The sequence below is a fragment of the Anopheles arabiensis genome, chromosome X (assembly GCF_016920715.1).
Source record: "Anopheles arabiensis isolate DONGOLA chromosome X, AaraD3, whole genome shotgun sequence".
Classification (NCBI taxonomy): domain Eukaryota; kingdom Metazoa; phylum Arthropoda; class Insecta; order Diptera; family Culicidae; genus Anopheles; species Anopheles arabiensis.
Window position 1 is genome coordinate 10997831 of NC_053519.1, and position 60948 is coordinate 11058778.

Consider the following 60948-nt stretch of genomic DNA (forward strand, 5'->3'; position numbering starts at 1 on the left):
AATGGATTATTTACTAACGAATAATGTTTAGGACAATACGAAACGCTGTGTTACATTACATGTTTGGTTCAAGCCGGAACTGAGCAAAATAAGTAGCACACCTTATTAACTTGCACCTGCAACCGTACGCCAATTGTAAACCAAACACTATCAATATGATAGGCACGGTGAAAAAAGGGAGGCTTTGGGCTGTGCAATTAATAAAATCAAAGCACTCTCGTCGTTTCAATTATAAAAAGGATTAAAATATGCTTTTTTGTTGCAAAAAGTCGCTAAAAATTTTGCTACCGAATCGTGCCATTTAACCTTATTTGGTTGATGCTACAATCAAAATATAAAGGGTAAGTTGTTCACAGGGCAAAATAAATCTTATTTTGTTATGCACAGTTTCAAGCAGTTTGGCTAAGCAATTCATTCGTGTTGATCAAAAGCAGCCGAAATATGTTTATTCATGTTTGAAAAATCGAAAAAGTGCTCTATGAAAAAAATAAAAAATGGAATATGCGGCAGAAATGCTGAATATTTAAGGAAAAATGCTAACTTTTATAAATATTTAATATATATTTGGAAAAACGACAGTTTATACGCAGTGTGCAATAATTGGTTGGTGTGCAACAATTGGCAAATTACCCTACATTAAACGTCGCACATAAATTTTACAGTTTTTTTCTTTCTAAAAATAACGAGAGGTGGTGATTCGCCCCGCGTTCGTGTCTAAGTAGAAACGTTAAAAAAAATTTAAGCGGATTAACTAGCCATTGGCAGCTCCTGATTAGGAAATTAGATGTTTCCCTTACACTGCTTCTAGACGACCCAAACTATTTCCCGCGACAATTTTTGGCAACACTGTGAGCGCACTTAGAAAAATAAACATAATAGCTGTCTCGTTTCTGTTGGAGGAAATATCCAACAGAGATCAATTCTATAATGATACAATGTTTGTCGGAGGGTTTATCTTGTTTGTTCTATGATCATTTTAAAACATCTGTGTAAAGTATGAATCTGTGTGATGGACCGAAGAGTGCGCTGCCTTGTTCAATAGAAGCCTGTCTCTAAACACTTCCAAGATTAATGTCTTAGCCAAAATTTGCCAATTTTGGTAGCAATTAAGTCTGATGAAACGAATAAATTATAAGTTTATTTGCCTTTTTGCAACTGCGCTGTCGAATTTAATCAGTTACCGTAAAGCGGGCATAGCAGAAACACGAAATATCAACGTCGATATCGCCTGCAAACTAATTCAGGGATTGCCAAAAACATTGAAGGATATGCGTGAAGGTTGCATGGACGATATTTTCTATGCAGCTAAAATAGCCTGTTGTGAGATGGGTATCGATGGATGACTTCTTGTCGGAAAGAGCTCGACGTAGACAAAAAATAAACTATTCGCAAATCAATCGACACAGATACAAACTAAAAACTATGGAATGAGGCGAATTTCAGAATAATGCAACTGATTTTGCTCTAAAATATTTCAGGGATGTGGAAGGGGCTGAAATTATATCCGAACTGGAAGTGTTTACATCGCAAATGCCGTTGCTCATGGATAATTTTGAAAGTGCGATCTTCTAGAATGTATACAGAAGTATTCATTAGGCGATCTGTTTGCGAATAAAATAACTTGCTTGCCAATTTTTAAAACATTACCTGCTGAGACGTTATCAACATGACTCTTTCTTTCCCGGAAATAAATTATTTGACAATAAAATAAGCCTTTTTTTAAGTATCGTTGTTTATTTTAGCGAAGAAAGAGTCTTGTTGATAACGTCTCAACATTCTAAAAAACCTATAGCCTGTCTCGGGCTTAGAAGAGAGAGCCGCGTAAGGTCATTCCCTTCGTTGTGATCGGGACAATGGGATCACTCTCTCTCTCTCTCTCCTAACCTTCATCTACGGTGCTCTCTGTCGACTTTTGTAGAAAGCCAGCTGTACGATCGACGAATCGACCGTTAATTTTTATTAACATTACCAGTTACAGTAGCGTCATCTGATTTACTTTTTACTAAATTAAAAACAATATTAAAAAATACGATTATCAATGGGGCAGGAACGTCCCACTAACCTCTCTCTCTCTTATTTCAATAGAAAACAAAATACCGCATAAAATTGATTTGGATGCAATTGTGACCGAATTTAGCAACGAAAAAGCGCATAAACTAAGATTCGTTTGCAGGAAGGAACAGAAAGAGAATAAGGGGCTGGATATGTCGCTGAAAGAAGGAATAAGAGAGGAAGGGGGAAGGGGGCGCATGACTATGTTTCTGCCAAGGGCACCCGATGACCACGCTACGGCCCTCTGCTGTCGATGCACAAAAGAACCCGACTAAACAGTGTAGATGATTCTTTTTGTTACAAATTTATTTTGATAATATTATACATTTTACACATGTACCGTGTGTGGGTGTGTGTGTGTGTGTGTGGGTTTGAATTACATTTTGTACAGCTACATAAATGTACCGAGATTGCGTTATTCTTCTTTATATGTATGTATATATGTATAAGTATATATGCACCCTTAAAAACGCACCCAAACACACACTAACAGGACAACACAAAAAGAGAGGGAGGGGGAGTGCGCCACTTTTCAGAATGTGGTTATGTGGGTGTGTGTGTGTGTGTGTCACTGTTCGTGAGTGTTTGCGTGCGCTACGCGTTTAATGAGAAAACAAGGCGTGCGCGCGCTCTTCTGCCTTTGCGAACTTGCTTACCGAACACAAATTAAGTACAATGTTGGATTCTAGTTCCTTCTGCTTCTATGCTAAACCCAACAAAACTCGTGTTACAATGTCGTGTTCTTCGCGCACTGTGATGAGGGGGGGGGGAGCTTACCACCCAAGGCTACATCTAACAATGTTGAAGATGTATTAATAGTTAATAAGACACATAAGATTCAGCCGTAACGAAAGCTAACCAAAGCGTGACGCTTCCACGAGCCATACCGTAGGGATTTACCGTAGCAGCAACAACAACAAAAAGGGTGCTTGGCCCGTCCGCATACCACAGAGTGCAATAATGCGTGCACCCCCGAAGATCGTCTCAGTTTGCCTTTTTAATCGGTTTTCAAAACAGCTCCTTAATTTAAACAATTTAAATCCTTCTTTAAATTCTAGGTAACAGCCTTGCTAAAAAAAAAGGGACAAATAAACTTTTCTTCTTCCTAAAAAAAAATAAGAACTCGCCTGAAGATATATTTGGACAAATTTACACATTTCGAAGGCTCTAAACCCCACCCACTCTGTCTCCCTAAAACTAGACACGGGGGGGGATAGGTAGTGCAGCTCGGATTCTTGCCACCATCTTCTGTGCGAGTCGAGTGTGTTTGTTAAGCCAGTTTTGGTTGCCCCTTACAACATAGGCCGCTCCCGCCTGATGGGAAAAAGATAACACAGTTTCACAGTTTTCTTTTTTTGCCGTCTGCGCGCGTGCCTCTAGTTTTAGTTCGTGTTTTTTTCTTCTCTCCTTTCGCTTTCCCCCCTCTTAGCTGATTTCCTAAAGTTTTCGCGACATTAAAATATCTAGTACCGATACGTTATTTTAAAACATAGAAAATGTTTGTAAGTGAGATAAAGGGGAAACATTTTTTTTTGTTTGCGTTTCTTTATATGATTTGGGCATGTAAAAATCGTGCCTTTAAATTTTCCGCCTCCGCCTGCCATGAGTAAGGAGATGCGGTTGATTCACACTGGAGCAGACAACTAACCCCCCCCCCCGCCCACACCTATTTTAAGGGTAGTGGCCCTCTTGATCGGTGTGCCTTTTCCGTACGATTCTTGGGCGAAAAACCGCCTTCATAATGATGTTATCAAATTACCATACACAGAAGTTACTAAAAATCTCTAAAAGCTAAAGAAAAGGGTGAGATGCTGAAGCGTGTGATCTTAAATTTCAGAGCCTCCATTTTCATGCAGCACGGGAGGGGATGGGGGGGGGGATCTCGTTGCTCCTGGCTCGCGTGTGAATCGCCGCTAAGACTTCAAACACCTTCTCACCGGTCCTGCTCCTTTTCCTGCGCTCCCCCACAATAAAGTTAAATTACACATCGGTTCTTCTTCCTTAACCCTCTCTCCTCAGTGTCCCCTCTCATGCCTCTCTTCTGCACGCATCCTGTGTGTGTGTGTGTGAGTGTGTGTGTGTGTGTGTTAATCTATTGGTATGACAGTTGATTTTGAATTTTCACTTGCGTCACGAACGGGCCGCGCATGTTGCGTATCGAGCCGCCCGCACCGGTCGCGCCCGGATGGCTGTGCCACTCGCCGCCGTTCGTGCCGCTGTCCTCGTTCGTCGGGCCGGCGCCTCCACCCCCGCTGCTGCTAGTGGACGGTTCCTTGCGGTGATGGACCGACGACGACGATGGTGGCCCGGTGGTGGAGATCGTTTCGTAGCCACCGCCGTCGTGGTAGCTCGAGACGGGCCGGCTGCTTTTGTATTTGCCCTGCTGACTGGACAGGGTGGAGGAGGAGTGTAGATGCTTTTGCTGCTGTTGCTGTTGCTGTTGCTGCTGCTGCTGCTGCTGAGCGATCGAGGCGGAAAGGCCCATATCCATCATGGGCGGTGTGTTGCGAGCGGAGCGTTGCGAGTGATACAGATGATGGCGTCGGCTGCACGAGAAACGAGCGTGAAAAAAAGAGGGTAAATTTTTCGATTGCTGATGGTTGTTGTAAGCTCAACACAACTAAAACGGGGTAAGAGGCTGGATGCATCACAATACACAATAATACAGTGGGAAAGAATATATGTTGCGACGGGGGAAAGAGCAGAGTTAGTGGTTATTAGGAGGCATCAACCAGCTACGTATCCCACACACCGCCCAAAAATACTTCAAATTAGTACTATACAACGTAAAACACACACGCACAAAAAGTCTACAATACAGCTATAGCTCTCTTCAGCAAACTACTCCTTAAATTGTCAGCAAATCATTCGAACAAAATGCGCAAACCAAGCACGACAGTGCCTGCATGTGCCAGCAAGCTGCCTCGCTTGCCACCGCTGTGCGCTGGTTTTACCTTAACTACCCCCAAAACAAAATTGAACCGCATTCCGCCGCGAGTGTGTTGCTGTTTGGCGCCCGACGAGCCGCTACTTAATCGACGACGACGACGTAATGCGCTGCCATTGGTAGCTGCCATTGGCGCTGTTGCTACCGCCGCTCGTGTAGCTATCATGGTTCTTCTCCTGCTCCACGTTGCCACTGCCGCTGGGAACGTTTTCCTTCGCATCGGAGCACTCGTTGATGGCACTTGTATCGCTGGACCCCACTGGTCCGCCACCAGCCACGGTCGGCGTGCTGGTGCGCTGCCGGCGGCTGTGCTCGACGCGGCGCAACAGCACGAGCTGCTCCTGTTCGCGCTCGTGCAGATGCTGCAGCTGCTGCAGCCACTGCCACTGTTGCAGCTGCCAGAGCTGCTGCAGCTGCAACAGCTGGTGGTCGCGTTCGAGCAGCTCGGGCGGAAAGACGGCAGCGGCGCGGGTGGCGGCATCGTCGCACGGCACGGTTCGGTTCGGGTTTGGCGGGGGCGAGCGACCGGACCGCCCACTCTCGCACAGCGAGCGGGTGGATGTGTTGGACGGTTGCATTATCTGCTGGTACGAGGCAATGCTCCCATTCGCTGCCTGCTCCTCGTCATGGACAAGCTGCTCATACACGTGGTGTTGCTGCTGCTGCTGCTGCTGCTGCTGTAGTGCTGCTGTACGCCGCCGACGGCTGCTGCTGCGACGGACCACTGGGGAATGGTCCTGCTGCTGCGGACTGTTAGTACCACCGTCGCCATCCGCCACCGTCGAGCGAGCGAGTTTCGCATCTACCGCTAAGCTGACACTACTGTGGTGAGGGGCAAAAACATGAATTTGAAGAAGGGGAGCAGGGGAATGGGGAGCGAAGGATGACGATGATGATTCACATAAAAAGAAAGGTTGTGTGATGAGATGTGACAAACAGTTGTGGTGGTTAGAGTGAGAGTGCGTGAATTTTCGGGGGTAAAGCTATAAACCTGGCCCACAAATTATTACACAAAAAAACACATTTAATTTTTACCAAAAACACATACAAACAGAGTAAAACCCAAAAAAAAACCTACCCCACCTCCTCTCGCTTGAAATGTGTGAGTGTGTGAAAGTTGTAACAAAAATTGTAGCTGTTCAGTGCCCGTAACCATGGGGTGGGAGACAATATGCCTGTTTAAAAGTTGAGCGAAGCCAGAATTTTGTTAATGTGAAAGCTGTGGGGTCACCGAAGATCCAACCAAAAACCAACCAAAAAAAAAACCATCCCGCGCAGGGCCAGAATAAGAGATAGTAGGCGTGAAAGTGAGATAAGAGTGACGGTGAGATTAGAAAGAGTGTACAGAGTGTAAACAAGTCAGCAACGATTCAGTTCAACCCTAGACCTAAGACCATTCCCTGTGAGCAGTTATGCAAAATGTCGTGAGCGTCATGTGATGTGATGACTACCAAAAACAAAGACCATCACGCTTTTCAGTGATAATCGTTACTGATCATTAAAAGCGCTTTATGATATGTCGAAGATGACATGTGAGTGCTGAAAAATATCACCAACACTATCCACAAAACTCATGACTGAAACAAAATCCATGTCTACGTCGCGTACTCTACTGTGATGATCGGAGGTGATTCTTACGAAGCTTATGTGACCGCACTGGCGATATTTTTTCAACGAATTTTTGGTCAATCACTTGGTCGTGATATTTTCGTCTGGCGGTGATGATCGCGATGATCAGATCATGACACGCTTGCGAGTGGTCCCATGCAACGTAATCAGCATGCCCTGGGGCTTTGTCTGCTTTGTTGGGCAGAACGGGAAAGCATGTTGATTGTGGTAGTTGGAATAGTCCGAATCGGAGTTGTCGGGACAGTCCGGAGTCTTCCCGAGTCGTCTTGGTTCGGCCGGAGTCAGCTGATATATCAGAATCGGCTGGATGCATCACATGCATTTTGTAGAATTCGATCGACCCGACTCACTTATCAAATTTCATCCCGATCGGACCACCCGTTCTCGAGATGTGTAACTCTAAAATTCCTTAACGCGGTCCAAAACTTTTTTGGTAAATTCCTTTAGAGTTGACTCAGCCATTTACCGACCGATTTAGACGTCCGACCCCTCAAAGGAACGGCCTTGAGGGTGTGGACAGTATATTTTTGTCTCCTCTCTGGCCCGGACACTACCGGTCGAGATAGTACGCCGAGTTTTATTACTTTTTTAGTGTTTTTCTAAAATATACTTAATTTTTTGTATTTTTCTATCGATTTGCTTATACGGCGATCTTTAGAACGGAATTTTCACTACGCTCGCTATAAATCGTTTATATAAGTCCGTCAAAGTCAAAGCATTATGAAACTTTTTATTATTTACTCTATTGAAACTATTACATCATGAAACTATTTATTTCTTTACAGAGTTTTCCAAGGGTCCTCATAGTTGTGGGACACTCCTTGACTCTTTGCTTTGGGAATTAAACTTCGTATTTTGGAAATTGCAATCTATGGCATCCTTGTTGGACAGGCTCGTTGGAAATTCCTATTGGATTTGTCCAACAAGGGTGCAATAGAGTCCAAATCCCCTTCACATTAAGTTCATTTCACTTAAGAAAGCGTAAATAAAGAGTCCCACAGCTATGAGAACTCCTGGTAAACCCTGTACTCCCGCTGTATTCCCCCTTCACGTGGTCCGGCGAACAACAACTCGCGAACAGTTTTCCACTCACTCCTCAGACCGCACACATCTGGCTCGTTCTATCGGAATTGAACACCAGCCTACAGAGCGAGAAAGCATGATCACCAAGCATGTGATGGTCGCACCAACTTGAGTCTTGAGTCTCAACTCTGATTATCGCAGTGGAGAGCTCGTGACGCTGATATGACTTTGTTCCAGTCGGAATTTTTCATGACCATGTCAGTGACATTTTGCAGAACTGATCACAGTAAAAAAAAAGTCATGACAAAGCGACTGACCAAGCGTTGGTTGCTAAAATGTCACCAAGCATGTATTGGTCACACCAACTGTTTGAGTATCACCTCTGATCATCACAATTAAGTACGTGATGCTGATATGGATTTTGTTTCAATCAGATTTTTTTTAACATTGACAGTGACATTTTGCAGTACTGCCTGTGAGTGCGAGTTTTCTTTTTTCTTTGCGAAAAAAAAGCCTTAAATTTACCGATGCCAAATTGCAAATTGTGCGAGCGCTCCAACAATAGCTCCTCTCTCTCGCTCTCTCTCTCTCTCTCTCTCTCTCGCACGTTATTGCAAAACTTTTCGATATTTACCTGATCTGCTGCTGCAGCTCCTCGTAGTTGACGTAGTGCGAGTAGCGATGGTTAAACACGTCCGTGTGGTGTATCGAGGTGCCGGGCGGCCCACCAGAGGCCGGTGGGGGTGGGGGCGGCGGCTGATAGTGGGGCGGTTGGCTGTGGCCGTAGACGACACCGGACGAGGCGGACCGCTCGACCGAGCTCGGATCGTACACGACGTACCGGGAGGCGGCAGCGGCGGCGGCGGACGTCGCACTGTTGCTGTTGCCCCCGCTACTGTTCAGTGCGGCGGCGGCTCGCTTCGAGATGGTATTGCTGCTGCCACCACCACCACTACTACTCTTCTGTCCACCACCACCACCACCACTGTCCGCCATACCTCCACTGGCTGGTGGTGGGGCTGGCGGTAGCAGCGTCGACGGGCCGGTGTAGTCGATGGCCGGCTCGCCCGGTGCGGTCGAGGTGATCGTACCGGTCGGCACGATCACGTCCTTGCGGTGCTTGCCGAACCGGAACATGTGCCCGATGCCGCGCAGCAGCCCGCCACTCTTCTTCGCCCGCAGCTTCGCGCCCCCTTTCCCATCGTTCAGCGACGACTGGAAGGGGCTGTTGCGCGAAACGAACCCACCGTCCGGGAACTCGCCGGGTGCGCCGCCGCCAGCTGGGCCGTCCTCGAGCAGCCAGTGCTTTTTCGCTTCTGAAAATCCGGCAATAGAGAAGAGACACAACACGATTAAGACCCAAACAAAACTGTGCACGCGGCGGTTATACTTACGCGTTTCCGCCGGTTGTTCCACCACGGCCCGTAGGATCTCCTCCCGGCCGCGGCCACGCGGTGTGCGCAGCGCGTTCGGACCACGCGGCTCGTCCGCCATCTGTATCTCCTGCACCATCGTCTGCAGCGACTCCAGGCTGGAGGATTTCTTCATCCCGAGCGACGGGCCAAGATCGCCCAGCTGGTCCTGCGCCTCGGCCCGCAGCAGATGGGCCGCTAGGGCAGCCGTCGTCGTTTTGCCCTCACCGTGGTGCTGGTGGTGGTGCTGCTGGTGCTGCTGCTTCAGGCTGTTCATTCGCGCCATGTGGTGCAGATCGATCGACTCGAGCGAACCGCCGGCACCGCTCGTGCCCGACCCACTCATCAGCAGCTTGCTGTCCCGGTCGCGCTTCTCGCGCAGCTTCTTGTTGCGCTGGTAGGTGCCCGTCTCCCGCGCGTCCATCGCGGCGTGATGCTTCTCCGACATCGAGCGGCGCCCGATCGCGTCCCGGCTGAACGCGTCCGACGGTGGCGGGTTGGTTTCGAGCGACAGCTGGGAGGCGTACGTTGCGTCTGCACCGTTCGGGGTGGAGGTGTTCCCGTTGCCCAGCACACCGGCACTGGGCCCACCGGCCGTCCCTTCCAGCGAGCGGGTGATGTGGAAGGTGCTGTTGCAAAGGGGCGGTGAAAACGACAATTAGTGAAAATGAAATACATTTGCAAAAAAACTGCATATATAATTAAAAATATCCAAATTCATCTAGAAGACTTAGTGCAAACATCCTTAGTTGCGAAAAATTATCTAAACTCTGAAGAAAAACCTACACGTAGCGGGATTGTGATGTAAAAGAAAAACTGTTTTAAATATAATACTTAAGTTGAATAACTAATTGAGTATACACATGGTTTTGGTCCAACGACTAGCTGTGCTGTCCCGAATTGCATTGTAGATTAATCGACTTTTCTCATTGTTTTCAACTGAATATAAATATTGAATATAAAAATTGAGCAGAAAATTATAAATTTTCAACCATACCGAATCTTCTTCTTCTTTTGGCTCAACAACCGTTGTCGGTCCAGACCTGCCTATACCATTTATGGGGGGTGGGCTTTCAGTGACTTATAATTTCTAAACTCCCTAATAGTTTTTTCAATCAACTTTTTTGTTCTTGTTCCAGCGTGCTTGACAGTTGGTCGAAGCAACCTGCGGACGGAGTAACTGTAACCAGGCTGATTGAGCACATATTTCAAATCAATATTTTGGTTCCCATTTGCTTGTTCCATATTTTGGTTACAAATGGGTTTAATGTGAATGAGAAAAGTCTTACTAGTCTTGTGTTGAATATAATTACAAATGAAAACAGCGGTCACAATTCATTTAATTATTGAATTTGAGTGTCTCCGACAGCTTGAGCTGCCGGGAGAGAATTACTCGAATCTGTCTACTCAATCGACATACATATATGATACCCATTAAACTCGAAGCTGCCGGCGGAAAAGCAACTTGTCAAATGATAGCAAAATGAACAAAATGAAAGTTCGAGTGAATTATCTTGAATGCCGAACGCAAAAGGCCTGATCGGATTCCGGAACAGCTGGCCAGTAGCTTCCATATTGCGGTACAGTTAGTGGTCAAAACGGGTTCATTGCTCACTCAAGTCATGTAGGATCACATGCACTAGTACCAAACCCACGTAAAATCTTCCAATTATCCAATCAATTCTATTGTTTTACCCATGGCTCAAAAATTACGTCTTTATCGACCCTTTTTTAAACGCTTCAAAATCAGTTGTGTTTGCACTTGTTTGTTTGTTTGATAAATGATAAAGGTTTAAGTAAATATAGTAAAAATAACATGAAATGCTAACGTGACGCTCTTGTCCAAAATTCCGCTAATCTCTATAATAAAATTGGAAAAATGGCCCAACTAAAAAGCATATACAGTCTGAACTCATTGATTGAACTTCAATGCCCGCGCCAACTATCGAATATGTGCTTTTTAGTTGGCGGCACGTTTTTCCATACAAAAAATTACTTAAACTTTTCTCGGCAACCCATGAGATTTTTGTGATTAAAAAAAAAACCCGGGTTTTCCATACAAACGCATACTTACGAATTGAACTGTCAGCCAACTATCGAGCGTTCAACTAAAAAGCATGCCAACCAAAAAGCGTTCAACTGTTGAATTCTGACTGTATTCAATAGTTGGAAGACAAACGAAGGTTTAATCAGTTATTTCAGATTGTATATACATTTATGCGTGATTTTTCGAGATTGTTCAATACATCAGCCTGAATTTTTGGTTGAAGAGACGTACGAGGACAGTTTTCCAATGAGTGGTCCAAGGAACTGTTCAGGAAGCCTCAAAGTCAGAAGATAGAATCTTACTTTAGGTGGCAGAACATGATCCGACAACATTAGCCGGTATCGCGAATAAATAAACAGATTTTAACAGTCGTTTAAAGTTCATTTTGATTTAACCGAGTTCATTTGTTGATCATTCCTGTTCAACTGAACGATCGTCAAAAACAGTTAACGACTGCTTGATATCGCATATAGGCAAACGACACATGGAAACAAAATTGAGCAGTATAAATAAACGACTGACTGTTAATTTGTATCGCATACGCTCTTGACGATCGTTTGTTTAACGACGGCATAGAACCAGTCGTTAAAATTTTCAAATGAACTCAGTGCGTTCGCGATGCCAAATTCGTATTCCGGTGAATTCCATTTTTTAAAGCAAACAGATTTAAAATAGAACATTAAAAAGTGTTCTAATAACAGAATATTTTTAATAAATAATAAAATATTTGACCAGATAATGCAATGCTGATTAATGTATCGCGCGCTTGATTAATGTAACATGCAAAGTCGCTATTATAAATATTTTTTAGGATAATTTGAGACTCAAGCTCAATAATTAAAATGTTCATTACTTATTTTTTCGTGCGGTGAGTGAACTTGAACGCATTAAACTGTGCTTTGGTAAGAATTTTTAAAAATAATTAATGTTTAGGAAAGTCAAAAGAACGTTTCTTATTAGTTCTTATTTTACTCATTAGGAAGTAAAAGTAATTCCAGAATAATTGCATTGCTTACACACGAACACCAGCGTTCGAGCATTAAAAATCACTTCTCACTTTACTGTACATTACTTTACTCGAATGCGTTTGACCACGCTGCGCGAAAAAACTTAGCAAGAAATGTCCTGTCGCCAACAAATACTCACGGTGAGGTTGGTTCCGGATCCTCCTCGATCAGCACCACGTTGCTGCCGTTCAGGCTCGTCGCGGACGAGGTCGTGCTCCAGTGGTCCTTCGTCGCCATGTAGTAGCTCTCGTTGCGCAAACCGTGCGGCGTCGTGGTTGCTGCTGCCGACGACGGCTGCCCCATCGGCGGTGCACCGTACGACCGCTGCCCCGATTGTCTTTGGTTGTTGTTCGACGAATGATGGTGCTGCTGCTGCAGCTGCTGCTGGCTGCTCATCGTGCTGGTGCTGCTGTTCGCGCTGCTGTTTCTGATGTAATGGCCACCGGTTAGCGTGTCATTGCTACCACCGCCACTACCGCCACTGAGCGGCAGCGAGCCGGTATGGTGCAGCGTTCCAGTGCTGTTGGCCGAGCTGCCGCCGGTTAGCCGATCGAGTACGGGATTGCTGTACCGCTTGCTGCTCTGCTGCTGCTGCTGCTGTTGCCCTCCCGCTTGCTGCTGTGCCGTCGAGGTCGCGCTTTGTTGCGACTGCTTGTCCGAGCTAAGGTAGATCACGGTTGTGCCCGAGCTGCCACCGCCGACCGGCTGCTGATCTTCCCCACTGCTACCAGCAGCAGCAGCCGCCGCTGCCGTACGCTGCTCCATCGTTTCGAGCAGCTCGCCGGTACTCACCGGACGCCCAATGCGTCGCGCTATCTTCAGTATTATCTTCCCCGGATAGCTGCCACCTGGGAGCGAAACAGAATTATGAATAAACACACACAATTTGAAGAGAAATTCATTTGAACAACACACAAAATCGGGTTTTCCTCCTTTGTGGCAACACAGACTCCTCCTCCTCCTCCTTACCCGACTGCAGCATCGCACGACGCAACGTATCCATCGCTTCGGCATTCGACTGCCCCAGCAGCGACACGCCGTTCACGCTCAGCAGCTGATCGTTCATCTTGAGCCGTCCGTCGCGGCTCGCCGCCCCACCGTGCAGCACGCTCTTCACGAAGATGCCGAGATCGCCGTCGGTTCGGCTGGTGCCGCTGCTGCTGCTGCTGCTACCATTGCCCGAGCCCGTCTTGCCCTTCACGCTCACGCCCAGCCCGGCCTTCTCCGTGTCGTGCACCGGTATGTGGAGCGTCAGGATTTCGCGATTCTTCCATGCAGCGCCGGCCAACGATTCGCTGCCGCCGCCGGCGCCACCACTGCTAGCGTTGGATGCGACACTTCCGTTGCTGACATTGCCACCGCCGCGACCACCTCCACCGCTCTCGTGCAGCAGCTCCGCCACGTGGGTCGTCGAGGCCGACTTCAGTATCGAGGCGAGCGGTTTCTTCTGGACGGTGGGCGTTTTCGGCGACCCGGCGGCCGCCGCCGCCCCCGGTCCGCCCGCTAGCTTTGGCAGGGAGCGGCAGTTGCCTACGCCGGTCCGGCTCCCGTCCGTACCGTCCCCGTACGCTAGGCTGTTGCTGCTGTTCGACTGCTTCAGGGACGATTTCGGCATCACCGGCGGTGGCGGTTTCGGTGGCGAATTCTTTGGTTCACTTTCTACGCTAAAACCCTACAAAAATAGATAGAGCGAGAGAGAAAGTGAAATTGTTGTAATTGGAAATGCCTTTTGTAATGCTTTTGTTATAGGAAAAACAAAACATACTATTTCACGCTCCTTCACATCGGCCGCCAGCTCCTGCTGCCGGGACACCACGATCTTGAGCGTGGCACCGTGCGGGGTGCCGCGCAGTATCGAGACGACCTCGGTCTGCGATTTGCCCGTCATCGGGATACCCTCCACCTCGAGCAGCCGGTCGCCCGGCTTCAGCCGCCCGTCCTCCACCGCGGCCCCCTTCGGCAGTATGTTCTTGATGTAGATCGGGCAGTGGCCGCCGGCCGGATTGTCGCGCGTGGTCACGGAAAACCCGAGCCCATGGTCGCCCTTGGTCAGCGTGATCTCGATGCGCTTGCCGAGCTTGCGCGTGTTCGCGACCTGCAGGCTGGTGCCGGTCGAGGGTGCGCCCGGGATTTTGCGGGTCGGCGAAACCGTCGCCACCTTCGCCGCCGACGTCGGCTTCTCCTCCGCCTCGATCATCATCTGGCCGACGCGGTTGTCCCGCGGGTAGCGCGGTCCGCTGCCACTCTTCAGCAGCCGGCCGCCACCACCGCCGGCCGCGCGTCCACTGCTGCCCCCACCGACGCTTCCACCCCCGCTGCTGCCGCCCCGTACCACCCGCAATCGTAGCTCCGTCGATGCGAGGCTCTTCTTAAGATGTTCCTGCACGGAACTTTCCGAGAGTCCGACGAGCTTGATGTTGTTGATCTCGAGGATCCGGTCGCCCCGCCGCACCCGGCCCCGTTCGGCCCGGCTGCCCGGTTCCACGCTCTGCACCAGCAGCCCACCCCGCTCCATGTCCGGGATGGCCGTGAGCCCTAGCGGGCCGCCCGTTTCGTTCACTACGAGTAGCATTTCACTAAAAAAATAAAAGCAAATTTCAATGACAACCAGGTTTTGGGGCAGCTTCGCCAACACACCAAACAACAACACCTACCTATCCTTCTCCCGTATCGAATCGTACACGGATGTTTTCGCCTGCCCGAGCGGTTCCTTGCGCGTCGACTCCCTCGGCAGCGATTTCGAGCTGAAGCTGCTGTTGCCCCCTCTGCCCATGACCGACTCGCTGCCGGAGTGAAACGAATGATGCTGCATCTGTTGCTGCTGCTGTTGCTGCTGCTGCACATAGTTCTGGTACGTCTGGTAACCGTACGCCGGGGACGATTGATTGTGGGCGGCTGACGACGTTGCTGACGAGGACGGCGTTGTTGCTGTTGCTGCTGCTGCCGCCGCTGCTGCCTTCTCTGCAGCATCCATCCACCGGTAGCCGGTTGACGCTTCCGCGCCGAGAAACTGCATCGACAGCCGGCCGGACCGATTGAACGCCTGGGGCAGCAGACTGTCGTGTTGTTGCTGCTGCTGCTGTTGCTGCTGGTGCTGCTGCTGCTGCTGTCCACTGTCCTCCTCCGGCACGTTCCACTCCTCGCCGAGCAGATGGTGATGGTGCGGGTTGTGGTGGTGGTGATGGTTGTGATGGTAATGGTACGGTGGTCCGCCTCCGCCCCCGTTCTGCTGGGGCGACAGCAGCCGATCCGGCGGTGGATCACTGTCACTGCGGCAAACCGGTGCCGCCGACCAGCGCTTGCTCGTGTTCTGGTGGTTGCCGTTCGGGTTCACATTGTACAGCGGGCTGCGCTGCTCGGTCACGCCGATCTGGTGCAGGGACGGTTCGCTGCCCCGCCGCACCTGCAGCCCGAGCCCGAGCGGTGCCGGCTCGTTCGCAAACACCTCGATACAGGACGCTCCACCGCCCGGGCCGGACTCGGTGCCGCCACCCACCGTCACCACGACACTGTCGGCCGCACTGCCGCCACTGCCCGGTGCCCCACTGCCACCCGCCCCGACGACAGCAACGGGCCCGCCGGAACCGTCGACCAGCGGTGCAGGACCACCGACGCCCACGACAACGCCGCCACCGAGCGGGGGCACCTTGCCACCGCCGCCCGGCGTCTGGAAGATGTCCGGACTGCCGGTACCGACCGAGCTCCCGCTCGCCCCATCGCCGCCACCCTGCTGTACGCCCGGATCCAGCCCGACCGCTGCATCCTCATAGCTGGCGATGATTTCCTCCCGATCGTCCGCAACGTCGCTGATGTGATCTTCCGGATCGAGAATACCCGACTGTGACTGAAGATGGTGCACCACGACCCAGGAGTCTGGATTCTGTGGGGAAAGAGAGCGAAAAAGCAGAAAAATTGAAGTTAAATTCGTCCGCAAGAAGCAAGTGTGGGGCATGAAAATTAGCAAAAATATAAGAAGAATCACTATTTTCTCGATGAGTTTACATCCAAAACAAAAGAGTGACTTTAAAGTTTCGCATATTTTTAGTGATGGGTAGCGTTGACAAAAATCCGGAGTCGACTCCGAGCCGACTCCGATTATTTCGGAACCAACTCCGGAAGGTAGGTCCGCCCAGTATTATCCAAAAAGTCTTCAGGTGTTATCTGGAGCAGTCCAGAACTGCTCGAAGTCATCCGGAGTCGGAGTCATCTGAAGTCGTTTGAAGTCGTCTGAAGTCGTCTGAAGTCGTCTGAAGTCGTCTGAAGTCGTCTGAAGTCGTCTGAAGTCGACTAAAGTCGTCTGGAATCGTTTGGAGTCGTCTGGAGTCGTCTGGAGTCGTCAGGAATTGCACCGGACGGCACCAGTTCACTCCGATCGACTCTAAATGACTCTGATTCCGGTCTACTACAACAGACTATGAACGACTCCAGATAACGCCGGACAACTTCGGACGACTCCGGAAGGCTCCAGACGATTCGGGACATCTCCAGACTACTCCAGACGACTTCAAACGACTCCGATCGATAGAACTCCGGACGATTCCGGAAAATTCCAAATAACTCCGGATAACTCCGGACAGCTCCGGACAACTCCGGACGATTACGGACGGCTCCGGACGGCTCCGAACGACTCCGGACGACACTGACCCAGACGACTACGACTCCGGGCGGATATAGTAGTTCCCATTTTGCCGGAGTCGGAATAGGACTATTAATAGTCGGAGTTGGATCGGACACGGTGGTACACTCCAGAGATAACACATCAATACATCTTCTAATCCCTTTCCTTTTGAGTAGCGAGATTCAACCGAACTGTCAAATTCGGTACGTATACCAAAGAGGAAAAAAGTCATAAAAACTCTTTGTGGTGTGTTGAGTTCAGCAATGCACGAGCGATATAATAACTTGCGAGGTTCAACTCACGCACATCTTCTTCTGGACGCGCGCACATATCGAGCGCCGAACTTACCGAAATGTACATGCTTTCTGTATTTTCAACAGATTAAAGCTTTCTGGCCTAAAGAGGTCTTAGCAATGGCAAATAACTTCACTAAGTAAGGCGCTCGCGGTTCACACAAGGCTGTAAAAGAAACAACTTCAACTCCTGCACCCGTTTTGCACTAGAGTCTGCAGTTGCTGCTGGATGGGACCCTGTAAATCAACCAACACGCCTCTTCAAATTACAATACGTAACACACGCCGTGTACGTGCCTTTTGTACGCTTTTGTGAGTGTACACAAAGTTGGCAACGAGCGGTAAAAGTTCTCTTCTGTCTTCTTTTTTTGGTTTCACAATTCGTGCCTTAACACTTTGAGCAGTGTTTGGTAACGAGACACACACACACTTCCCCAAACAATTGTGAACCGAGACGCACTGCCAGACACAAATATCGGTGACTGAATTTGGTAAGCGAAAACCAACATACTCAACCGGCTCCATCATCAACCAGTCAATCGCGCACAGCAATCGCGTCCAGAGTAATCGAATGTCGCGGTGCCTTTAATCGCCCTTCGGTTCGGTTCGGTGGGGTGTGAAGAGGTTTCAAATCGGCACACACACCTCGGGGCTGCACGATGATAACCATCGACAAAGGGACACCACCGCCCCCCCCCCGCCCCTGCCCACCTCGCAACACGTGTGTAAGCGTCCCATTTTGAAAAGGTTGAAGCAATGAGACAACCTTTGCATTGCTGCCATTATCGCGACGTCCGTTGACCCGCCACACGAGTGGCGGTGATGAGTGATGACCACCACCCCCGAGGCTCTCCAAAAGAAAAGGGCGACGATAAGATAAGCACGATTGTGAAGAAACTGACGTAGGCAATCCCTGAGGTAAAAGACCATTCGTGGGAGGGAGAATGCGCTGTCCTACCACACGATGTAGGGTTTTAACTGCCCCAAATAAACGCTTTGATTTCTTCCTCTTCAAACCCCTGCACCTTCGTCTAGGGACAGGAAGCGGCCAACAAACATTACTTCCTCGCACACACACACACGCACACACTCACACATTAAGGTTAATTAAGAGAGTACACAGGAAATTGCGCTCCAGCGGCTAATCTAATTACGCCGGCGAACGGTAATGCCGCACCGCTCTGTGTCTTACTTTTGCGCAACACGGTGCTGCTGTGCCCGGTTCCAAGGTAGTGCAGCAGCTGTTGCTACTGCTGCCTGCCGGCTGCTGCCGGTAGGCGCTCGTCAGCCCCCGGGTGGACGATGATGCTGATCGGGCGCCGCCGCCGCTGCCACCCGCTTCCAGCGTGCCGGAGGATCCACCGCTGTCGAGCGTCTCGCAGCTGCCGCCCACCTTCCGGGGCAGGTTGAGCGAGTAGCTCTTGTACAGGTACTGGTTGCCGTGCGGGATGCCCTTCTGGCGCTGGTGCACCTGGTACGTGTGACGCCAGCCGAAGATGCCGGTAATCTTGTTCGCCAGCGCCGGACACTTCGGCGGCAGCTCGAAGATGTTCGCCTTCTTCTTCATTCTATCATATGCACACACACACACACGCACGCACTGTGACACTATTGCGACGATGTTTGGAATGGTTTGTTCATAGCTCTGTATTCCGGTTGCCACCGGGTTTTGAAAGATGTAAGTGTGTATTGGAGCCGGTTGACCGACGCGTGCTGAACTGGACCGAACAAAATCTTCACACCTTAATTACATTACCACTTTCGGTCGTTTGCTTTTTACTTCTTGTTTTTTTTTTTTTACAAACACACATAAACACTAAACTCTTGTTTTGCTGCAACACACTGCCGTAGGAAAGATAAGACGCAACAACACTGCCGTTAGGAAAAGTTAGTACATCTCACTGAGCACACCTTTGGACTTGTCGCAATTGCAAACTCCCACTAAAGCCAATTTGTCCAACGCTTTGTACCAAAAACAAATGTCTCAAAGATGGCACCACACTATCTCTGTATTCTCCAAGCGCCTGTTATCTGCCAACAGAAAAGGCGTTAGCGCAGTGACACAACACAAACACGCGCCACCCCCCCCTCCAACAACAGATTGTTTTTGCAATAAAGTTTGAGGTAAACAATTTGCATAGCTTCTTTCACCAGCACCAGTTGTGGGTGTGTGTGTGTGTAATACGGAACACAGACAGGTCGGTAATGTCAGGAGAGCTCCTGGAGCGCGCTTGCCGGGCTTTGGCAACGGAAAAGGCAACACATTCGAACGCAATTTCACCGCCCGAACGGTGAAGGGAAATTTTCTGGGAAAACTTCGATGCACTCGATTTGACTGCTAGCAGTAGACTGGTGGCGGTTTCGCTGTAGCTGTCTGTTGCATGAACACTGCCAGTCGTAGCGCACACAAGTGTGCGGCGGCGCCGGTCGTCTCGCGGTGCGCACAACATTAACCATCCAAACGTACTCGTCACCGCTCGCGTGCAGTTGGCGCGTATGAACCAATGCGTGTATCAATAAATGACAGTGGTTTTTGCATGCTTTTTATTTGCTACAATAGTATACCAAGACACCAAGATGAGTCATTCTGGAGGCAAAGCAAATTCGATGACTTTGTGTAGCGACGCTAGATTATGGGAGGTCGGAAAATATGCAAAATGACATGGATTTTTACAAAGGGGCAAAGGGGTAAAACGTGTTCAAACTATTATACATTATGTCGCAACGTATCATAGTGGCCCTGGAAATTGAAGATATACCCTTATAGCCATAAAGCTGCATCTGGATGTCACACCAGGACTAAGGTATCATATGGGATACTGATGCGCTGGTAGTAGCCCAAAAACTCGAAAACTCTCAGAAGTCCAAGATTGCCAATAAATCTGAAAACTCTCAGTACGCCCAGAAGCAGATGAAATTCAAGAAGATCAGTAAGTCCCAGATGTCCCATAACTCCCAGAAGTCCAAGAAGTCTCTTAAATCCCATAAGTCCCATAAATCCCAGAACTCCCAGAACTCCCAGAACTTCCAGAACTCCCAGTACTTCCAGAACTCTAAGAACTCCAAGAACTCGAAGAATTTGAAGAATTCGAAGAACTCAAAAACTCCAAGAACTGCAAGAACTCCAAGAACTGCTAGAACTCCAAGAACTCCAAGAACTCCAAAAACTCCAAAAACTCCAAAAACTCCAAGTTCTCCAAGTACTCCAAGTACTTCAAGTACTCATAGTGCTCCTAGTACTCCCAGTACTCTTAGCACTCCTAGTACTCCTAGTACTCCTAGTACTCAAAGAGCTCATAGTGCTCAAAGAACTCCTAGTACTCCTAGTACTCCTAGCACTCCTAGCACTAATGTACTCCTAGTACTCCTAGTAATCAAAGAACTCCCAGTATTCAAAAAACTCCTAGTATTCCTAGTACTCCTAGTACTCCTAGTTATCCTAGTACTCCAAGAAGCCCCAGTAGCCCCATAAGTCCTATCCAAAGAACCCAAAAAGGTTAAACAATTTAAAGATTTGCAAGAGTTAAACTCCACAGGGCATAAAAGTCATCAAATTTCACAATGGGGTTCGTGAACTCACTTGCCTAAATGGGAATTACGTTGTACACATCTTGATGTGACGTAAACGTCAGAAAATATCGACTGACAATGCCATGGATCATAGATGTGAGACGTGAATAATGAAATACCAAAGCAAGTCTCCAAATGCGCTCCAAGGTAAAATTGTTTAAATAACATATTTTAAATAATTTGTTCTTCTTCTTTGCCACAACAACCGCTGCCGGTCTAGGCCTGCCTTTATCACAAATGTGCTTGACTATCAATGATTTGTTGATTTACCCATTGTAGTCTTAGGTATGGGGGCCATAGTCCATACGGGCATGTTGTTAAGTCGTGCGAGTTGACGACTGTACAACGGGACTGGTATAGAATATATTTTATTAATATAGATATATTTTTTAATGCCATGCAGAAGTTAGGTTGTTTTTGCATACAATTTCACTAAGATATCTAAAACCCTATGGCGAGGAGTTCATTACCATTGATGCACTAATTTCTGTTTTCTAAAATAAATACAACTTTGGCGACAGTTGCACAAAACCAGTTAGTCGCTTTTGCTACCGATTGCGGCGCGGCACATGCAAACAACAACACACCACATGCAAGAAGCTCTTGGACACGCTTGAAGCTAGAATTGTTTGCCAATGCCATTTACTGGTTCACGGTCTGTCCGCCCTTTATTGACTGATCGTTTATCGCAAATTAGCATCATGGTGGCTACTCTCAGCGTTTCTTGCCGGCGGTGTCACCCGAGGAGCTCATCCTGTCAGCTAATCTGCCATCTATTTCCATTTGCTGACACTAACCCTAAGGCTAGCTCGGAACCGGTGTCCTACAACCCACCATCATGTTCGGGAGGGAGCACTAGTTGTAGTTCTAAAAATAAGTTCCAACTAACACAGCCTCAATTCAGTTATGCAGTTGTTCACAGCTTGGAGGCTGTTTGCTCAAATATGCAGAGGCCAGAGAAGGCTTTGAGTTTTTTTTTTACTTTTCTCTATTGGAATCTATTGCATTCCCCACCCACCTCATCTCAGCGCCGCCGTAAGACGCGGTTGGTCGGTGAAGAAAATGGACCACTTTAGATCTACTTGCAAGATGATCATTATTTCTCAGGGTCTGTGGTGTTCCGAAAAATCAACAAAGCATCAATGCAATGCCCTTCATCATTCACGCCACGTAAACACGCACACACACACACGCACACACACACACACACACACACACACACACACACACACACACACACACACACACACAAACAAACAGATGTATTAACCCCCCCCCCCCCTGGTGCTGTAAAGTTGTCCGGGGTTTATGTTTTTGCGGTCGTTTATTCGCTCTCCCCCCCCTCCCCCACTTCTCCATCATAAATAGAGAGCGGTAATAGGGGGGCGGGGGGAGAAACGCGCAAAAACTGCAACAAACACGGGAAGATGATGAAGCGCAAAAGAGAAAACACGCGAAATTGAACGGGAAAGACCCTCCCTCTTCACCGCAACCCCCGTTCGGGGTGTGTGTGTGTGTGTGTGTGCGGAGCGAAGAAGGCAAAAGAAATTTCATCTCATGGCAAGGGGGAGGGGGGGGTTCGGAGCGCAAGCGCGCGCGCGGGGGTTGTGAGATTGAAACACTGACCAGTGAGGTGGCGAGGGAGTGGCGGAGGGGACGAAGCATTGTAATAGAAATGTGCCAGAAGTAACGGTGCGGCGGCGTCCAGAGCAGCCGCGTGAGATGAAGATGAAAAAGAACGCGCTGATCTTATGGGAGGGTGGGAGGCGGGGAGGTTTAAACGGAGAGATCGGAACCGTCCGAACTGCCGGAACATCAGCAGTAGTAGTAGTAGTAGTAGTAGTAGCAGTAGTATTAGTAGTAGTATCAAGGAGAAGGGGGTGGGATTGTGTATGCATTTTCCAATTGGTACACCTCGCGCGATTGGATGGGAAAACTTCATGGCTAAACGGTACGAACAGGGAGAAGAAGAAGAAGAAGGGAAAAAGGCACAACAATGCAATGGCCGATGAGTTCGCTACGGTAAATACCTTCCTTTCGGATTTTTACATCCGTACGGAAAATCTTGCTGTAAGAGGAGCCAGGGGAAGGGGGGCGTGTTGTGCACGGCGGGGTGGGGAAGCAGTGTTGCAGATCAACATGAGGATGACTTCGGACGGGGTTCGTGTATTACAGGTATAGGAAAAGGCAAATCAAAACTCTTGTCAGGTATTAGTTTTATGGTGCCGGAGCAAGTAGCGCGCCACGCCGGTGGTCCGAATTGCTTCGACATTGAAGAAAACGCTACGCTAGACGGAACACCCACCCTTCGCCTCTTACACTTCAAACCAGCTTCAATTTTCTTCAAAAATCATCTAGAAACTCGATCACCACAGAATACGGTCCAAAGCTTACTGTTAGCCCAATTTCCCACAGGCACTACACCTTCTTCTTCACTCACGACCCCCGCCCGCTGGTGAGATACAAATCGATATTATTTTTTTTTTATTATCATCACTTCACAGCTAAAATGTTTGAACCACCCGCAACCCACTTTTGATTGAAGCGCTGCTATTTTTTGACAACATCACATCAAAGCGAGTTTTTTTTTTGTGGGTGCTGATGCTTCTCTTCCTGTGTGGTGCATCAGATGATTTCGTTTGGTCGTGGCTGGTTGATTGCTGTTTTCCCTTCGATTATGAGGCGTGCAGAAGGCAACGATCAACCTGCAGCACACACACACACACACACACACATACAAACACACGGCTACAACGTTTTCAATCTCCGCTCGAATAACTACGCACTCGCAGCATCGCTCCGGGGGTGTATGTTGCACTGTGGCCCGATGGGTGCGAAGGCGACGAACCCTCGGCGGCTCTGTGGCATTATTTTTTTCGGACGGCATAAAAACGTTTCGATGATTTTTCGGAGCGTGTGCGTTCGATAAAGAGGCGTTTGTTGCACACACCTTGGCGGGTTTTTTTTCTCTTCTTTTGATTGCAGCGATGATTAAGTTTGCGGGGCGGCATTGTGATTGTTACATTTCTACATCCCTTTCAGCACAGCGGCGCTCCGCCCCCCTTGCTCTTTCACACTCGTTGATTAAATGTAATAAGTTATCCACGTGTAACAACAAACGGCCGTGTCGTGTGTGTGTGTGTGTGTTTGTGTTTGTGTTTGTGTGTGTGTGTGTGTGTGTGTGTGTGTGTGTGTGTGTGTGTGTGTTTGTGTGTGTGTGTGTGTGTGTGTGTGTGTGTGTGTGTGTGTGTGTGTGTGTGTGTGTGTGTGTGTGTGTGTGTGTGTGTGTGTGTGTGTGTGTGTGTGTGTGTGTGTGTGTGTGTGTGTGTGCGCGTGTGTGTGTGTGTGTGTGTGTGTGTGTGTGTGTGTGTGTGTGTGTGTGTGTGTGTGTGTGTGTGTGTGTGTGTGTGTGTGTGTGTGTGTGTGTGTGTGTGTGTGTGTGTGTGTGTGTGTGTGTGTGTGTGTGTGTGTGTGTGTGTGTTTGTGTGTGTTTGTGATCGCAAGAGTTCAAGAGCACACGGGAAAGAGCGAGAGGGAGAGGGAGAGAGATAGAGGATCAACAGCACGAGTGTAAGGCAACAATGATAACAGGCTTCACCCTTGGAAGGGTGTCTCGCGTTTTCCAACAACTTTAACCCTTCTTTCCCTCCTCAGGCAACTGAGGGGAAAATCCACACCGTTCACCACACCTCAGCCACCACTCCCGTATCTCTCCATCGGAAGAAAAGCGAAAGCTCGCGCCAGGCCTGATCTCCACGCGGGTGGAATGATGCTCAAGACTCCGGTGCGCGGGTGGTGTATAAGGAAAGCGCAGTTACTCCACTACCAAAACGTAACATTTGTGTCCGTCCATCTGCCCCCCCCCCCCCCTTTACTGGTTGCTGCACGCGCACACCAAACACGTTTCACACTGCATCGCGAGGAAGTGAAAAACGCTTCTCGCTGTTCGCTTTTCGCTAGCAGCTTGCTGCCTGTACACGTCGCACTGGCTTCACGAAGGTTTGCCACTCGGAACTGGATGCAAATCGGTACCGGAAGCAACGCTAAAACAAAAATTGCCACACTTCCTCTGTCTGAGACATTCGAGACATTCGATCTTCTGCGGATCGTGCGCTAAACGGAGGGGGAAATCTGTTGCACCGGTTAGGAAGTGGACATTAATGAGCGATCACAACCGACCCTCGTGGAGCAAGAGCGTGAATCAGCTGACACCGCGCCAGTTGAAACGGTTGGCAAACACACTCAGAGAGAGAGAGAGAGAGAGTGAGCCTTTTCCGTTGCAGTTTTCCCCGGAGATGCCGACACTGTTTAATGCCACTTTGCTTTAGTTTCACTGGATAGTACAATTTTGAAGCACAACGAGCTATTCCCTATTGGTATGTCGTCCAGCGCTACACTGCTCCATTCACAGCCATCGTCCGTCCGTCCGAACAGACGTCCGACGACGTGCAAGCAGCATATTTCAGGTCTTGGTTGGGGGGGGGGAGTGGTGTTGCTTTAATAACTTTTCCAACGGCAACGAGCCACGCACACAACACAACACTACTGCCCAGAGTCCGCCGCACCCTTGGAACCCCAGCAGAGAGCGAGAGAAGGTGTAACGGCCGAATTGTTACGGTGACCGAGCCCTCCGAGCTTGTTCGCTGTCCCGCTTCTGCTGCCCTACTCACGGTTTCGCTCTCTCTCTCTCTTTCCCTCTCTCGTCTTCTTGGCTCTGCGACACAGATCGAGAGCGCGTTCTCGTTTGCTGGACGAAATGAAAAGCTCTAATTGTAGTGTGTTTGTGCTCCAGCGGCAGCAACAACGACAGCAAACCCTTTCTATCCTCCACCCTGGCCGCTCTCACCGCTCGCACCCAACCTCACCAACGGGCGCACGTTCGAATCCGGCGATGCCAGTGAGGAAGGTGTGCAAGGTCTGGCGGGACGTGAAAGAGGAAACCGTACCAAAGGGGTGGTGGTGGTGAGCTTAAAAACTTTTGCCACAAACACTTGTGCGACCAGCCCATCCCCCTCCCCCCACCCATTTCTGTGTCTCTTTTCCCTTCCCTTTGTTGCACACACACACACACACAAACACTGGATTGTTCACACACGAACACACACACGCACGCGCTGCGCTTCTGAATGGAAATCCGTTTTGTGCAAATTGGCGAACGCGATCGTCCCGTGTAAAGCTGCGCGCACACCTCTCTTCACCTCTTGTCAGCTAAAAAAACTGCATTCCCCGGGAGGCTCGTGGCCCCCCCCCACCCCCACTCCGTCCCTCCTCTTTCTCTTACTGGTCGGTCACATACACTCGCACAGCGCACAAACACAACGCACCCCGCACGCATTACGCAGCTCACCCACCGACCGACCGGTGTGTGCTTGTTGTGAGTGAGTGAGTGTGTGACTGCCACGGAACCCGACGCGTGACTAACTGCCAAACACCACCACTGCCTGCGAACTGAAACCACGGCGGCCGACCCTGCCTAGACCTGGGTATGGGTATTGGTGGGTGTGGAAGCGCCCGACAGCGACCGGCACAGTGGGCGAAAAACCCCACCGGCGGCGGCAGGAAAACAGTGGATTTTTTGGTGGAAAATGCGTTATCGCGGCTACCTGCTGTCTAAGCGGAGAATATCCAACCCATATCACAGTATAAATGCAGTCTGTCAAGTCCACATTTATCAGAGCATAAATTAATAGCATTTTTTTAATCATTTTTTTTTTTATTAAATAAAAATTATGCTCATCGATCACATTGTTTTACTCTCCTTTTGGATCTCTGCCTAATGTTTATATATGTTCTTGGCAGGCTGCCACCGTGAAGCATCGATGGTGCCATCGCTAAGTGCTCGGTGTCAAGCACCTCATCATCATCAGGTAGTAACATCGAATCCAACTTAGATCCACCAAACAGACGAACAGCTAGTTTTTCCTCTAAACTCGATCGAAATGAACCGTTATAGCTGTTAATGGTTAATGTTGAAGAGTCGAAAGATTTAAGTGTGGTGAAGTATTTAATATACTTTTTCGCTAATTTATCTATTTTATTACAACTAGCGTCCACATGAAACTCATTTCCAAAACTCGGGTAGCCGGAAGCCTTTCGTAAATCTTTATGTCACCGTCACTCGGCAAAAAGATAAAAAATGAAAGCTTCTGTGGATTTCACCACAATGACAACGGTCAACTGTCACAAAAACACACACATCAACCTACCTGTACCTAGCCCGGCTGTAGAAGTGGAAAATTTAAACTGTAAAATTTCAATAATTTCAGAATGGAACGTAATTTTATTGAACTGAACATATAGATCCTGCTACCACAGCAACTGATTTTACTTTTTTTCATCTTTATAGCCTTGTGATCTTATGATCAAATTAACATATTAAATATTGTTGCATATTATGTTTTTTTTTGTTTTGTTTTGTTTGTTTTGATTTTATTTAATACAAAATAAAATAGAAGCAGTATTACAATGTTTCAATTGTTACAATCTTTATAAAACATAATAATATATAGCAAATTGTCCCAAATTAAAAAAAAACTAAACACGTTATTTTAAACAAAGGTTCTTCTAATAGTTCACAATACAATTCATAAGAAAGAACTTCTTTTAATCTTGTTTTGCCTTTACCAAACCCCGCCTACCTCGTCATTTCAAAGGAACCTAGATTCGAGCGTTCCATACAAGCAACGCGAAAAGAACATAGCGAGTTCGGAACGAAATTCCCCGTCACTAGACTGACGGCCTCAGCACAATTTTTCGATCGAAAAAATTCGATAGGCGCTCACGTAAAACTGACAGTATGACTATTTCTTTTATACCCCTACATGAAGTTGGCCCCCCAGGTAAACAATTTTTAAAATAATTTATAAATAATTTTTTATCGGCCAAAATATTGAAAAAGAACCAACACATCTACCAACTTGCTTTTACATATCGTTTTTCAAAAATATCAACCTTGATTTACGGAATTTTTCTAATATTCGATAATTTCCGCAGCTCAATGCGTCGCGGATTTTGCCCCATACAAAGCGGAACGATCGAATTTTTGTAGCATAGTTCATTTTGCTCGTGAGTGTCATGGTATACCAGTTTTCAAAAAGACCAGTAAAATGAACACCTTGGCGGCGAAATGAGTGTCAAATGACACCAAAATGACAGCCGGATCTATCGAATTTTTTCGATCGAAAAATTGTGCTGAGGCCGTGAGACTTGATTTAGAATCCGATCCAGCCGAAACGTTTGTATTTGGTATATCTTACGTTTTTTTTATCCAGAAGGAGATCCAAAAAGGCCATATCTTATGTTTAAAGTTTACAATTATGAATTGATACTATTTGCCATTTTAATTGTTCATAAAAATAGAAATTAATAATAAATAAAACACACTGTTGATTTATGGTTTAGTGTTTTAGAAGCGTTGCTTTGTAATTTGTTGTTTACCCTATTCTACGTTTTTTTTTAATTTAAAAAAGACAATAAAAAAAGATAAATTTAAAAGAGCTTAAAGCATTCTTTTATTTTCCTCTATATTTTTTACCATCCCCTGTACCCGCTGTTCTTCTCTCGCTGGGCTTCACAAGCCTTTCGCTCTCACAGCGCACACAGCAGAGAGAGTATACGATGCGGAGCTGTAGCGGAGAGAACCAAATATGAAAATCACGAGCAGCAGGTCGAGATCATGTTTACACCGGCAACGATTGCTGCAGCTCTCATTCGTCTTTCTCCGGTCGAGTGACAGTTGCGCACCTGTCGAATGATCGCAAGTGCGCGCCTAAATGTATGCTACGTGCGTACACGTGCGCCTGCACCGCACGGTGTGTTAAACTAGGCGTCGTAACCGCTAGGCGACATGCGGGTAGCAAACTGTAGGGGGCAAGCATCGTTCAAAAACAGAGATCTCGTTAACAGTTTTGCGCGAGCCAAGCCTGGATAGATTTGCAATGGTAAAATTTTAGATCTAAATTCAAAACAAGGGAACAGAACGTTAACTGAACGCTCTAATGTTACATCACGATCTTACACAATCAATTTCATACACATAGCACTATAGTTTAACGAGCGATTAGGTGCCAAAACCCAACACTCTCTGGATGCTTTAGTAATATTTTTATTTTTTCGCCTATTGCATCATCCTCCATGACTGCCGGCATCAATATAATCACCCGGGATAGCAGCCTCCTATCGCTGCACGCCCGTGGCTAATGTTTGCGCTGTAAAAATATACATAAACATCGACAGTAAGAGCTTTAGAGCGCCTGACATTATCATATAACTACACGCCAGTAAAATTATACAATTATCGAAACCCCTTAACATTCAATTTCACGCACAGAGGATGGAAACAAAAAACATCAACACTTCCGAGTATATCGTCCTCCGCGCGCGATCGTAAATTTGTTTGTAACCGTCGCGCAAGCGACAACTGTTCATCCGGCGTTCATCCGATTGCGCCCGCCGGTGGGTAATGGATCTCTCGCCATAACAACACACGCTCTCCAACTGACGATGAACAGGTGAGCGAGGGTTTCTGCTTCTTTGTTTGGTGTGTGCTATTGCTGGGGTTGTTGTTTCGTTTGCTGTGTGGCGGTGCAATTGAAATCGGTAGAGAAAAAAAGATGGACGAATAAACAGAGAAAAGGTGGGCGCGCAAGCAACACACAGGCACAAGAGAGGAGAGCAATATTTACAGAATATCGCATGAACACAACAAACCAACAAGGGTGGAATGATCGTGTGGGTACACGTTGAAGGAAATATATGTACACACACACACACACACGCGTACACACAGTGGAACTGATGAGTGGAAGGGAGAGTGTTGTTGCCGTGTTGTGTGGCGGGACGGGAACTCGTAAAACCGGTTTTTCGTTCTTTTTCTCTCCCGCCCGCAGCACACCCGGCCCGGACTCGGCTGCTGACGTCCACCACCACCACCACACACAGCCACACAAGTCGTCTGTCTGCCGCAGAGAGCCCAAACCCCAAAAACGGACAACACGCTTTTGCCAACGGATTGCGTAGATAAATACCTTCGCGGGTTCACGACGATGGTACCCGTCCTCCACTCACCCACCACTACCCTGCTTCCATCCATTCATCTCACCTATACCAAAAGGCAGGCGCTGTGTGTATCTCTTGCTCGTCCGCGTTACTGCTGCTGTAGGCTTCTTCCCTCTCTCTCTCTCTCTCTCTCTCTCTCTCTCTCTCTCTCTCTCTCTCTCTCTCTCTCTCTCTCTCTCTCTCTCTCTCTCCCTCTCTTTCACCTCCTGTGTCGTTCTAGCTCCTTTTACAACCACTTCACAGACCAGAGCCATCCCCATTTGCTCGTGTCTCCACACACACACACACACACATACCGGTACACAGCATTCAAACAACTTTGGCAGGCAGTGCGTCATCAACTGGTCATTTCATTTCCCCGATGCACGTGGCGGCAGCTTACGGAGAAGCACACATCTACAGAGCGCACTCTGCACGGCGGCGTTCGGCGTTCGAGCGGCAAGAAGGCTCGAAAGTGTGTATGTAATACACGTACAGCACAACACGGCAGAGAGTATCACCTCCGCCGGTGGTATGTGTAAAGGGGTACACATTTTACTACCGCCTTTGAACGCTTTGTTGCTCTCCCCGCGGTTAAAGATCACCGGGCGGATTTGCTGGTTTTATCGAGACATTGTGGCTTGCGTGTGGCAACCCGCTTGCACCAACATCATGCCCATTGCAATGGCGACTGCATTGGTGTGTGTGTGCGTGTGTGTGTGTGTGTGTGTGTGTGTGTGTGTGTGCGTGTGTGTGTTTGTGTGTGTTTGTGTGTGTTTGTGTGTGTGTGTTTGTGTGTGTGTGTATGTGTGTGCGTGTGTGCGTGTGTGTGTGTGTGTGTGTGTGTGTGTGTGTGTGTGTGTGTGTGTGTGTGTGTGTGTGTGTATGCGCGTGTGTGTGTGTATGCGTGTGTGTGTGTGTGTGTGTGTGTGTGTGTGTGTGTGTGTGTGTGTGCGTGTGTGTGTGTGTGTGTGCGCGTGGATGAAGATGTGTGCTCTCGGGCATGCAACGGCATGCAAACAAAGGCAGCGCCGCTGTCTCTCCGTACTCCATTGCACATTCTCTAAGCGCAATGGCCGGGACACACACCAATACCCTTTTTAGAGTCTTAGCTCCAGCGGCAAGGGTTCGTGAGGTCATCCTCCTGTGTTCACCAGAGAGCTCCGGTCGCAGCGTGTAAGGAACGTGTTTCTGCGCTCGAGGATCGATCCTAATGGTCCTTCGAGCCGGATGGTTTTACCTCGTCATCAAAACACTTTCACACGACGGCAGTTTGGGCTCAAGGATCGTTCTGCAGAACTTCTTTCTGCGGCTGCTCGCTCGGGAAGCTGGCGGCGAGCCAATCGTATGAGTCATCCGACCACCCCACCCACCCCCCTTTTCATGCCTACTACTTGCGGACGAATTTGGCAAACAAAAACAGCCCACACAGACACTTTGTTTGCCGCTACTCGCCAACAAACAGGGGGTCGCGTCCTCTACTCCTTCAAATTCACACACACACACTTGCTGGGAGAGACACCAAATGAAGATGCCTCCTAACAACGCTGTAAGAGCGTTGTGAATAGCGCAAAATATTTAATACACTCCAAGCCGCCGACGAATCTAACCTTGTGCGCGACACATCATCATCAGACGATCCGAGGTAAACATCTCTCTCTCTTTCTCTTTGAAAAAGACCAACAGCCAAAGATGCACAACACGTCGCCCCCCAAATTTCCAATCCAACAGCCTCCCCCCCCCCCCCTCACTTCGCACTCTCACTTTTATTGTACGCACACAGTTTGTTTTTTCCTCTCCTGTACGCTGTGCTGCTGGACGGACGTGACCGACCGCGCCATTGCATAACTCGATGTACGCCACACACAAAGGAACGGGGTAAAAGGTAATACACCACACTGCGGCTGCTGGCGCCGCGCTTTGCGCGCACCACGTAGAATATCTCAGGTGGGAAAACTTATCCAAAAGTGATCAGGTTATCGGAGATTAAATCAATTCATGTCGCTTTTTCTCGAGCGAGCGGCCTGTGCCTGACCCTGCAAGTTTTGAAGAGGTAGTGGAGAGGGGCTGGCAGATACATAAGAGATCAGATCTGGTGTGATTTTGTTCACACAGCGAGGATAGGAGCAGGAATTACTGAAAGTAGGATAGTGACACGACACATTTCTTTGGGTAAGCTCTCATTAGACAGCATTGGGGACACCTGACTGCAAATACCTTGGTCTACCTCCAGGAATCTTCTGGGTAAGATAGTTGAAGTAATCTTTGCAGTTGAAGTAATACTAAGCCACAAACATCCGTGATGCAATGACAACATTTTGGAAAAGCTTCTCTGAGATCGCTATGGGGTCATATCTACTACCGTTAATCTGTATGATGCCTTCGGACCAGCAGATTAGGTTTTGTTATCCGGGGGGCTTGCAGAAGCTATGTCTTATAAGACTAGAAACATTGACGTTGATAGGCTACCTCACTTCATTTTACTGCAGCTGCAATCTCAGCCTTAATCAAGGCGTTAGCTCATAAAAGCAATCATAAACTTGAGATGAGAAACGGTACAAATATCAACTATCCAATCCAAGACTCTAGTAGTTGATTTCCCTACACATTCCACCGACGATTTAACGACTGCAAGAGCTTGCATGACCCACGTATTGCTAGCAATTTTACATCTTCCCCAGCGCGCAAACGCAATGAGTCAACCGATCGTAAAAATCGGCGACGAGAGAATGTGTGAAACAAGCAACCAGATGTACAAGCCGAACCTCAGCTATTTAGCTCAAGTGGGCGTTTATAGCTGTAACCTCCCAGAACGCACTAATATACTAACGCACATTCCGCCACACGGCTAATGGAGAAAACAGAGAGACTGTGATTGTTTCCTTTCGAGGCAGCTTCGTCCAACGGCGACACATCTAGAGATCACACACGCCCGAGATAAGTCATCCAGTGCACAGAAACAGATCTTATCTCTTGCTGAAGTTGTTGTTTTTTTTTTGCCGTGTTGTTGATGTGCTTGCCACCGCTACATGCTTCTACAGAGGCAGCACAGTGTACGCGGGACGTGTAGGCAAGATAACACACGGATAGAGAGGAATGATTAGTTTAAGCTAAGGCGTCACAGTTCCTGCCTACTGGCCCCATCTGCAACCCACTAACTGTGGGGGCAAACATTGCGTACGCCGGAGAGTATACAAGTAGTCATTGATGGTGTGAAGTAGACGGTTGAGAGGAAAAAAACTCAGACAGAAGAAGGTATTAGAACAACCTTACGCAACAGACACACACACACACACCTTCCCCTGCTGCATCATTGGCGGGCAAACGGTTGGCCGGCTCTAACTAGAACAGTACAAGTCGCAAATTAACGTGCTTCACGAAACCAATCCTTTTTATCAGCTGCCAATACGCCCTGCTCTCCACCCAATGACACCACGGTGCGCTACAAATAAGTCGTCAGGCAAACTCGCCAAGCACAAACACACCGACGACACTTCCCTTTCGTGGAGCCCTAACCTTGAAATGGTGTGTCATACCGAAGGGGCGTGCAATTATGGTATGCATCTGCCCCCCTTCTTCCCCTCTCATTCCACATCCCACCTCTCCAACCTCCCACAACGGACAACAGTCGTATCGACTGGAGCAATAATAATACGCCCTGCTCGCTCCTCTACACTACCACTGGCTGGGCCAAAAGCTCTCTCTCCCTTCGGCTGACAACAACCCATTAAAACGATGTCTGGGCGATCGCATTTGCAGGGTTTTATTGCAAACTTCATTTTCTTTTTTTTATTTGAGCGCACGGGTTAAGCGTTGGAACCGGAGCCATCGTGGTCTCTTACACGCACACGGTGTTGGCTGGCTGGCTGAAAGGGAATATCTTGCGCTATATGGGTACTAAAAATAAAATTGCAACATTAAAAGCGAGAAGAAGGCAAACCCGTCTATCGGGGTGAGGTTTCAAGAGAACAGGGCAAATACAAATTAAATACATCCTCTGCTAATGGTAGGCAAAGCTTACCCCGTAGGGCTAAAATAAATAGCGTTTAATCACATATTCTCGAGGATTTTTTTTCGCTTTTAGTGCCTGCTGTAGTGATGAGTAAATACCATTTTTTACCGGAGTCGGATTCAAATAAACCCCGGAATTAGGACGCATCGGGACTCATACGTACTCATCGGAACTGATCTGGACTGATCCAGACTGATCCTGACTGACTCATCCAGACTCATCCGGACTCATCCGGACTCATCCAGACTCATTTGGACTGGACCGAATTCATCTGGAATAATCCGGCCATGATCCAGATATAATCAACCTGATAGAAATGGTAATTATAATTGCAAGAAACGTTTAAGAAATTTGTTATTCTGAAATGTTCATTTTCGATGCCTTGTTTGAAATGGAATACACTCATCAAAAATTTTCGCAACGATAGCGGATAGCCATTTTGGAATTGCCATCACCAAACTAAACTACTCGCTTGGACTCGAACGGACTTATCCAAACTAATCCGGACTCATCCAGACTCATTATTCTTACTTTATTATTCGGAATTATTCGGAGTCATCCAAACTCATCCGGACTCCTCAAGTCTCTTTCGGACTCATTCAGACTCATTCGGACTCAACCGGACTCATTCGGAATCATTCGGATACATTCGGAATGATCCGGACTCATTCGGAATCATCCGAACTCATCCGGACTCATTCAGACTCACTCGGAATCATCCGGAGTGATTAGGACTCATATAGACTCAACCAACTACTCCAAACTCAACCAACTCATCCAAACTCATCCAAACTCATCCAAACTCATCCAAACTCATCCAAACTCATCCGGATTCATCCGGATTCATCCCGATTTATCCAGATTCATTCGGAATCATTCGGAATCATTCGGAATCATTCGAAGTCATACAAATTCATCCAGTCTCATCCAGACTGATTCGGACTCATCCGGACTGATCGGAACTGATCCGTACTATTTTGGAATGATCCGGACTGCTCCGGACACATCCAGACTCATTCGGAATCATTCCGAGTCATCCAAACTCATCCAGACTCATTCGGAATCAAACGGACTGACCCAGACTCATATCTACTCATTCAGACTCATTCGAACTCATTCGGAATCAGTCCTGATCTAGACTATTTCGAAATGGTCCGGACTCATTCGTCCTCATTCATCCAGACTCATCCAGACTCATCCAGACTCATTCAAACTTATCCGGACTCATTCGGACTCATTCGGACTCATCTAGACTCATTCGGACTCATATGGACTCATCGAAACTCATTCGAACTTATCTGGACTCACCCGGACTCGAATTCAAATTCATTCGGATTCTTCCGGACTCGATCCGACTTTTTCGGATTCGATCGGACTGGATCGGACTCGTACGGAATTGCGGAGTGGGATTCATATTTTGAACACCGGAGTCGATCCTCAACTCCACTCCGGGTAATCCGGATGCATCACTAGGCTTGCAGTTCATGGCGATAAACATCGGCACTGTGTGTACGTATGTTTGCAATTATTCCGCGCACGTTGAAAGGCTAAAAAAGAATGTACCCGGTGGTCGTGCGGTTTTTAGAAGTCTTTCACACCAGGGTGTGGCTTTTAAGCGTTTTACATTTTACCTATCTCGCGCCACCACCCCGAGGACGCACTCTTTACGATCATAGACTCTTGAAGATATCTGAATTGTATCTGGTGTCATTTGGTATATTTGGTATATTCATATTGGTCATTCGCAAAACTCTTCGCGCTCGCAATAAGCCAAAACTCATTATTAATTAAAGTCATTTCTTAGCAAACAACAATAAAAGTCATATTTGAACAATCACTAAATGTGAGGAGCGATGCACAGGCGATGGAAACTGATAACCCCACCTCCGCCTAGAGCCCAAACACCGTAATACGGTTGGCATGCAGCATATCGACTTACCAGCGCCCCCCCCCCACCCCCCCCCCCCCCCCTACCCCAGGCTCACCACCCTCGGCAAGGGTCGTAATGTTAAGATAATTGAATAATACCCTTCTCGGCTGAAGGGATAAAAGCCCCGTGTCCGCGTCCGGATCGATACTCACCTGCAAAAGGAAAAACAGAAAAAGAACAAAAAAAAGCATGATTAGTGGGTGTGTGTGTGTGTGTGTGTGTGTATGTGAAAGCACCAGAAAACAGTGATTTTTTTTTTTAATTATAAATGGGTTCGTCGTCTAATCCATAAAAATTAAAGAGAGCAGTTTCTTTCGAATATTTTTTTTTTCGTTTTTGCTCTTTGTTTCACATGTCATTAAGCAAAACAGCACACAGCGAATGAGATTTAACCCACAGCGCCCAGCCTCAAAGTGAACGAGCTCACCCACGCCACTGCACACAAACACACACTCACTGACACCGAAATAAACACACAGGACCGGGAACATTCCATCAGTTTGACACCGTGGCCATCGGAGGTCGGAGGAGTGCTGGTGCAACAGTGAACGCCTTGAACGCCAGACAGGTCCACCATCCATAACACAGTAACCCGTGGGTGAGGGGCGGGGGAGAGGAGTTTGAGTTTTAATGAAATAGAAAATAATTTATCGAACGAACGGTATTGGTCGGCGCGGGTGTGTGTGTGTGTGTGTGTGTGTGTGTGTGTGTGTGTGTGTGTGTGTGTGTGTGTGTGTGTGTGTGTGTGTGTGTGTGTGTGTTTGTGTTTGTGTGTGTGTGTGTTTGTGTGTGTCGTGTAGAATAATTTTGTTTCATTTCCTTTTCATTACCAGAACGGCGCGCAGACCGAGCGAGAGGGGAGAGCAAGAGAGTGTGCGCGTTTAGTTTTTGTTGCTGCATTAGATAAACATTCTCAAACAGACACACACACACAGGTAAGCCGAGGAAGCCGTACACGTGCGATTACTGAAGCGAAATGTAGGGAAGGCAGGGGAAAGGATGGATGACGTTTAATTCTAACGCGCTAATCGCTAATGCCACTGCGAACTATTGCGTGCATTCTTCTGGCAACGTTAGCTCTGATCGGCGGCGCTGAGAAGGAGGGAGGAAAAGGCAAGTGGAACGAGGTCGATGAAGTCGATGGCACCGGGTGTAAAGGCGCCATTAAAGTCGATAAGAAACTGTTCTTTATGTAAAGTGTAACACGACAAATCGACAAAGCGACAAAAAAGAAAAGAAAAAAAAAAACAATGGAAAAATGCTGTACTTCACAGTAAATTATCACGACCGAACGACCACAAACGAAGCGGAAGGAGAGGAAAACAGAAAAATCGGAAATAGAAATGATTGCAACTAATAAACGGCAAAAAAGCGCAGAAAGAGGCAGAAGAAAAATAAACTAGGTTACGAGTTCAGCATTCCGGCATTCGCCACTGTGCCAGGAGGAAACCCGCGAAATAAAAGGCAAGAAGAGGAGAGGAAGAGGAAAAAAGCCTCCCAAAAGTGAATAATTTCAACCACTTTGCGCACCACCACCACCACCACCACCCACCTGTTGCGCCTGCCCGCGCACCACACCACACACAAACACAACCCATTCGGCGTGCGTTACTGTTAGGGTGTGTCTGCGTGTGTGTGTGTGTGTGTGTGTGTGTGTAATTTTGCAATTTTACTTTCCTTGCGCCAGGCGGGCGCAGTCAGCCTAGAAAAATGTTGGATGGAAAACACAAGAGGAAAATATTACGCGCCAAAAAAGGGCGTGCGAAGAGGGAGAGAGCGGTGGTGGTGGTCGGGGCAGAAGTTTAGCAGCGGGGCAGTTCCATCGCGGATTGCCATCCATCGTTTCATTCGTCCTGGAAGGAAAGGGTGTGTTGTGCGCACCACCACCACCGCTGGGCGAGAGAAGAGCGAGAGTAAACATTTGTTGCACAGAGCAGGGACACACACGCAGGGGGGCTGGAAGAAAGAAAGCATGGAAAGGAAAGCAGCACCAATTTTCCGTACGAGAAAGTGAGAAAAGCACGCACAGCCGCCGCCGCCGCCGCTGCACAATTAAACAATTTTGCACCGCCCGTAACATTCTTTGCGCGGCCTGGGCCTTCCTTCCCAGCACGGTGGTTGTTGGTGGTCCCTCTGTTTCATACCACCCCCCCCCCCTCATCCCTCCTGTTAAACATTCCATTTTTCTTCACTTTAATGCGTTTTAGTTTATTCGCTTGCCATTCTATTTTTTTTTTTATTCCATACACTGAGTTTAAAATATGTCTTTATTACCAAATTCTGCAGTACTAATAAAGGGCATTTTCTTTTTTTTTCAGCAAAAATACTGCCTTACAGCAAGCATTTCACTCACTGCGATGACATCAACGATGCCGGGCGGTATGTGTAAATGCTCTTGCGATGCAAACACAGAACACACCACAGAAACGGTTATCGATTATGATCGGGCAGCGTGTTGCTCTCCTAAAGAAACCCCCCCCCCCCCTCTAAAACCTTCTCCACCTAGCTAGCCGCACACCTCCTGTGCTTACCGCGGCCACGCCTTGGCCATGACGCGCGTTAGAAGCCAACATTTAAATGCACACAGTTTCCAGTTTTAATTAACCGCACTTAGTCACCCATAATACACGGTGACTAACCAGCAATCGTCACCACCAACCCGCCCCTTGCTATAATCGTCGCCGTTTCCGCTTTCCAACCCCATCCAGAGCAGCAGCAGGGCTCGTGGAATGGCAATCATGGAGAACGCTGAAGCACATTCAGAATCGATTCGAAAACGGCGTGTGAGTGTCGCCAGGCAAACGACGACAGTAAAAACAAAACGGTTCAAGCATACGGACCTACATACACACACACACACACACACACACACACACACACACACACACACACACACACACACACACACACACACACACACACACACACACACACACACACACACACACACACACACACACACACACACACACACACACACACACACACACACACACACACACACACACACACACACACACACACACACACACACACACACACACACACACACACACACACACACACACACACACACACACACACACACACACACACACACACACACACACACACACACACACACACACACACACACACACACACACACACACACACACACACACACGACGCTCGCTACGTGTTCACATTTTCTACCCCCGGCTCTTCCGCGAATTGCGCTTTTCCCTCAATTTCACTGCTTTGCGAGCCATACCGCACACACCACCAACCGATGCGCAGAGCAGCGGCTGCAAATGGCATATGCGAGTGTGTAAGCGACGAACCTCGCGCGCCCATAATAGTCTTTTGACCTTTTTTGTGTGTTTGAGAGCGGCGGGGAAAGAGGGGGGGGGGAGGCGTAGCACCACAATTATCGCGAGCGTTTTCCACGCCTCTCCTGCTCTCCTCACTATCAACCCTTTCTCCAACTCTACCCCCCCCCCTCCTTCACCCAAAACGTCTGGAGACTTTTCTTCCCATGACTGAACGAAAGATCGCGGGTGGAAAGCGACGAATTTGCTGCAAAGCAACAAAGCGGCTGCTGCATTCACACACACACACACATATACACCCCAGTGCCCTTTTCACGAATGATGAGCGGTTCAACCGTAAAACGGTTGGCAGCGACAACGAGCAAACGACCGTTGCAATTGCAATTTCTCACATACACGCACACACACACACACACACACACACACACACGATCGGGCCTGATGTTTCAGTGAATGTTCCGTCGACGGCAAGAAAGTGCAACATTTTGTGGGCAATAAGTTTAAAACAACCCTTCCCCATCTGCAATTTTCGTACACAGCAAGGCGTAAATGCGTAAGAAAATGAAAACCATTACCCAGACAGTTTGAATGGCAAACACACACACACACACACACACACACATGTAGAAGAAGGTAAACACGGAACTCTAATTTAATAGTTCAAAAAGGCAGAGAGTGTTGGATGTTTAGGATTTGAAAGTTTCAGCGAAGTTCAATCATACATTTCTGGTGCCGTGACGAGGATACAAGGCGTCATGGGTCAAAAAAAAAACACACACACACACAATCCATTTTTTGTGTATCGTTTGGTTATCATCTCATACCAGCATCGTTTTAACGTAACATACTACAGTAATAAAAGAAACATAGGAAAAGGCACTCTTGGTGCCATGACCAGGATACCGTAAATGTAAAAACTAAATTAACTTTTCTTGATTAACTTTTTCTGATACTCTCAACAGTATCACACACTGACAAAAGCGGACTAATCCCGAAGCGCAATTATTTGTTTTGCCGAAGGTCAGCTTTTGCGTCAAATGTTGGTGCCGTGACCAGGATGCGCCGTGCTTTAACCGCAAAACATTGTGTTCCAATTGGCCCTAATTAGGTGGCGAACAATTACGGGTCCGGGCACGCAATAGCTAAACGAATCCTTTGGCATCTTAATTATCACGCATCTGTGTCCCACACCTCAGTCCGCACCACACGTTTCGCCGATAACTTTCCCGGAAAGCGTGCGAGCTAGGCTATCTTTGCAGCGCGGCCATACCTTCAAAAGTGTTGAAAAGGCCGGGGTTTTTTGTTTCAAACACAGCTCAAATCGCAACCAAAAGAGGTGAAGACCCCCCCCCCACCACCCAACCCCTCTTTACACATACACACACATATACGTCAAATTAAAATGCTACCGCCGCGTGCGAGATGCGATCCACAAATTGCTCACGTAATCGTCATGCCAAAACATCACAACCGACGGACTGACATACACACACACACGCACATCTCTGGTCCAGGAGTTATCACACACCGAGAGAGTGGAGCGAATGCTTAGGGCGCAAATCTTCAAAAACAAAACTTTTCCTTCAAAGCTGCGCGCGATTCCACACACGCGCGTGCTCCTCCGCGCATCAACTGAGACGCGTGCATCTTATTTTCACCGAACTTTGTGTTTTAAAACGCAGAGAAAAAATATTGCTGGGCAGGGAGAAATAACAAAAACAAAAGCTTTTCTCCGTGCGTGACGACACGCGGGGGTTTCGTTTAAGCGGAGGGGTAGAGTAGCACAAAAAAAAGCCGGAAAATAAACACTCACACAGCGCACAAGCGCAGCTACTCATAACAGCCACCCCCCCCCCCCTCCCCCCACCGTAGTACAATGGAGAGTTTTTTTTTTGGTGGAGGGCACCCGGCTAAGGGCACCACCACCAACGCCATAATAAACAAATGATAAAGATGTGCACATTCACACACACACACATAGTAATACACACTACTGGGGACTTTTCTCTAGCTTTTCCGATCGAAAATTGTTTGCAAACCATTTCTTTTTTTTTTCCTCCCTTCGAGCGCAAAAAGGGAAAACATGCTTCTTCAGTGTCAAAAGGGGTGCGTGCGCGCTGTGCTCATGTGTGTCTTTAGCAACCCCCCCTTGTTAAGATATCCCGGTCCATTATTTAAGACATAGTTTCACGCGCATCAAAGATAAACCGCCGGAGGGAGCGCGATTGTGTTGCGTTTGTGCACTTCCTTCCTATTTAAGCCGTTGGGAGAGTGAGAGATGAAAAAACACTTGGTCTCGGTGGTTTTTTTTCCCGGTTGCCAACTTGTTTTAGAGCTTAGCTTAAACTTTCCTGGAGCTCGATTTGTTTTTTTTTTGTAATTTTTATTTATCATTCTCTCGTTCATCTTTTACAAAACGAGCCCAATATCGTTCATTGATGGCTATGATAATTTTCGCAAATTGAAAAGATTAAGTCGAATACACATACATAACCACACCCATTTACAGGACCACATTCGTAAAATTACACCCTCACTGCATCAAATCAAGCTTATGTTGAGTTTTCGTTTGATAAATATATTGACAGCGATAAATAAATATTTAGAATTGTAACACTTCGTTTACATTTCATTCCGAATAATGGAGAAATATTGATCTTTCTTTCACCCGCTGCTAAAATGGAGCATTGAACGCAGTCTACCCTAATTGCAATTAATGTTCATGCGTTTGCTGTGTGGAACAAACTAGGAATGGGTAAAGATGGGAAAAAAAATCCGGACTCGACTCCGGTCCTACTGCGAAAATTTCGGAGCTGACTCCGGATAGGTCCCAGCATGCATCCAGCATTATCCGAAGCAGTTTGGAACCATCCTTAGTCGACCTGAAGCATTCAGAGCCACTCGGAGTCGTCCGGAGTTATCCGTAGTCTTCCGAAATTATCCGAAGTCATCCTGAGTCATCCGAAGTCGTCCGGAAGAGTTATCCGGAAGAGGTCCGAGATAATCCGGAGTCATCGTCCTGAGTCATACGGAGTCGCCTGGAGTTGTCCGAAGTGTTCCGGAGTCATCCGGTGTTGGGCGTCCAGAGTTGGAAACGTCCGGAGTCGGAGTCGTCCGGATTCAGAGTCATACGGAGTTGTCCGGAGTTGCCTGGAGTTGTCCGCAGTTTTACGGAGTCATACGAAGTCATCCAGAGTCGTCCAGAGTTGGAAACATCCGGAGTCGGAATAGTCCGAAATCTGAGTCGTCCGGATTCAGAGTCATACCGGAGTTATCCGGAGTTCTCTGGAGTTGTCCGCAGTTTTACGGAGTCATACGGAGTCATCCAGAGTCGTCCAGAGTTGGAAACATCCGGAGTCGGAATAGTCCGGAATCTGAGTCGTCCGGATTCAGAGCCATACGGAGTTGTCCGGAGTTCTCTGGAGTTGTCCGGAGCTGTCCGGAGTTGTCCGGAGTTGAAGACGTATGGACACGGAATCGTTCGAAGTCAGAGTTATCCGGAGTTGTCTTGTATCGTCCGGAGTCGTCCGGAGTTGTCCAGAGATGGTTGGAATCGTTCTGGAGTTGCCCGGAGTCGGAGACGTCCGGAGTCGTAGTCGTCAGCAGTCAGAGTCGTTCGGAGTTGTAAGGAGTTGTCTGGAGTCGTCTGGAGTTGTCCGGAATTAAAGACATCCGGAGTCATCCGGAGTTGTCCGGAGTCGTTTGGAGTCGTCTGGAGTTGTTCGGAGTTGAAGACGTCCGGGGTCTTCTGGGGTTGTCCGGAGTTGTCCGGAGTTATCCACAGTAGGAGACGTCCGGAATAAAATGCAACCTTCATCTCACCGTGACACATGCCTCCCAGCAAGGGTTTTTCATTTGTTATTTATTTTGATCGTTTCTTTTACTATTAAGAAGCATTGTGAAACGTGCATTAGCATTTATGTGGTTTTAATTTAACTTTTCAACTATTATGGCACACGCGGCGTCGTCCTCAGGATCAGATCAATCCTTCATATCCTAAGAACTGTTCGAATGTTTTGGTACAAATAAATCTCTTTAAAATAACGACCGTTACACTTTTAAACGTGGGGGATTTTACTGCCGTTTAAAGGCTGTTTGTTAGTGCACAATGTCACACTTTACCATCACATCCGAAAGGGCACACATTTCGGCTGACGATTGCCCATAACTGCGGGGAAGCGAGAGTGATACCATCCTCAATCGGTACGAAATGCGACCGAAAGCGGTTGAGTGAGAAATTAGTCACAAACACGGCGAACTAAAAATATAAAACCTATTAAAAATGCTCGCTGAAGGAAAAAGGGAATAACCCGTTTGATGGCTTTTTAATACTCAAACACACACACACACGCACAATATCCTTCACAATAAATTACCCTAGCATATGTTGGTGCATTCTTTTTCTTCCGATTGCACTGCGTCCCTCTTCCCCTCCACCTTGGCTCACAATGCAGTCATAAATGCAGCCACGACGACACCGCACACACACCCAGCAGCCCAAGCAACATCGCATCATCATCGCCGGGTCGTCGGGGGCCAGAGAGAGCATATGTTCTCCCAAAGCACATCCTTGAATGTATCGGGTGCAACAACAACAAAAAAAAAGCTCACTCGCTCGCTCTGCCTTTTTCCTTCGGTTCTTTTCTTTCTACCGGGCGTCCTTGGGATTGTTCGGATGCGTACATGCAAACGGTAAGAACAACAAAAAAAAAAGAAACAGCAAACGAAAAACATCCAGACACGAAGGAAGGAAAGAGAAACACATAACCGGAGGAGTCATTTAACAGCACGCTGCCAGCAGCCAGGCAAGAGCATGTTACAACAGCTGCTCCCCAGATGGTGTCGCGACGGCGGGACGAGACGAAAGCGCATGCAGCGGGAAAATCGGGAGATCCGGTGTGTGAGTGTGTGCGTGTGTGTGTGTGCACAAACTTTCCACTCGTCTCGTGTGTAGCGGAGTGTAATAAAAATGGTTGCTCTGCATGCATTCTATGTTCCCTTGTTGTATCCTTCCACGGGTTCTCTCCGCCGGGAGAGCACAAAAGGTACGTGTCCGATCTACCACCACCATCCGGAGAAGCGGTGGCCGCGTAGCCTTGAAACGACGACACCGGGACATTGACGTCCACGAACACACACACACACAGCACGGGCGCACTTAGGCTAGTTTTCATAAATGAAAACTTGCTGCTGCGAGCAACCATATCCCCGGCCACACCACAGCAGACCAGGAGAGGAGGTGGCAATGTTGCGCGCGCGATGCGTTTGCACCGGAAGAAGGCTCGTGTGCCGCAATACACAAAGGGAACAAATTTAAAATGCATCTACCACCACACACACACGCACGCACACACCCCTCGAAAGAAAAAGGAATAAAGGATCAATTTTCGTTGGTTACCATTTTAAACACACGGCGCGGCGCACAAAAGCTCCCCTCCTCCTCCTCTCCCCTACAGGGCGCGTGCACGATTCTTTTTGTTTTTTTTTATGTGCACGCTTCTCTCAATGGCATCAAAACAAAAGCATCGTTCTAAAGCGCGATCGTGAGAGTGAGTGCGTGGCGACGAACACGAATTAAATCCAATTGCAAGCAGCTTTCGGGAACGGTGGGGTTAAAAGTAAGGTGCATGCAAAACACGTCCACAAACAGAAGCGTTTTTATTCTGTTTCTAAATGGGCAACAGAGCACACACCGCAATCGAAATCGAAACTATTGTAGGTTTAAAAAAGCCGTGCACGCGCGCGCTTAAATCAAAGTAAATTCAAATCACTCCATTGCCGATGGATGGAAAACTAAAATAGAAGAGAGAGAGGGGGGAAGGAGAAAAAAAGGGCAATTACAATTAATCTAGACGTGAGACGCCACACACACACACACCAACAAAAAAAAGTGTATCCGCCACCACACTAGTGATGTGCTGTATGGAGCGCACCCACGGCTCCGATCCGACTCCGACTATTGTTAGTTCGATTCCGACTCCGGCAAAATGGAACCACTAGATCCGCCCGGAATCGGAGTCGTTCGGAGTCGTCCGGAGTCGACCGGAGTCGTCCGGAGTCGACGACTCCGAACCACTCCGAACGACTCTGAACGACTCCGAACGACTCCGACTCCGGGCGACTCCGAACGACTCTGACGACTCCGAACGACTCCGAACGACTCCGAACGACTCTGAACGACTCCGAACGACTCCGAACGACTCCGGACGACTCCGACTCCGGACGACTCCGAACGACTCCGGACGATTCCGAACGACTCCGGACGATTCCGAACGATTCCGAACGACTCCGGATGACTCCGACTCCGGGCGACTCCGGACGACTCCGAACGACTCCGAACGACTCCGAACGACTCCGAACGACTCCGAACGACTCCGAACGACTCCGACTCCGGGTGACTCCGGACGACTCCGAACGACTCCGACAACTCCGAACGACTCCAAACGACTCCGAACGACTCCGGACGACTCCGACTCCGGGCGACTCCGGACAACTCCGAACGACTCCGAACGACTCCGGACGATTTCGACTCCGGGCGACTCCGGGCGACTCCGGACGACTCCAAACGACTCCGACGACTCCGAACGACTCCGAACGACTCCGAACGACTCCGAACGACTCCGAACGACTCCGAACGACTCCGAACGACTCCGACGACTCCGAACGACTCCGAACGACTCCGGACGACTCCGAACGACTCCGACAACTCCGAACGACTCCGAACGACTCCGGACGACTCCGACTCCGGGCGACTCCGGACAACTCCGAACGACTCCGAACGACTCCGAACGACTCCGAACGACTCCGGACGACTCCGGACGACTCCGACTCCGGGCAACTCCGAATGACTCCGACTCCGGGCGACTCCAGGCGACTCCGGGCGACTCCGTACGACTCCGGGCGATTCCGAACGACTCCGGATATTGCAGCGCGGACCTACCTTCTGGAGTCGATTCCGAATTTATCGGAGTCGGTTCGGAGTCGACTCCGGATTTTTGCCAACTTTACCCATCACTACACCACACCGAGCGCAACATCACCGCGAACAAACTGCAACGCGAAGATGAGCGCATTGTGATAAATGCATTCCGGCGGAGCGCGGAAATCAAGTTAAACGCTCCAAAAAATCCTCCATTCCCATGGCCACCCTCCTCTTTTTTTTTTTTTTTTTGAATGCCAATGCGCCCTTTTGTCCTTTCTAAGCCGTCTGCAGCAGGGAAGAGGAGGGATGAGAAAAAAAACAAATCCACAACATAAATAAACCATAATTTGAAGCTTTAATTCTCTATGAAATGCGCAAATCAGCGCCATTTCACACCAAATTGTTACGAAATCTGGCCACACACACACACACAATGCGGCGTCGATGGAAAATTAAAACTCGAAGCGAACATTACGATAGTGAATCAGCACATTTTGCCTGCCACACACACACGCTGGCAGTAGAGCGATGGGCGAAGGAGAAGAAGCAGTGGCGCGCGGCCGGATATGTATGCAATTTTTGTGTCCGCTTCTTGCCTCGCTGCAGCAACGGAAATTCCCCTCCTCCATCTTCAACCCTCTTGACCCTGTTTGCAGCAACAAAGTGGTATTGGTGGTGTGTGTGTGCTTTACCACATTCGCAATAGCAACACAAAAAGCAAGCAACAAGCTCTTTACAAATTCTAGCTCCTTCCCCCCCCCCCCCGTCTGATGGTGGTTGCATCCCCTGTTTTTCAGCCCCTCTTTCCTCCACACCGCAGATTGTATCAATTCGATCTGATCGGGCCTGCGCGCTAGTGTAGGGGAGCGTCGGGGCAAAATGGTCATCTCTTTGTTGGCAAATGAACACACTTACAATAATTTCTAATGATTGAAATACAGCAAAAAATGTTTCATAGCCTAAGATTTAAAAATATTTCAATAAATTAGCAAACAAAATGTTTGCTCATAACGATGTAATTTTCACCGTCTCAAAAGTAAGATTTCGTAAGCAAAATAATTAATAATTATAATTAATATAATTAATATACAGTCTGTTGCCGAGTTACACGGTTCTCGACTTACGTGGTTTTTGAAATTTGACAGAATAAATGTCAAATCAGTACAATTTGCTTCAAGTTCGGTAGAAATTACCCTTTTGCTAACAAATTGAAACCACTGTAAAGCCTGAAATATTAGAATTTTCTGTAGGAATCATATCAAATAAATAATAAAGTGTATTAAAAGACTAAAGTTTATTAAAAAAAAAACTCCGAGCAATCAATAGTATTTAAGTCAAAAAAAGGGAAATTACGCGACTTACGCGGATATTCGAGTTACTCGGATTCCTCGGAAACGCATAAATAGCGTAACTCTCGGGAACAGACTGTAGGTTAACATATCATAAGAGAGAAAAAAATTGTATCCATCCCGACACATGATATTTATATATAATTCACGTAAAGAAAAGTTACTTTTTCAAAGTAATAATTTTCTTACTATTAAAGTAAGTAAGTTTAAGTATTTTTTTTTTAATTTAAGGTTTGTAAAATGTTCCTGCTTGGGGCAAAATGGTCGGCATGTTTTGGCAGGAAATTAAAATCATGTGGCTGTGGCGAAAGCAATGGTCACTACGATAGATTTGTGTAAAAAAAAACTATGCTGTATATGTACTCTATCTGGAAGAAAATTAATACTGACACACCTCACGTGAATTATTAAATTATTCTAGCAATTAACTAAATTTAACAAAACACTTTACAGTCGTCGAGCCACAAAATGTTGGCTCTAACTAACCTGTTTATACCTACACGGTACAAACTTTGAACTGTAAGTTAATTGCTTTATTGACTAAATTTAACGTAATGTCTTAAACTATGTGTCCTTAAATTGCTGAATTTAAGTTAAGTTGTTTATAATTTCATTGAAATAATTTAAAATATAACAATAATTATTCCAAAATTTTGGAAATTTTAATAGAGTGAAAAGGAGCAGATTATTTTCACCAGTAAACAATGGCTTTAGAGTTTATAAAATTTGATTATTTTTTACACAAAAACCAATCCATGACACGGTTTTTGTATTGCTTTGGTGATGTAAAATTACAATCGACATAAATCTGCGTTATAAAGTCAAAAATTGATGCCTTAGATTCAAAACATGGCGGCAAACGACAGTAACACAAAGCTAACATCTCTACCCTTATAATTCGATTCTATTCTGCAAATTCAGAACAAAATCCTGAACAGTGCCATTTTCCCCCGCCTTACCCTAATTTTTGCGCCGGAAAGAAACAAAAAAAACGCCGAAGATGGTACGAGGGTTCCTCGCTGTTGCAGTCGTTGATGTCATTCGTTTTTGTTTTTTTTTTTTTCGATTAAAAGAGGTGTTGTTGAGTTTGCTCATTTTTGTTCGGTTGGTGAGGTCCGTTAAGTTCAATAACGTTACAATTTCTCCCTTTCCTACTCTGCTCCCTTTTACCGCAATTCTCACGCTTTTCTCTCCGTCCGTAATGGTACTGTTATTAAGCATATTTCCCCTACTGTCAAAAAACATCCTTCGCTTCCAAAACCTTACCTTGCGCTTGTACCGCAGTATCGCTTCCTGTTCCAGCTTCTGCACGGTCGTACCGGGCGGGCAAGGCACGACGAACCGCGTCTCCCCGAAGCACACCGTCACCTTCATACCGTCAGCGCCAGGTCAGCGATCCCGTGTCTCTGCGTCGTCGGCGGCAGTGTGTGTTTTGCGATACGAGCGACAGGTGCGTCACACACACACACACACACACGTATACGGTGCAGTTGCAGTTGCCCCCGGTACTGTACACGAAGGAAGTTGGTGCTTTTTTTGTTTTGTTTTTGTTCGGTTGATTGTTGTTCTGTTGCAATTGCGAAATTCCTTGCTTCGCTTCGGCACCGATGAAGCGCACTATCCTGCCAACGGTTGCGGCGGGATCATTTCGCATCACCAAAAATTAAACGCACACACACGCATTTACACCCTTCCACTTGGTGCCACCGCGTGTACACCACACAGAACACAAACAGATACACAAAAAAAAAATGATTCACTTGCACGCGGAAAATTCTAATCAGCACACCGAACAGGCAGTAGTAGCGGTCGCATTTTCTGCATTACTTATGTACACACTTCTTTTTTTTTGCAATTTGCAATCACTGTTTTTTTTTTTCTTTTGCTTTTTCTTTGCTGCTTCAACACAATATTTTCTTCTTTCTCTTCATCTACACGGTACTAAAGCTCTGTATGAGGGAATGAGAAGAAGAAAAAAAGGTGGATAACAATCAATTTAGTTGCGCTTATCATCGCCCACAATTGTGCTGTTGCACTCTCTTGCCCTTCTCCGCGCTATATACAGCTCCCGCATCGAGCTCGTTTTTTCTCCTCTACAAAATTCCACCCACGGTGGGTGTTAGAAACAAAGTAAAACATTTAAAAAAAACAATACATTGCCGCCACCCTTATCAACGCTTTTGTTTTCACTTTCTATTCCTATTTTAATAATCACATCACTCACACACATACAGGTACAAACGCGAAGGGTGATATGTGTTTGACTTTTATGGCTTTTCCGAGAGTTATTTTAATTCTCTCTTTCTCTCTCGACACCCCCACCCCCCGGGCATGACGCAAATTCCAGCACGACGCCAATCTATTTGCAAGAAATTGTTGTCAATCTTTAAACTGCTTTGAACGCAAAATCGCAAACAAAATTTATTGAACAGAAATTTCGCCTACGCCGTGCCTCCTTTTCCACGCCGTCCCATACGTTCCGAAACAAAAATCAATGAAGTAGTGATGTGCTTTCTGGAGCACACCCACGACTCCGATCCTATTCCGACCCCGGCAAAATGAGAACCACTAGTTCCGCCCGGAGTCGGAGCCGTCCGGAGCCGTCTGGTGTCGTCCGGAGTCAGAGAAGTCCAGAATCGGAGTAGTCCGGAGTCGGAGTTGTCCGTAATCGGAGTCATAAACAGGAATCGTCCGGAGTCGTCTGGAGTCATCCGGAGATGTCCGGAGTTGCCCGAAGATGTTCGGAGCCGCCCGGAGTTGAAGTCGTCCGGAGTTGTCCGGAATCGTACAAAGTCGTCAGGAGATGTCCGGAGTCGTCTGTTGTCGTCCGGAGTCAGAGAAGTCCAGAATCGGAGTAGTCCGGAGTCGGAGTTGTCCGTAATCGGAGTCATAAACAGGAATCGTCCGGAGCCGTCTGGAGTCATCCGGAGGTGTCCGCAGTTGCCCGAAGATGTTCGGAGCCGCCCGGAGTTGAAGTCGTCAGGAGTCGTCCGGAGATGTCCGGAGTCGTCAGAAGTCGTCCGGCGATATCAGAAGTCGTCCGGAGTTTTCTAGAGTCGACCGGAGATGTCAGGAGGCTGCCAGAAATGTCCGGAGTCACCCGGCGTCGAAGTCGTCCGGCGTCGTACGGGATTCGCTCAGAGTCGGAGCCGTTCGAAGTCGCCTGAAGTCGTTCAGAGTCAGAGTCGTCCGGTGTTCTCCAGAATCGCCCGAAGTTGGAGCCATTCAGAGGCGTCCAGAGTTGATCGGAGTCGGTCATCTGGAGCCGTCCGGTCCAATGTCTGGTGTCGTCCGGAGTCAGAGAAGTCCAGTATCGGAGTAGTCTGAAGTCGGAGTTGTCCGTAATCGGAGTCATAAACAGGAATCGTCCGGAGTCGTCTGGAGTCATCCGGAGATGTCCGCAGTTGGCCGAAGATGTTCGGAGCCGCCCGGAGTTGAAGTCGTCAGGAGTCGTCCGGAGATGTCCGGATTCGTCAGCAGTCGTCCGACGATATCAGAAGTCGTCCGGAGTTTTCTAGAGTCTACCGGAGATGTCAGGAGGCTGCCAGAAATGTCCGGAGTCACCCGGCGTCGAAGTCGTCCGACGTCGTACGGGATTCGCTCAGAGTCGGAGCCGTTCGAAGTCGCCTGAAGTCGTTCAGAGTCAGAGTCGTCCGGTGTTCTCCAGAATCGCCCGAAGTTGGAGCCATTCCGAGGCGTCCAGAGTTGATCGGAGTCGGTCATCTGGAGCCGTCCGGTCCAATGTCTGGTGTCGTCCGGAGTCAGAGAAGTCCAGAATCGGAGTAGTCCGGAGTCGGAGTTGTCCGTAATCGGAGTCATAAACAGGAATCGTCCGGAGTCGTCTGGAGTCATCCGGAGATGTCCGGAGTTGCCCGAAGATGTTCGGAGCCGCCCGGAGCTGAAGTCGTCCGGAGTTGTCCGGAATCGTACAAAGTCGTCAGGAGATGTCCGGAGTCGTCTGGTGTCGTCCGGAGTCAGAGAAGTCCAGAATCGGAGTAGTCTGAAGTCGGAGTTGTCCGTAATCGGAGTCATAAACAGGAATCGTCCGGAGTCGTCTGGAGTCATCCGGAGATGTCCGCAGTTGGCCGAAGATGTTCGGAGCCGCCCGGAGTTGAAGTCGTCAGGAGTCGTCCGGAGATGTCCGGAGTCGTCAGAAGTCGTCCGGCGATATCAGAAGTCGTCCGGAGTTTTCTAGAGTCGACCGGAGATGTCAGGAGGCTGCCAGAAATGTCCGGAGTCACCCGGCGTCGAAGTCGTCCGGCGTCGTACGGGATTCGCTCAGAGTCGGAGCCGTTCGAAGTCGCCTGAAGTCGTTCAGAGTCAGAGTCGTCCGGTGTTCTCCAGAACCGCCCGAAGTTGGAGCCATGCAGAGGCGTCCAGAGTTGATCGGAGTCGGTCATCTAGAGCCGTCCGGTCCAATGTGCTTGTGATCAGGCATTTAATTTAGCTGTCTTCCACTTTGCGCGTGCCTTTACTATGCAAGCCTTAGTTCGGTAGACCGACTCCGGACGACACCGGACGACTCTGGGCGACTCCGGACTGCTCCGGATTACTACGGACGACTCCGGATGACTCCAAACGACTCCAGGCGACTCCGGACGACTTCGGATGGCTTTGGAAAACTTTGGAAAACTCTAAACGATTACGGATGGATTCGGACTACACCAGACGACTCCAGATGACTCCAGAACAACTCCGGATATCTACGGATAACTTCCAAAAAAAAAACTCCGGACAACTCCGAATGACTCCAGCTGACCTTAGACGACTTTGGACGACTCGAGACAACTCCAAACGGCTTTGGATAACGTTGGGCGGTTTTCCCTTCCCGAATTAGTTTCGAAATTATCGGAGTTTTCCAACCGTACCCATCTCTACTATGAAGTGTTAGGTCGAGGTTAAAACACATTCCTTCAGTGTTTTGCCCTTACTATGCCCTCCATAAAAAAAAGGATTTAGTTTCCCGCTGCCCCATGGCCCCAGTTGTCCCTCCTCGCCCGACACCGAGCCCCAAACACAATGCCCAACGTGTATGTGTGTAGTGTAACGTTTGTTTGGCTTCGCGACATGTTATTCCGTTGCCAAGGAGACGACGGTGGTTCATGTCATGCTATTTCTAGGGTCGCACACACCGAGAGAAAGAAAGAGAGAGAGAGATACACCCCGGCGGAATCAATAAATTGGTGCAGCCCCAACACGAACATACTGCACACACACCCTCACACACACACAGGGCAACTAGATGTTCTGCACCCAAAGTAATTCACTTTTGAGTTATCACTGTTTTCATTTTTTTTTTTTCATCTTTTTTTGTCCCCCGTACAATGCGCGCTTGTTGATTGTTGCTGGGAGCAGAAGAGGTTGAAGATGTTGTGTTTTAACTTTCTTTGCTTCTCTATTGCAAACTGGATTCAAAGCAATTGATTGATTGGAGCTGTTGATTGAAGTTAGCACACGTTTTGCTTTAGTTTTCTTCTTAAAACACGCACACACACACACACACACATTTACACACATAACTGGAAGTACAATGCTGCACCAAAACCCTCCGAAAAACGAGCCCTTCCCATTACCGGCCCTCGGTGGTACATACACACACACACACACACCTTCAACATTTCGTTAAATAACGAACTACAAACGCAGGAAACGCAACGAAATAGAACGAAAATCCCTTCGAAAAGGAACACACCCTTGGCACTGGTGGGACAGGTAGACCCTACCCGCTCTTGTTTGTTCCCCTCCAGGCCGCACTGTCGGGTCGGAGAAGATCGGAACAGAGAAAGATCGAGCATATGGTCACGAGAACCGGCGGCAGTGGTGAGGAGACACACACCACCACCCCGGTAAGGCTTTCTACAGTGCAAGAACAGCAGTAATTTGTTTGCTGCTTTGCGTTGGAAGGATGCACAATTTTACCACATGTTGCTAGCGGACATTTTACAGCACACGAATAGATAGAATATTTTGTTTTGTTTTGTTGAAAATGATGGACTGGATTATTCGCTGGACGCATTGAATTGCATTGCATTGAATTAATTATCCATTTTTTTGAACACGTGCTCAGCTGACCTACGTGGAAAGTTTGTTGAACGGTTTGTAAAAAAAACATGCGCCAAGTACCGCTCAAAGCTGTCTTTAATCAAATTGTTCAAATTTGTCTCACATTCCAGTTCGACAAATTTCAATGTTTTCACATGTTTCCACCGTACCCCGAACAGAGCGCCGAAAACGATCCTGTGTACTGTTGCTCACTTGTATTTAGGTGGACGACGACCCACGCCCTCTGCGCTTCCTCTGATTTCATGCTCTGATGGAAGCGACGCCAACCGATTTTCCTGAGCTTTTTTTCGGTTTTTTGTTCGCCTTCTATTCCCCTCATCGACCTAACAACACACACACACACACACACACCCAGCACAGTGCGCCCGGGGACACACAGAACAAAACGCCACTCCAGCCCCGGGGAAAGGAACGCACAACACCTGCACCACCTGCCTTCAATTCCCTACAGGTAGGACGCCATCATCGCTGGAAGAGGAAAGTGCCGAACAACCCGTGGCATTGTTACACACACACACACACACACACGCACCAGAATGCACAGCGAGTCACGCGGGAGGAGGAGAAAGGGATCGCGCGTCATTGTTTTCTAACATGATCGAAGGGACGCCATTCAAAAATGGTGGCCGCTTAATTGAATCCTAGGCGGGCGGAGGATGCCACTCGGATTCCAGCCGAAAAGGGGACAAACAAAACTGGCTGGGCGACGGAAACACACCGCCGTTCAAGGAAGAAATAGGGAAAGAATGGATGAAACGAGTTTGGCTTACGATTATCCTTCCCTTGATGGTGTAGCCGCATCACACACACACACACACACACAAACACGTGAATAGATCAGTTGTTAATGTGAAGAGCGACACAGGAGCGCCATCTTCACCCGTTTGTTCCACACAAACCCGCACCACCGCTGGCGAACAGCATTTAAAAAAGGGGGGGGGGGAACTTACACCGGAAAGAGCGAAACAGAAAATACATGATCGCTCGCTACGAAGAGCGTGAACACATCTCCCGTGAACCACTCCCTAGCAGGCGGTTATAAGATGTAATCGTTTTGATTGCTCTAGGATATTTCCGTTCCGTTGCTAAACTCTTAATAGAACCGTCAAGCATAATTCTATTCCAATGATGCTCGCTACACAACTGTCGTGTTGCAGTTGCAGCCACTCGCAAGCAGCAACCGAATAGAATATCCGCTGACTCTGCTGCTGGGTGGGGTGCGCGCTTCACTCGGCAACAATCCCTGCAGACAATACCGGGGACATTTGATGCCAGAGAAGTACGCACTAGTGATGGGAAAAATGAAGTTTTTGTCGGAATCGATTTCGGTTAGCTCTGCAGTTTTCTGGAATCGATTCCGGATAGTAGGTCCGGAATCAGTTTCCGGAATTGATTCCAGAATCGGCTCCGGAATCGGAATCGACTCCGGAATCGGCTCCAGAGATGATTCCGGAATCGACTCCGGAATCGGCTCCAGAGATGATTCCGGAATCGACTCCGGAATCGGCTCCGGAATAGGAATTGGTTCCGGAATCGACTCCGGAATCGGCTCCGGAATAGGAATCGGTTCCGGAATCGGCTCCGGAATCGGCTCCGGAATCGGAGTCGGTTCTGGAATCGACTCCGGAATCGACTCCGGAATCGGTTTCGAAATCGAAGTCGGCTCTCGAATCGGAAATGGCTCATAAATTAGAATCGGCTACCAAACGGAGTCAGTTTCGGCATCGCCATAAAAAAGGCGTTTGGGTCCAATCATACTACTTATTGATAACCGCAAAAATCCAAATTTACTTGTAAAAGATCCATTCTCATGGAGATTCCCGGACTGATTTCGCTCCGGAGTCAACACCGGAATCGGCTCCGGAGCCAACTCCGGAATCGGCTCCGGAGCCAACTTCGGTATCGGCTCCGGAATCGGCTCCAGAATCTTCTCCGGAATTGGCTCCGGAATTGGCTCCGGAATCGGCTCCGGAATCGGCTCCGGAATCGGCTCCGGAATCGGCTAAGGAATCGGCTCCGGAATCGGCTCCGGAATCGGCTCCGGAATCGGAATCGATTCCAGCATCGGAATCGGCTCCGGAATTCATTCCGAACACGGAATCGGAATCAGGTAGGTCCGATTCCGAGCTCCCACCACTAGTACGCACGCTCACGCCGCTCGCACTAGACCCGCCCGCGGCGCATGTTTGCGCATTGCCCATCAGTGAAGCGGAGCGCTCCAAGACACGGCGCGGCTCGCGAAGGATAAGGTGGACGCGTTTCTGCCGCACAAATGTGCAGCACACGCACACACACACACACCAGGCGAGGCGCGGGTGTATTATGTTACGCAGGGCGCAAACGCAGCACTCTCGAGCACTTGCCCTCTGCGTGCGAAATATTTCCCCCCCCCCCGCAGCGCAAACCCCTATTCCCCGTGCCATGTGCCCGTTTATTGGGCATCGGATGTCTCTTTGTGTGGCCACACTACTGGCGGGTAATTTACGAACTGGCAAGATCTCAGATCTTCGGTTGGAACATGTGGGGCCAGCAGCAGTGGTGCTGGTCTTTGATGTAGTGACTGCTCTGGGACTATTCCAGCTGAATTAGGAAGTATGCTCGGGGTTCGATACTTGCGAGACACAAAGTGACACAAGTGAAGTTCCCAGGGAGATATCATATCATCAAAAAATGTCATCTTTCTTCACCAGCAAACTTCCAGGCAATGAAGTTGATCGGTAAAGAACCGGTGTGCAGAATTTGAAATTCTTTCAAGTTAGAATCGCTATATCATTGACTACTGCAAACATTGAGATGTACCGAGCATTGCTCACGGAGATCTTCCCTGAAGTTTCTAGGTGCTTTGAGTTGATGTTTCGGAACTTCTTTCTCCTGTCATCCCAAGTAACATGTTGAATCTTATCATAGTTTTAACGATGTTGCTACGATTATTTCATTAAGCCTTCCTTTTTCATTTGAAAGTCGTGTATGCCCTCATAAGACAAAAAATGAAACTCATTTCAGACTGAAAGGGCCCATCTACAGAACTCTGTTAAGACTACTAGCTAAAACTATTCCTAGACCTTTAAGATGTGAGGGCGCTATCAAAATTACAGCTTATTGCTTAATAGAAATGTTCTTGTGACGGCAATGAAATAATGAATATGATGTCATATTAATAGTAGAGAATTAGTTGAGAATTATTACGATGTCTATGTTTTTTATTCTGATGATATCGCTGGCGTATAAGCAGCAATTCATGCCAAGAAAAAATCACTGTTGAAATACATTATAATAATTTGAAAAATATCAAAGCGCCTCAACAATATGCACCTTTTCAGTTAAAAAATAAATTATTAAAAAATACATATTTATTTTAAACGGCCTCAATTTGCACCCAAAGTACCAGTGTCGTAATAAACATGAGGTGAAGGTCATTTTGGAAATTGCCATTTTTTCTATGCGTCGTGCAAACTATGAATTTGTTTATCAAAATATCAACATGGCTGACACATGTTGCACACACAAATGAACAATCATATTAAAAAAATAGATTCCATTGGCCGAAGGCAGAAAGACTTTCCTGATTACAAATTCAATTGATTTGTAGTGCAATATGTGTGGCTAAGATCTTTTTTAAAAAGCTCATAGCTTTGGGAAGCGCTTGTGCAGACTAGTGATGGGTAAAGTTGGCAAAAATCCGGAGTCGACTCCGATCCGACTCCGATAAATTCGGAATCGACTCCGGAAGGTAGGTCCGCGCTGCAATATCCGGAGTCGTTCGGAATCGTCCGGAGTCGTCCGGAGTCGTTCGGAGTCGCCTGGAGTCGTTCGGAGTCGTCGGAGTCGTCGGAGTCGCCCGGAGTCGGAGTCGTTCGGAGTCATTCGGAGTCGTTCAAAGTCGTTCGGAGTCGTCGACTCCGGACGACTCCGAACGACTCCGACTCCGGGCGGATCTAGTGGTTCCATTTTTCCGGAGTCTTAATGTGCATTTAACAAGTTCAATTGATGCCTTAGTCTCAAATAACAAGTTTTGAAACGTGCTTTAGAATACATCTACGGGCCGATTAAAGTCAACCATCAAAACTCCAATTTTAGTTTTAACAGACAGTCTATAAGCGACTTCCGAACGTTTTAAAGGTTTAACAACTATAAAGACTGTTAATCATCTTCAAAAGACATGTCAAAACTATGTGGCTCAGTACACTTATAGTAAAGAATGCTTTAAGACATGTTTAAATGTAAAAGGTATGGGAAATGTTTCTTGGGATAGCATCAAGTAGACACTCTTCTTCTATTTGGCGTAACGTCCCGGCACGGACATACCGCGCTATACAGGCTTTCGAGACTTATTCAGTTCCACGCAGCTTGATAGTAGCTTGCTACGGAGGAACGATCCATTCTAGGCTTGAATCCATGACGGGCATGTCATTGAGTCGTACGAGTTGACGGCTGTACCACGGTACCGCCGCCATACTACGTAGATGCTACGGATCTCGGAGACCCTTCTCCTTATTCTTCTTCTTCTTAAAGATCAGTTTATTCGTATGTCTGCATTACTGATAGTGGGAGCTCGCGTGTTACAGCATTTTTTTTTTTGTTTGCTTTTCAATGCCTTATCTATTCAATGTTAGTTCTGAGGTCGTTCAGTTTTTGCATGAATTCCATAATGCATCTCGGAGACCAAAGACCAAAATTCCTAAGGGATACAGTTCAAATGGTGACTCAACGCGATCTGGGATTTCCCCGGAATCTTCCGGGAATTGCTGGGTTTCTGGACACCAATCAGGTGATGACCAATTCAATCCCAAACTTACTAGGGATGTAGAATGCTCGGATGTTCTCGGAACACAAAAAAGGTAATGCCGAGGCCGATTACATTTTCGCACCCTTGCTTTATGACCCCCCCCCCCCCCCCCTTGGCGGGCGTGTCAGCACAGACAGATCATAAAGATAAGTTGTACGAAAACTGACAGAGATACTCTCAGGCGCACAAGACATCTGAAAAGGCTTCGCCTTTTTTTTTTGCGCTCGGTTTGCACATCTATTACTGACGTCATCCCGGTACGTACTGTTTGTTGGCATGTTCAGTTTGATTCGAAACAGTTTTACTACCCCGTTTTAGTAGCGCCCGAAGCGATCTCGCAGATCACTGGAATGTCTTTGAACGTATGTGTGCGTGTGTGTGTGAGAGAGTATCATACTTCTTTCCAGAACAAAGCAGCAGTGCTGTGCTCTTGCTGCGGTCGAATGGAATAGCATTAGCGGATAAAAAGAGCTTCCTGGGCCGCCGCAGCCAGGACCGGTGGCTCGACAGCAGGCTAAACAGACATATACGTGCCACCTCTCCCATGCCCTGCCCCAAAAAACAACGTTCAAGCATTACCTCATCAACGCACACACACACACACACACACATGCACACACGCAACCGGATTCTTCGGTGGTTGCGCTGCTCCAGGGGCCGCGCGCGCCCCGTTCGCGCAAGGACATCGTGTACGCGCGCGGCGACGCGCAGAACGTTGTAATTCAAAATGCGAGAGTAGCAGCGCGCGCGCGTGGGCCCACTGCGCTATGCCCGTCTCTTGCGCACACACACACACACACACATACGATGTTTGGACAGTGCCGTATAGCGTGGCTTTCGGTTGAGAACACGCTTCCGGCCCTGCTTACTCATGGCACGCCGCTTCTAACAGGGGTTAGGGAGAGAGCGCGAAAGAGAGAAAGACAGACAGAGAGAGAGAGAGAGGTTAAGGTGACCGCGCACAGCGCTACAAAAGGTAAAGGTAAAGAGCGGAACAGTAGGGCAGGGCAAGGCGCAGGCTTCAGCACGCGAGATTCAAACACACACACATGGGCACACGCACGTACGGATGTGTATTTAAGCTTTAGGCGCTTTGCGCCCATGTATGTGTCGCTCGGTCTCTTCTGTGCAGCAAGCAAATGTAACGTTCTTTTTTCGCTTTCTTTTGACATTTGCCAAACAGGATTTGAACATTTCGCGCACACACACACACACACACACACACACACACACACACACACACCATGCAAAAACACAACCAGCCAAAACTGTCTCCGAAACGTGCGCGCGCCTGTGTGCAATTCGCCCACCTCTACACGCACGCACTCACACACATTCGCACACCGGCTTGGCAGAGCCAGTGACGGTGTGTGCGCGCGTGCTTGATGGCAATGGGCTTCACGCGGTTGATGAATCACTTTTTTCGGGCGGAATTCACCGCGAACGTTTACCCCCGCTTTTCGACCGGTGAAGAGACGTTCGCAGAACTCCGTTGAGTTGCTCCTGCACGGCAGAGGGAGGACAGAAAGCGCAACACGAGACGGCAGGGATCGTTCTAAGAATAAAAAAACGGAGGGGGCGAAAAGGGGGAGTAACACACACACACACACACACACACACACACACACACACACACAGCACTGAAGCCTCCGACAAAGGGAGCCTTTATTGGGCTCTCGCGTCGCGCAGAACCTTGCACAGGAGGGTGACCGCACTGAACGTGGCAGAGAAGGAAGGGAGCGAAAGAGCGAGAGCGAGAATGGGCAGGAAACGCAGCCGTACGGTGGTGCGAACAGAACGGCAGGTATGGTGCCCTCGCGTCCGCTTTGCTCGGCGCACACAGCACACGCAAGTAAAGCCGTGTGCGCCCTACGCCACATTGTGCCCCTCGGGGAGCCTCGGAGAGTGCCCAGCACCGAACAGCGGCAAATGAGGTAAGAAAAGGATTCTGGTCCAAAACTGTGCGCGTACTATTTACTCTCCGTTGGTGCGTTAATATAACACTCTTTCAACGTTTGAGCGGGTTTTTGAGATGCTTCGAAATCATTTCCGTACCATTTTCCACCAAGCGACTCAAAAAAAAAAAGCAGGGAGTTCTGGTATCGGTGTGTCATCAGCTAATTGTTTTAATGTGACCGCCCACACTTGATGCGAACCTGCACACGATCCGATTAAACTTTGTGTAAGCGTCCCCGCGGCAAGGATTGCTGGAATTTTGATCCTCTCTGAACGTTGAATGGCCCGCATAACGGCCAAACACGTACGCAAACACACAAACACACACACGCAGGTAGCACAGGTTAAAAAGGAAGAAAGAAGGAACAGGTAGAACAAAACATTCAAACACACCGCAGCGAAGCGCAACACACCTTTACGGCGTTGGCTGCAGTATTTATTGTTGCGGGCGTGCAGCAGGGAAGAATAGCTGAAGAATTATTGTATTGTGCTTTTTTTTTTTGTTTTCCTCTCTAATATGATTCTCTCCTAACATCGCAGGTCCAGAACGAATGGGTACCTTAATGTTTCCTTTAAAACCCACAAACACAACAATACACACACGCGCGCACAACACCACAAATACGCACACACATACACACACACCACTGCTACCCGTGTTTCGCGTTTAGCCGTTTCTCGTTTTGGTTGGAGCTTTACACACGCGCGCGCGTTACTGCTGCTGCTGCTCGACGCCGATCCGTGCTGCTTCGACGCTCTCACGCTTTTGAGCCAGCCGGACGGAGAATCGCGCTCAACGCGCGCTCAAACCAGCCGAACACGGTGTTCATTCGGCCGTGTTCATTCAGTTGCGTGTGCCTGCTGGAGCGAGACGCACGACTGACGTTCATTGCGGCGCGCTGAATCGTACTGGCGCGAGCGAGTGGCACGAGTGGGATGGATGAACGCCGAGCCCGCGCGGGCACAGTGTGTGCGAAACCGTTTG

General features: G+C 48.1%; 1 protein-coding gene across 8 annotated transcripts; it reads right to left on the minus strand.

The window, feature by feature from the left end:
- Positions 1–1711: 1711 nt before the first annotated feature.
- LOC120905485 (serine-rich adhesin for platelets) lies at positions 1712–60719 on the minus strand. Of its 8 annotated transcripts, XR_005739916.1 has the most exons (10): positions 25880–26050; positions 18221–18870; positions 14772–15997; positions 13883–14693; positions 13087–13789; positions 12257–12965; positions 9046–9692; positions 8286–8967; positions 6078–6218; positions 4495–4598 (listed from the first exon to the last, which is right to left on the minus strand). XR_005739916.1 is itself a non-coding variant. In XM_040316301.1 (9 exons), exons 2-9 carry the CDS (start codon positions 48530–48532, stop codon positions 4145–4147), a joined length of 5340 nt encoding a protein of 1779 aa, XP_040172235.1. In that variant the 5' UTR covers positions 48533–49107; positions 60618–60719; the 3' UTR covers positions 1712–4144. The 8 variants fall into 8 exon arrangements, 7 of the variants coding, with proteins under 7 accessions (XP_040172235.1, XP_040172234.1, XP_040172233.1 ...); XM_040316301.1 differs by lacking the exons at positions 6078–6218; positions 18221–18870; positions 25880–26050 and adding exons at positions 48425–49107; positions 60618–60719 and having other exon boundaries at positions 1712–4598; XM_040316300.1 differs by lacking the exons at positions 6078–6218; positions 18221–18870; positions 25880–26050 and adding exons at positions 48425–49107; positions 60609–60719 and having other exon boundaries at positions 1712–4598.
- Between the last annotated feature and the right edge of the window lie 229 nt (positions 60720–60948).

Excerpts from the sequence above, each read along its gene's own strand:
- LOC120905485 (XM_040316296.1), bottom strand. The coding sequence starts at position 18,595 with ATGAAGAAGAAGGCGAACATCTTCGAGCTGCCGCCGAAGTGTCCGGCG. Across the intron at positions 13,790-13,882 it reads ATGTGAAGGAGCGTGAAATA|GGTTTTAGCGTAGAAAGTGA; the intron begins GTATGTTTTGTT and ends CTATTTTTGTAG. Across the intron at positions 12,966-13,086 it reads TCGTGCGATGCTGCAGTCGG|GTGGCAGCTATCCGGGGAAG; the intron begins GTAAGGAGGAGG and ends TTTCGCTCCCAG.